The 72,089-nt window shown below is 48.3% G+C and overlaps 1 protein-coding gene, 1 long non-coding RNA gene and 2 pseudogenes across 2 annotated transcripts; 1 reads left to right on the top strand and 3 right to left on the bottom strand.

Annotated features, from left to right (window-relative positions):
* The first annotated feature begins 8,778 nt into the window (after positions 1-8,778).
* On the top strand, positions 8,779-11,676 carry LOC134947515 (uncharacterized). Its single transcript, XR_010182593.1, has 3 exons — positions 8,779-8,907; positions 9,904-10,476; positions 11,608-11,676. It is a non-coding gene; the product is annotated as an uncharacterized LOC134947515 (long non-coding RNA).
* Positions 11,677-12,542: 866 nt separating this feature from the next.
* Positions 12,543-31,123, bottom strand: LOC134949771 (anoctamin-5-like). Its single transcript, XM_063938508.1, has 4 exons — positions 30,908-31,123; positions 23,823-23,901; positions 23,061-23,664; positions 12,543-14,253 (listed from the first exon to the last, which is right to left on the bottom strand). The coding sequence occupies exons 1-4, from the start codon at positions 31,121-31,123 to the stop codon at positions 12,543-12,545; spliced, it is 2,610 nt and encodes an 869-aa protein (XP_063794578.1).
* A 23,559-nt stretch (positions 31,124-54,682) lies between these two features.
* On the bottom strand, positions 54,683-58,565 carry LOC134949770 (anoctamin-5-like; annotated as a pseudogene).
* Positions 58,566-60,059: 1,494 nt separating this feature from the next.
* LOC134949769 (anoctamin-5-like) lies at positions 60,060-70,277 on the bottom strand (annotated as a pseudogene).
* Between the last annotated feature and the right edge of the window lie 1,812 nt (positions 70,278-72,089).

Genomic DNA, 72,089 nt, shown 5'->3' with positions numbered 1-72,089 from the left:
TGACCACCCCTGTCCGCAAAAGTTCCATTACCAAAGGGCGAAGTGTTGAATGCGAGTACCCACCTGCTGCTGGGGCCAACCGTCACACGGAAGGCTAAGTGGCAGGGTATCCGGTGGTCTGGCCCAGGGAGGAAGCAGCTGCAGGTTTACGGGACTTACCACTATATCCTCTGGGAGTGGTGGAGACCCCTTGGCCCCTGCCCCTTGCCACATGAAAGGACTGTAAGGAGGGTCCTGTGTAAGAACGTCTAGCAAGTGGCGCAGCCGATGGCAGATACGTAGACTTACCCGCTGTTACAAGGCATCACCTGTTAAGGGAAGATTTTCTACACCCTTTTTTGAATCAGCGTCCGCTGACCACGGACGCAACCACAGAGCTCTGCTTGCCGAAACAGCCATAGCAGCAGTGTGGCCATTTATCTTACACAATTCTTTTATAGCCTCGCTCATAAAGTTTACAGCATCCTGTATACGTTGGAGCAGAGAAATAACCTCATCCCGGAGCAGAGAGTCTAAACCAGGGGTGAGGAACCTTTGGACCTCCAGCTGTTGAACTACACAAACCAGCTTGCCTTGCTACAGTTTTGCTATTTTGCCATGCTAAAACTGTTGCAGGGCATGATGGGATGTGTAGTTCAACAACAGCTGGAGGACCGAAGGTTCCCCATCCCTGGTCTAAACCATCAATAACAGAATCAGACCACTTGACTACCGCCCTGGAACTCCACCCACAAACAATTTTGGGGTGCTGTGCTACGCCTGCTGCCGTATATATTGTCTTGAGAGTGGTATAAATTTTACGGTCAGCCAGCTCTTTTAGGGATATAGCCCCTGGCACCGGCAGTACCAATTTCTTAGACAGTCTGGATACAGACGGATTGACTGACGGGGGTTTTCCGATACCTTCCTGTCATCTGCTGGGAGGGGAAATGTGGCTAAAAACCTCTGAGGAATTTTTAATTTCTTATCAGGGTTTAAGGTGACTGAAGTCTTTGGTCTAACATTAAAGTATAACTCCTCATCTGGTTCTGCGCCCTGATTCGGTATGTGAAAAACCTCTTACAGCATAAAGGTGGGTTATATTGTTTCTGTGCAGGGTAAATACTGGCTGCTTTATTTTTACACTGCAATGTAGATTTCCGTTTGAACACATCCCACCCAAATCCAACTCTCTCTGCACATGTTACACCTGCCCCACCTGCAGTGCACATGGTTTTGCCCATTAGTGGGCTTTTTCGGTTTGCTAACAACTTTAAATAGGGCCCTTTATCTGTAAATGATATCACTGAGTTACCAGATGTAAATGCAGAAGGCCAGCATTACCGCCAATGAGAAGAAACAGAAACACGTAGCGGCAATCAGCAATCCTGCAAGAAAGAAACAGGTTCTGTGAATAAGTGTCATGTCATTTACAGCCGTGTTACACGTGGATCAATTCCTTATATGAAACAATTCTGAAAACAGCTTTGTTGTCACTAGTAAGTGCAGAATATGCTGAAGCTCAGCGTATATCATTTCCTAGAAATCCTGCGTTTGCCCCTGATGGTGTGTAACCGTCACATGTATTTTGGGGAGTAACCTGCGCCCTAACCTGGGAATGCCTCACTGAGTACTCTGCACCTGCTGATATATTATATTCTGTAGCACAAAGCTGATTTATGGGCATAAGCGCAATAGAATCAGAATCAGCTTTAATGGCCAGGTGTACTCACGTACACTAGGAATTCTTTGTGGTACAATGCATCGCCAAGCAGCAACATGAAGGGGGAGTACATAGCATAAGAAGGGGGAAGAACATAGCATACATTACACACATCACACGTATGAGTTGATACTGCACATTGCAACTGTACAATAGACTCAACATATTAGACATATTATACATGTAAGACTAAACACAAAGGCTGCTTGGCAGAGCAGCACCGAGGCAGCCATCCGCGGCGCCAACTAGAACTCAAACAATGCACATAATACAGAAGATTTAAGTATTACATCAAAAGATAAACCACACAGACAATAAAGACAGAAAGCATAATGCAGGGTTGGTGTAAGCATTTTTGGTAATAACCTCCAGGGGTTGTGTATTCCACCCTCACAAGGTACCAGGTGTGGCAGCCATCTTAGGCGCACTGCGTAGGATTACCCAGGGTGGAATAGTCCACCCCTAGAAGAGAACACAAAACGGGGAGATTGCAGAGTCCTTAGGTTCAGAGTTGGGTTTCAATAAAACCATCAGGTCCATGTATTTTTCATCCCATCCACAAGTTTACCAGATAAGGCAGCCATGTTGGGCGCACTAGGAAGGTTACACAGTGGGAGATGAGCCATACAAGGGCCAAATGCATTTATGGGAAAACTGACACGTGTGTAGGAGTATGCTATACCCTGCATGGAAAGATCCAAATGAAGCACACCCTGCCCATGGAGGAACCATCCGAGGCAGCCATGTGAGGCGCACTGTGTAGGTTACTGCTGGCAGGGTGTGCAACCAATGGAGGTACACATTACAGGAATAGCACACAGTGGGGGGAAAGTACCATGTAAGAAGAAAGAAGAGAAAGACACATTTGCAGGAAAACATTAATTTGTGAAAATGATAAATGTCCTGGTCTCAAGAGAGCAGTGCGGGTGGGTGTGAGAGTGTGGGGAGCAGTGCAGGTGGGTGTGAGAGTGTGGGGAGCACACTAATGTCCAATGGAACTGACCCAGAAAAATCTGGTCCTGATGCGCATGCCCCTCAGTTCCCTGCTCAGCTTGAGGGGTAGTCTTGGGGGCAGTCATGATGTTCTTGGACAGAGAAGTAGTAGGCATTGGTCCTGGTGTTCTCAAGGCAGAGGTGAGGAGAGGCCACATGATGGTCCTGAGTTGCAGTGTTTGGGGACATTGTTTTATTCGAGATTTTAGCGTAGTCCAAATCCAGTTCAAACTCCGGTTCTAACTCCATTCTTAAAACACATTCTTAACAAATGCATTCTTCACAATTGCAAGCAGGCCAAGTCCTGACTGCAGGCCTTGATAATATTGCTCTTAAATGCTCCAACTATGGCCCTCATTCCGAGTTGATCGCTAAGAGTCATCGCAACGCAAATGTACGAAATGTAAGTATCTGCGCATGCGCAAATGCGTGATTACGCATGCGCGAGTACATACGTACGACAACTGTGCAAAATTACTCTGAAAAAAAAAAGCCGTAACTGGCAAACGAAAACGAGGAGTGGCGTGGGCGTGGCGGAGGCGAGACTTCGCAATGCTCCGACATGGGCGTGAAAGTGGGCGTACAGTGTGGGAGTATGCAACTCGCAATGGGCGTGTTTTTCGCAAATAAACATTGTCGCTGTTAAAACTAACATAGGAAACCGTAGCAACATTCACGCAGCAGCCGAGTAGGTCTGCAGTTACTCTACATTTGCGAAGTACTGGTACAAGTGTGTATGCAGTAATTAGCAGTTAATTGGAGAGCACATTCATCTGATGTCCAATTACTTGTTAATTAATGAGCAGATGAAAGTTACCAACCAGCAATTGTCTGAACACACATTACATGTTTATTCTACTCACATATAAATCTCACACACTGTCAAATAAGGGTGTTATTTTGGTTCAAGTTGGTGTGTAAGCATTTTTTAAACATGTTTTAATGTGTGTTAGACTACCAAATACAAACAAGTGAAATTATTTGTGAAAGTTATTGAAATCTGCAACATTTTTTATAAATAAACCAACACCCACATAATGCAGCATACACTATTATTTAGTCTTAAAAGTCACAATAATATTTGTTTATAATATCTGTCAATGTTTTAAATGATGTCCTGTTGACCATAGATATTTCTAAAAAGTGTCGTGTCTGTTTACTTAATATGGACATTAAAGTGTGGTGCAAAGCATACCTGTTTTTTGTGGTTTTTTATATTTTTAAGGAGAAATTGCAGATTGGTCCACAAGTGTCTATATGCTGACCTAATCTTTCTGGAACTAAGATTTACCTAATGCATTACCTTGAAGAAACTGCACAAATTTTTTATATATATTTTTTTATTACTGTAATAATATTTCACAACATTTAAACAACATGGCTCCACGTGAGTCTCACAGGCAGAGATGGACCAAGCAGCAAGCAGATGGCACTGACAATAATTATATAGCAGAACTCAGTACTCTGCAAAATTCTGCTTCTGTCAAAAGTATATTTTTAAAGCATAAATAAAACATATTACACACCCTGCCACACACAAATTTTATACCAAATGAGAAAGAATTAGGATCCACCACACAAACACAACAATACATAGCACACTAGTAAGAGGAAGATGGCTCTGGTGTTTATACAAATAAACTCACAGGCTACAATACCTCCAAACAGAAAGAATACATTTCACTAAGAGGGAGTTATCCATTCTGGCCACACAAGCCAACTCCAAAATAACATAGAGGCAACATCAAAAACATGGGTGCTGCCCATCTGGAGAGACATCATTTTCTTCTTTTTCTCCCCGCCTGAGCCTGTTCTTCTTTGGAAGGTCTGCGGAGCGACCTTCGTTGGGCCTGCCCAGTGGGCTGTTCTTCCTGGGCAGGGGCAGGGGAGGGAGCCGATGTGGTTGGCTCTCTGCCACTGTGGGCAAGGGAGACAGCGATGGCCTGGAGCCCTTGCAAGATGTTATTTGCAAGGCTTTGGAATGAGGAGGCAAGTTGTTCTTGGCCCTGCCTGATCTCTGCCAGACCTTGGCAGAGTTGAGCAACACCTTGCTCAACACAGGTTCGGTGCTCAGTGAGCCGGACAGCTATCTGGCTTACCTTCCGGATGACCCCGTCTTGAAACGTATTTAGGCTCTCACCATACCTAGCGATTTCAAGCAGGATCTCCGGGATAGCAGAGGGTTGGGTGGGGGGGCCAGTAGGAACCTGCAGAGGTGGGATTTGTTGGCCCACACTGCCAGACCCACTAGGTCCCTCCACCTCAGCCTCAACCACATAACCGTCCTGTGACTCAAACTGATCACCCCCCTGTGCTGTGTTTTGTGGCAAGCAAATAGAAGAATGTGTGGGGAAAAAGTTGGATACAAAATTAGTTTATTATTATAAATACAGTTCAAATTACAGACAAATAAATGTGTAAACTTACCTTCCAAGTCATGTCCCGTCAGAATCTCAGGCAGGTCCGTGTCCATATGAGACACCCCTTGACCCTCCTCATAACTGACACAGGCCATCGCCATCTCCTCCAAGTCAGTAAACTCCACAGCGACAGGTGGTCCACCCCCTGTAGCCCTTGAGGCATTCCACTCCGCAGCCCTCTTTGCCTTCAGGCGGGATTTGAAGTCGGCCCACCTACATATGTATTGTGAAAGAGGGACAAAGTTGAGTATTATTATTGGTCTAAGTAAATATATAGCACACATGTTCTGCTTGTGTTTGCTAGACATAACATCACATGTAACTACATTTTTTAGTCAACTTAGCACAGAAAAAGGACTGTCAAGATGCACTTACCGTCGTCTCACTTCCTGCGATGTTCTGACGACAGAGCCAACTTCATTCACAGATTTTGTGATGTCTCTCCAGATGCGATCTTTTGAAGCAGCCCCCATGTTTTTTGGGCCTCTATGTATTTTGGACATGGCCTGCGTGACCAAGACACGCAACTCCCTCTTAGTGAATGCAGGCTGTCTTTTCTTCCGTCTGGAGGTAGCCTGTGAGGTTTCTTCTTGTTGGTCATCACCATCTTCCTCCTCACTAGCAGCTTCTGTCTGTTGTGTTTGTGTGGCTAAAGCCAATTCTCCCTCAGTTTGGTCACTATGTGTGTGTGGCAGGGTATCCCCACTCAATTGTTGTGGTTCAGAAGCAGACATTTGCAGAGTACTAGGTCCTGCCTCTTCAACATCCGCAGAGGCGTATTCCAACATGCGCCTTTGGCAATCTAGGCGTTTTTTCTGCAATGCCATCTGCTGCTCTGCAATGCGGTCCATCTCTGCTGCGATTTGCTCACGAGAAGCCATGTTTGCGATGACGTGTGTACGCCGAGGTGTGTGCTTATATACCTACGTGCGTAGCGTTAATTCACACAGGTGTACACTGTTAATCTGGTTAATGATTGCACTGCTTATTTAAGGGCCTACTTTGCACGCTGTGAGTGTAGGTAGTTTGGAGTTTCTTTCACTTGAGTTTGTTGGCTTGTGCGTGAAGGTGCTATAGGAATTTTCAGAGTGAGTAATTGTCAAGCATACATTTGTCCTTTCGTTTGCGTTTAGAATATAGACAGTGTAGCATTTTGTCGGCGAATTTTCGTTTGTGAGTATTCTGGAATTCGTCTTGAAGTTCATTTTTTGATTTAAAAGTGTTTATTTTATGTTGATTGTTTGTTATTCTTTTTTAAACATATATATTTTGCTAGTCCATTTTTGCAAATAAACCTGTGCTTCATTGCTTTTACTGACATTTTTGTTCTCTTGTAGGAGAATTGTTTTTGGTGACGTAACCAAAGTCTATTTTGTTTATTTTGTGTGCTATATAACACAAAGAGTTCCTTTCTTTATTTTGGATCAGGTAAGTTCCCTTGGCCTGTGTTGGTGCCTGTTTGTTTTAATGGTCTGTATGTTGTTTTTGACTGTCATATTTGCTCTCTTGTAGGAGATTTGTTTTTGGTGACGTAACCAAAGTCTATTTTGTTTATTTTGTGTGCTATATAACACAAAGAGTTCCTTTCTTTATTTTGGATCAGGTAAGTTCCCTTGGCCTGTGTTGGTGCCTGTTTGTTTTAATGGTCTGTATGTTGTTTTTGACTGTCATATTTGCTCTCTTGTAGGAGATTTGTTTTTGGTGACGTAACCAAAGTCTATTTTGTTTATTTTGTGTGCTATATAACACAAAGAGTTCCTTTCTTTATTTGGGATCAGGTAAGTTTCCTGGGCCTGTGTTGGTGCCTGTTTGTGTTTGTTCAAAGTGTTTTGATTATGTTTGTTTTCCATCTTGATAATAAATGTTATGTTTTTTACCTGGATTGATCAGCAAAGTAGTGTTGTTCTTGGCTGGACTAGCTACTAAAGGGCTAACTTTTTTTTTTTTTTTTTTTTAATTTTTAGAAACAATTATTCATAATTTTGTAGTAGGTGTTTGTGATGTGTTTGATGTTCTGTTTTTTAAAATAATAGTATTTTTAACAATTACAATTTAACATATGTAGCTTTCATTATAAAAATAATGTTGTTTTTCTTTTTTGTGATAATATTCTTTTTGTTCCTGAATTGAACCCAGAAAAAATGTCTTACGCTCCTGCAGTAAGTTGACACCCCCTTTTTGTACAATTTTGTTGTTTGCATATTTTTTGGACTTTGTTTTTGTCTTATTCCACATTTTTTTTTTTTTATAAAAGTGTGTGATGTCTATATTTATCGCAGCCGAAGCCCTACCTCCCCAACCCACGCCAGCACTCCCACCCCAACCGCCAGCCCCACAACCACAACCGGCTCCTCATCAACCAAGGCAACGGAGGCGTGCTAGGCCACCAATTTTCCGAACCCGTGTCCTACTTTTTGGGATGCCAGATGATGTGGTTGTACGTAGATACAGGCTGCCACCACATCTAATCCTAGACACTCTCTCCATAATAGAGAGTGATCTGGAGTCTGAAATTCGGTATCCTACAGCAATACCACCATTGACACAATTCCTTGCTGTGTTACATTTTTTGGCAACAGGGTCTTACCAGCATGTGGTTGGAGACCTGGTTGGCATGTCGCAGGGCCAGTTCAGTAAGGTCCTGCGGCGTGTCTGCCAGGCTTTCCTCAAGCGTGTGAAGCAATTTATTGCTATGCCTTTGGATGTTGGTGCCCTAGATGTGGTGAAGCGGCAATTTGCGGAAGGTGGTAGTCGCTTCCCACATGTTATTGGGGTTGTGGATGGCACACATGTAGCTATTCAGCCACCAAAACATAATGAAGAAATTTATAGAAACAGGATACTGTTTCATTCTCTGAATGTAATGGTTGTTTGTGGGCCATCCCTCCAGATCCTTTCCCTGAACGCAAAGTTTACTGGAAGTTCCCATGATGCGTATGTCATTAGACAATCAGGGATATGGCACAGATTAAGATCAAGTCAACGAGCAGACATGTGGTTATTGGGTGAGTTGTTGCACATATTTATTTCAAAATTTCTTAAAATTAACAAAATTTACTATTTCTAATTTTGGTTTTTCATCAAACAGGAGACCGTGGATATCCTTGCACCCCCTGGCTCATGACTCCTTACCGTAATCCCAGGCCAGGACCACAGACGGCATTTAACTCCGCGCTTACTGCCACTAGGCAGCTGGTGGAGCGCACAATTGGGGTCCTTAAAGGGCGGTTTCGTGTGCTCCACCGCACTGGTGGCGACATCATGTATTCGCCGGAGATGGCAAGTAAACTAGTGGTTCTGTGCGCAATACTACACAATATCGCGGTAAGGAGTAGCGTAGAGCTTCCTCAGACAGAGGAATTGCCTGATGAGGAGCCAGGGGTTGTTCGACACTTCAGTGGGGGGAGTGTTACACGGAGGGGGAGCCAAGTCAGGGCAAGCATTGTTGCGGAATATTTCAGGTATAGTGTTTTTATATTATCTTTTATTTCAAAATTAAAATCACAGTATGCTTATGTATTATTTGTAATGTTGACATTTTGTTTGATATTGTAAGGTCATTGTGTAATGCTTTTGGTGTTTTGGAATGTGTAATATTTTTTATACTAAAAATCCGTTAACACGTTAAGCTTACAATTTTAGATTAGAAATAAAAAAAATGTGATGATGCTAAATAGTGTCCTTATTTGTTTTATATCCTAAAATCCTGATTATTTAAACAAACACACAAACAAATGAAATTGAATGTTGCCCACTTTGTGACTGTCCAGCTGAATGATCACACAAACTGTGGTGAGTACACAGATATTTGTTTGATTTTTTACAAAACTGTGTGTCTCTGTGTCTGTGTTTTTTTTTTTTTTTTTATGTAAAAATTTTGCTAATGCGAATGCGTATTTCCGCTCGTGCGAAATAACACTCTGCTTTTCACAGCATTGCAAAGATCAATAAAGTTATTAGAAATGACAACATAGATTTTTGACCAATCACATGCTAACAGACACTATAAATATATGCCCAAATAAGGAAAACGCCATTGCCATGATGCGTGCTGCACCTTTCACCAGGCGGGAGCTCCGCGTCCTGGTTGCGGTGATGGATCGCCGCGTAGGCCGCGTTGGGCGCTTCATCCCAAATCGGGTTAAGCGCGAGGCCTACGCGGAGGTCCGCCGCCTGCTGCGGACTCGCGTCCGCAGCAGGCGGACAATCATCCAACTAGAGAGGAGATGGAGTGATCTCCGCAGGAGGACGCCAGAGCTGTTGGCGGAGATCCGCCAGCAAATACGGGCTATGCATGCATGCAGTAAGTTACATTACATAAAATTATTAGCAAAAATTTAAGAAATTTACACTAAGTGGTAGGCTAATTGCAACGCTGATTGTCCATTTTTTTAACATAGGACAGTGTGTGTGGTTAGGGCAAACAGTACTGACTGTAGCAAAGTGTCACCAAACAAGTGCATGTTTTCCAGAATTAATAACCAGGCAGGAAACTGTACCCAAATACTTGATCAGTGCTGTCTATATAATAAGGTGCCTTGAATAGTTATCTGATGATGTTGCCTAGACCAATCAATATGACTCAATGGAATAGATTAAGGAATGAGCTTCAAAGTAAAAGTTTTGACTCATTTTGTTTGCTGTGGGCAACATGATGAGGTTTTTAAAATGTGTATTTTTAAGAAAAACAAACCACAGTCTTTTACATGGAACAGAACAGTGATTTTTCGAATTGTTTAGTATGTATTTTAACATGCAAAATAAATGTTGACAAAAATATCATTATAGGACGAGAACAACGGCAGACCTCTCAGCCCCCTTCCCCTTCCCAGTCCCCCTCCCCTTCTCACTCCCCCTCCCCTTCGCAGTCCTCCTCAGCTTCCCAGTCCCCCTCAGCTACCCAGTCCCCCTCAGCTTCCCAGTCCCCCTCAGCTACCCAGTCCCCCTCAGCTTCCCAGTCCTCCTCAGCTTCCCAGTCCCCCTCAGCTTCCCAGGCCCACTCCACTTTCCACTCCCCTTCTCACACCACCTCTCTATCTCTTTCTGTGACCCCTTCTCCTCCTTCCCATACCCCTTCTCCTTCAAATTCAAACTCACCTTCTCAGCCCCCCTCACCCTCTATTGGCTTAACTTTCTCTCCGCCCCCCTCGCCCTCTCAATCAGACCCACCCTCTGAAATTACATCCCCAATCCAGCCTCCTTCCCCCATCCAGCCTCCTTCCCCCATCCCTCCTCCTTCCCCAATCCCTCCTCCTTCCCCAATCCCTCCTCCTTCCCCCATCCAGCCGCCTTCCCCACCCAGTGAGTGGGCAGAAGAAGCCCCTGATGAACTAACTGGCAACCATCATGTTGCAGAGGAAAGTAAGTGTTTTAACATGTTCTCCAAAAATGATTACCTACTTACACTTACAATGCCAAAACATGCAGTGTTGTACTGTTGGAATTCTTGTACCAAGGACAAATATTTGTGTTATTCTTCATGGTCTACATGTTGTATTTACATTTTGGTGAGTGTCATTATATGTACAGTGTTTATGTGTGCAATGTTTTGTGTGTCCACTCTAGGTCGACACTCATTAGGTCGACAGGGTTGCCAGGACAACAGGGTTTATATGTGTTAGGTTTTCAGGGAAACAGTTAGACCTGAGTGGAGTTTAGTATGTTGTTGGTCTTTTACACTTGTGCCTGTGTAGTCTTAATATTTGCACTTACAAATCACATGCTTCACTTTGTTATGCAGCCTAATGACACACTGATTTGGGGTGTGAAAGTTACACTGACAAAATGATTATTGGATAAAGTCAAACCTGTTTGACCTTATTTAGTAAGGTCAGCTTTCAGGGAGTGTGGGCATACTAGGATCTGTTGTCCTTCTGAAGATGTTGATATGCAGTGTGATGATGCAGGACCAAACCCATAAAAAAAAAAAAAATACACTCCAGATGTAAATGAATGCCAACATGGTGTAACATTGATGAAGATGGTAGTTATCTTTAACATGGGATGTCGCCCATAGCAACCAATAAGATTATACTTTACAATTGGGGAACCACTTCTACAAGATAATATTCTTATTTTTGCTTGTTTGCTATGGGCAACGCTCCATCTTAAATATAACTCACATAGTAGTAAATGTACCCCATGGTCTCGTAAACGGGAAAAATTTAATAAAAAACCCTGAGCAGGCTTGTGTGTTTTTCGGCTAATGATTGTACCATAAAACAGCCATGATGTAGTAACTTTGCCATTAAGCAGGCCTGTCCAAACTGCGGACCTCCAACTGTTGAGAAACTACACATCCCAGCATGCCCTGACACAGCTTTGGCTTTCCCTGGCCCCAAAACTTAGTCAAGGCATGCTGGTATATGTAGTTTCACACCAGCTTGAGGGATGCAGTTTGGACATGCCTGCATTAAAGTGTGCTTTGTGCCTTGCTTGTATAATAAGTAATGTGAGTAAGTTATTAATGTTTATGTTATCTCTTAATTTCAGATGTTGCCGTTGGAGATCCCACATCTTTTGCCGACATTATTGGGAACATGAGGATACATCTCCAGGCCTTGCTGGGTCTTGTTGACCAAATGCAAACGTTGTTTTAATTTTTGTTTATAAAAAAAAAAAATGTTTATATTATAAAAAAACCAAAAAAATAAAATAAAATACATTTTTTTTACAAGTTAAGCGGGTGTTTATTATTTATTAATGCAATAAAGTAACAGCAGATTGAAGAACATACATTTATTACCTTAAACATTTCATACATCTAACGTAAGTTTGTTTAAAATGTTAAAAATACATATGTTGTTATTGTCTAAATAAACATGCAAACACCTTCATTCACATACTAAAACTCTACTTAAAAAATAAAAATAAAAACATTAGACCAAGCACATTGCAAACATCTATATTTATATTAAATTTCAAAAAAAGTTTAGGTACAATTATGGCTACAAAGTGTTCTTCAGGTATTTTAAAAAGACTTAATTGATCATGAACATTACAATTCATTTCACTAATTGGATTTGTAATTGAGGAGGGCTTGTGGACTTTTAATTGGAAGGTGTTATTCCACTTAATAGTAAAAAAAACCCATTGTGGTGCGTTTGCCCGCAAAAGTGAGCACTTTTAATGATAAATGTGTAAATCTACTACAACTTAGTATTTTTACGATGAAGTATGTGTTAATGCGATGGTTTCGCATTGCTGCGATGTTTTCGCATTGCTGCGATGTCATTTGGCGTACGCCCACTTTGTGTAATACTGCGTACGAAAGAGCAAAAATACGTTGGGGGCAGATGTTCGCAAATTTACTACACTAACGCAACTTTGCAAATATGTTGTGCGAACGAAAAACTGAGCGATCAACTCGGAATGAGGGCCTATATCAGCTCGCAAAGGGGGAGGTATGCAATCAGAAGTTCAGCTAATTAACAGAGGTTATTTTGCATTGAAGAAGGGTCACAGACATGTGCAGACAAACTTCCTTGGGGTGTGAAAAGTGTAGCCAGAGAGAGATGAGAGACACAGATATACAAGCATGAAGATGGTGTTTTTACCTCCATAATTATTATAAATGCCATTTTTGCAGCCAGTATATGCCAGAACTGCATGGTGTGTAAGTATCTCTTCTTGTGGTCAGGAGGATAACGATAGTCTCTGTACCTGCAAAATGTAACATTCATTATATTCTCCAGCGGCATGCTGATGTTATTGAAATCATTGATATCAAAAACGGACAGACTGCTGCTGATATAACCCGAATCGCCGCTTTCCGAGTAGGCGTAATAGTACACCAGGCGGGGGATCATGTCGGAAGTAAAGGCGACAATAAAAGCATTCGTCACCACGGACAGAATGGCCACTGCGTTCAGGATCTCCTGCCACACCCCGATGCTGTGGGCTTTGGCCGCAAACGGGCACCTGAACTGCGTGGTCAGTTTCCAGGAGTCAACGCGGATTTCCAGGATGATGTTGAGCAGAGCGAGAAGCGGCGCCAGTGGGAAAGACGCCACGAACAACATGATGAACCCAAACTGAATTACCATTTCAAGGTATTCATAGAAGAGGCCCAGAGGACCAAACACCTGCAGCTCGTAGTCCTGCTCCCAGCGGCTGTATAAATTCTCTGGGCTGTGAGTGGTTTTCCGTCTCCTCCACCAGTTCATCATCCACGGAACAAGGGCCTCTTGAATATTCCCCCAGATCTGCTTTCCAGCCATGACGATAGTGAGCTGAGTGGTGAGTTCTATCAGACAGCCGGCCGGATCGCACTCCTCATTGCGCCAGCGGCTGAACATATAGGTGTATTCTCCGGAGAAACCCACAAACTTGCCCTTGAAGAACGCCACGTAGAAACAAGACGAATAGTAATTGACGAACTGGAAGAGGAACATTTTCATGGTGAGGCGGTTCTCGTACTCCAGGTGTGTCCTCTGGATTTCCATGTCGGTAATCCAGATCCCCACGCGTTCATACAGGAAGTTCAGGATCATGATCATGATAAAGTTCAGACAAGACGCGGTCACTGAGGTGGCCAGCTGCGGGGTCAGCAATCCGCTGATGGGTTCCAGCGTGTCGTTGTTCTCCATGACACTGGCGAACGCAGCATAGACGGCCAGCCGATACACTATAACCGCGATCGTGCTGGCTTTGATCAGGGTGATCCAGAAGAGCACCATGGTTCCAGAGAAGCAGAACCGTGCTACCTTGCTAGTTACGGGCAGGTAAGGCTCCAGCTCCTGAGTGACTGGATTTTTTTTCTTCTGAGTACATTTGGCTTCATATTCCGGTCTTAGCTGAAGTTGCTGCTGTTCTTCTTCAAAATCCACCAAGTCCCATTCGTACTCCAGCCTGGCCTGTCTCCGCTTCCAAAACTCCAGGAACAAAGTTACCCATATTTCCATGAATATTGCAAAGAAAAGCGTTGCCACATTATCAAACAAATGAGAATACTGCGAGGGTTCACAGGTGGAGTTTAGCCTCCAGAACTCACATCTCTGATCGCATAAAGGACACATGATAATCTGACCGCCAATGTCCTTATCACAGATTTCTTTACTACTGTTGCTGTCATCCATGGTTACCAAGCCATAAAGGAAGCATAAAAATCCCACAACCGCAGCATAAAATAAGAATTTACTTACCGATAATTCTATTTCTCATAGTCCGTAGTGGATGCTGGGGACTCCGAAAGGACCATGGGGAATAGCGGCTCCGCAGGAGACTGGGCACAAAGTAAAAGCTTTAGGACTAGCTGGTGTGCACTGGCTCCTCCCCCTATGACCCTCCTCCAAGCCTCAGTTAGGATACTGTGCCCGGACGAGCGTACACAATAAGGAAGGATTTTGAATCCCGGGTAAGACTCATACCAGCCACACCAATCACACCGTACAACTTGTGATCGGAACCCAGTTAACAGCATGATAACAGAAGGAGCCTCTGAAAAGATGGCTCACAACAACAATAACCCGATTTTTGTAACAATAACTATGTACAAGTAATGCAGACAATCCGCACTTGGGATGGGCGCCCAGCATCCACTACGGACAATGAGAAATAGAATTATCGGTAAGTAAATTCTTATTTTCTCTAACGTCCTAGTGGATGCTGGGGACTCCGAAAGGACCATGGGGATTATACCAAAGCTCCCAAACGGGCGGGAGAGTGCGGATGACTCTGCAGCACCGAATGAGAGAACTCCAGGTCCTCCTCAGCCAGGGTATCAAATTTGTAGAATTTAGCAAACGTGTTTGCCCCTGACCAAGTAGCTGCTCGGCAAAGTTGTAAAGCCGAGACCCCTCGGGCAGCCGCCCAAGATGAGCCCACTTTCCGTGTGGAATGGGCTTTTACAGATTTTGGCTGTGGAAGGCCTGCCACAGAATGTGCAAGCTGAATTGTACTACAAATCCAACGAGCAATCGTCTGCTTAGAAGCAGGAGCACCCAGCTTGTTGGGTGCATACAGGATAAACAGCGAGTCAGATTTTCTGACTCCAGCCGTCCTGGAAACATATATTTTCAGGGCCCTGACTACGTCCAGCAACTTGGAATCCTCCAAGTCCCTAGTAGCCGCAGGCACCACAATAGGTTGGTTTAAGTGAAATGCTGAAACCACCTTAGGGAGAAATTGAGGACGAGTCCTCAATTCTGCCCTGTCCGTATGAAAAATTAGGTAAGGGCTTTTATAGGATAAAGCCGCCAATTCTGATACACGCCTGGCTGAAGCCAGGGCTAACAGCATTACCACTTTCCATGTGAGATATTTCAAGTCCACAGTGGTGAGTGGTTCAAACTAGTGATGAGCGCCTGAAATTTTTCGGGTTTTGTGTTTTGGTTTTGGGTTCGGTTCCGCGGCCGTGTTTTGGGTTCGACCGCGTTTTGGCAAAACCTCACCGAATTTTTTTTGTCGGATTCGGGTGTGTTTTGGATTCGGGTGTTTTTTTCAAAAAACCCTAAAAAACAGCTTAAATCATAGAATTTGGGGGTCATTTTGATCCCATATTATTATTAACCTCAAAAACCATAATTTCCACTCATTTTCAGTCTATTCTGAATACCTCACACCTCACAATATTATTTTTAGTCCTAAAATTTGCACCGAGGTCGCTGGATGACTAAGCTAAGCGACCCTAGTGGCCGACACAAACACCTGGCCCATCTAGGAGTGGCACTGCAGTGTCACGCAGGATGGCCCTTCCAAAAAACCCTCCCCAAACAGCACATGACGCAAAGAAAAAAAGAGGCGCAATGAGGTAGCTGTGTGAGTAAGATTAGCGACCCTAGTGGCTGACACAAACACCGGGACCATTTAGGAGTGGCACTGCAGTGTCACGCAGGATGTCCCTTCCAAAAAACACTCCCCAAACAGCACATGACGCAAAGAAAAAAATTATGGACGGACTGCCGAGTGCCGACACAGAGGTAGCTACAGCCGTGAACTACCGTACTGTACTGTGTCTGCTGCTAATATAGACTGGTTGATAAAGAGATGTAGTAGTATGTATGTATAAAGAAGAAAGAAAAAAAAAACACGGGTAGGTGGTATACAATTATGGACGGACTGCCGAGTGCCGACACAGAGGTAGCTACAGCCGTGGACTACCGTACTGTACTGTGCCTGCTGCTAATATAGACTGGTTGATAAAGAGATGTAGTAGTATGTATGTATAAAGAAGAAAGAAAAAAAAACCACGGGTAGGTGGTATACAATTATGGACGGACTGCCGAGTGCCGACACAGAGGTAGCTACAGCCGTGAACTACCGTACTGTACTGTGTCTGCTGCTAATATAGACTGGTTGATAAAGAGATGTAGTAGTATGTATGTAGAAAGAAGAAAGAAAAAAAAACCACGGGTAGGTGGTATACAATTATGGACGGACTGCCGAGTGCCGACACAGAGGTAGCTACAGCCGTGGACTACCGTACTGTACTGTGTCTGCTGCTAATATAGACTGGTTGATAAAGAGATGTAGTAGTATGTATGTATAAAGAAGAAAGAAAAAAAAACCACGGGTAGGTGGTATACAATTATGGACGGACTGCCGAGTGCCGACACAGAGGTAGCTACAGCCGTGGACTACCGTACTGTACTGTGTCTGCTGCTAATATAGACTGGTTGATAAAGAGATGTAGTAGTATGTATGTATAAAGAAGAAAGAAAAAAAAACCTCGGGTAGGTGGTATAAAATTATGGACGGACTGCCGAGTGCCGACACAGAGGTAGCTACAGCCGTGAACTACCGTACTGTACTGTGTCTGCTGCTAATATAGACTGGTTGATAAAGAGATGTAGTAGTATGTATGTATAAAGAAGAAAGAAAAAAAAACCACGGGTAGGTGGTATACAATTATGGACGGACTGCCGAGTGCCGACACAGAGGTAGCTACAGCCGTGGACTACCGTACTGTACTGTGTCTGCTGCTAATATAGACTGGTTGATAAAGAGATGTAGTAGTATGTATGTATAAAGAAGAAAGAAAAAAAAACCACGGGTAGGTGGTATACAATTATTGACGGACTGCCGAGTGCCGACACAGAGGTAGCTACAGCCGTGAACTACCGTACTGTACTGTGTCTGCTGCTAATATAGACTGGTTGATAAAGAGATGTAGTAGTATGTATGTATAAAGAAGAAAGAAAAAAAAACCTCGGGTAGGTGGTATACAATTATGGACGGACTGCCGAGTGCCGACACAGAGGTAGCTACAGCCGTGAACTACCGTACTGTACTGTGTCTGCTGCTAATATAGACTGGTTGATAAAGAGATGTAGTAGTATGTATGTATAAAGAAGAAAGAAAAAAAAACCACGGGTAGGTGGTATACAATTATGGACGGACTGCCGAGTGCCGACACAGAGGTAGCTACAGCCGTGGACTACCGTACTGTACTGTGTCTGCTGCTAATATAGACTGGTTGATAAAGAGATGTAGTAGTATGTATGTATAAAGAAGAAAGAAAAAAAAACCACGGGTAGGTGGTATACAATTATGGATGGACTGCCGAGTGCCGACACAGAGGTAGCTACAGCCGTGAACTACCGTACTGTGTCTGCTGCGACTGGATGATAAATAATGATATAAAAAATATATATATATCACTACTGCAGCCGGACAGGTATATATTATATAATGACGGACCTGCTGGACACTGTCTGTCAGCAGAATGAGTTTTTTATAGAATAAAAAAAAAAACCACCACACAAGTGAAGTCACACGACGAGTGTTTAACTTTTTCAGGCAATCACAATATAGTATACTACTAACTATACTGGTGGTCAGTGTGGTCAGGTCACTGGTCAGTCACACTGGCAGTGGCACTCCTGCAGCAAAAGTGTGCACTGTTTAATTTTAATATAATATGTACTCCTGGCTCCTGCTATAACCTATAACTGGCACTGCAGTGCTCCCCAGTCTCCCCCACAATTATAAGCTGTGTGAGCTGAGCACAGTCAGATATATATACATAGATGATGCAGCACACTGGGCTGAGCAGTGCACACAGATATGGTATGTGACTGAGTCACTGTGTGTATCGTTTTTTTCAGGCAGAGAACGGATATATTAAATAAAACTGCACTGTCTGGTGGTCACTGTGGTCAGTCACTAGTAAACTCTGCACTCTCTACAGTTCTACAGTACTCCTAAGCTCCAGTAAATCAGGTCAATCTCTCTCTCTCTCTCTCTTCTAATCTAAATGGAGAGGACGCCAGCCACGTCCTCTCCCTATCAATCTCAATGCACGTGTGAAAATGGCGGCGACGCGCGGCTCCTTATATAGAATCCGAGTCTCGCGAGAATCCGACAGCGTCATGATGACGTTCGGGCGCGCTCGGGTTAACCGAGCAAGGCGGGAGGATCCGAGTCTGCTCGGACCCGTGAAAAAAACCATGAAGTTCGGGCGGGTTCGGATTCAGAGAAACCGAACCCGCTCATCTCTAGTTCAAACCAATGCGATTTTAGGAATCCCAACACTACATTGAGATCCCAAGGTGCCACTGGAGGCACAAAAGGAGGCTGTATATGCAGTACTCCCTTGACAAACGTCTGAACTTCAGGAACAGAAGCTAGTTCTTTTTGGAAGAATATCGACAGGGCCGAAATTTGAACCTTAATGGACCCTAATTTGAGGCCCATAGACAGTCCTGTTTGCAGGAAATGCAGGAATCGACCCAGTTGAAATTTTTCCGTAGGGGCCTTCCTGGCCTCGCACCACGCAACATATTTACGCCAAATACGGTGATAATGTTGTACGGTTACATCCTTCCTGGCTTTGATCAGGGTAGGGATGACTTCCTCCGGAATGCCTTTTTCCTTCAGGATCCGGCGTTCAACCGCCATGCCGTCAAACGCAGCCGCGGTAAGTCTTGGAACAGACATGGTCCCTGCTGAAGCAGGTCCTGTCTTAGAGGTAGAGGCCACGGGTCTTCCGTGAGCATCTCTTGAATTTCCGGGTACCAAGTCCTTCTTGGCCAATCCGGAGCCACGAGTATAGTCTTTACTCCTCTCCTTCTTATGATTCTCAGTACTTTTGGTATGAGAGGGAGAGGAGGGAACACATACACTGACCGGTACACCCACGGTGTTACCAGAGCGTCCACAGCTATTGCCTGAGGGTCCCTTGACCTGGAGCAATATCTGTCCAGTGTTTTGTTGAGGCGAGACGCCATCATGTCCACCTTTGGTTTTTCCCAACGGTTTACAATCATGTGGAAGACTTCTGGGTGAAGTCCCCACTCCCCCGGGTGAAGATCGTGTCTGCTGAGGAAGTCTGCTTCCCAGTTGTCCACTCCTGGAATGAACACTGCTGACAGTGCTATCACATGATTTTCCGCCCAGCGAAGAATCCTTGCCACTTCCGTCATTGCCCTCCTGCTTCTTGTGCCGTCCTGTCTGTTTACGTGGGCGACTGCCGTGATGTTGTCCGACTGGATCAATACTGGCTGACCCTGAAGCAGAGGCCTTGCCTGACTTAGGGCATTGTAAATGGCCCTTAGTTCCAGGATATTTATGTGAAGTGACGTTTCCATGCTTGACCACAAGCCCTGGAAATTTTTTTCCTTGTGTGACTGCTCCCCAGCCTCTCAGGCTGGCATCCGTGGTCACCAGGACCCAATCCTGAATGCCGAATCTGCGGCCCTCTAGGAGATGAGCCCTCTGTAACCACCACAGGAGAGACACCCTTGTCCTTGGAGACAGGGTTATCCGCTGATGCATTTGAAGATGCGATCCGGACCATTTGTCTAGCAGATCCAACTGAAAAGTTCTTGCGTGGAATCTGCCGAATGGAATCGCTTCGTAAGAAGCCACCATCTTTCCCAGGACCCTTGTGCACTGATGCACTGACACCTGGCCTGGTCTTAGGAGTTTCCTGACTAGGTCGGATAACTCCCTGGCTTTCTCTTCCGGGAGAAACACCTTTTTCTGTACTGTGTCCAGAATCATCCCTAGGAACAGCAGACGTGTCGTCGGAATCAGCTGCGATTTTGGAATATTTAGAATCCATCCGTACTGTCATAGAACTATTTGAGATAGTGCTACACCGACCTCTAACTGTTCTCTGGACCTTGCCCTTATCAGGAGATCGTCCAAGTAAGGGATAATTAAGACGCCTTTTCTTCGAAGAAGAATCATCATTTCGGCCATTACCTTGGTAAAGACCCGGGGTGCCGTGGACAATCCAAACGGCAGCGTCTGAAACTGATAGTGACAGTTCTGTACCACAAACCTGAGGTACCCTTGGTGAGAAGGGCAAATTGGGACATGGAGGTAAGCATCCTTGATGTCCAGAGACACCATGTAGTCCCCTTCTTCCAGGTTCGCTATCACTGCTCTGAGTGACTCCATCTTGAACTTGAACCTTTTTATGTAAGTGTTCAAGGCTTTCAGATTTAAAATGGGTCTCACCGAGCCGTCCGGCTTCGGTACCACAAACAGCGTGGAGTAATACCCCTTTCCCTGTTGTAGGAGGGGTACCTTGATTATCACTTGCTGGGAATACAGCTTGTGAATGGCTTCCAATACCGCCTCCCTGTCGGGGGTAGACGTTGGTAAAGCAGACTTCAGGAACCGGCGAGGGGGAGACGTCTCGAATTCCAATTTGTACCCCTGAGATACTACCTGCAGGATCCAGGGGTCCACTTGCGAGTGAGCCCACTGCGCGCTGAAAATCTTGAGACTTGCCCCCACCGTGCCTGAGTCCGCTTGTAAGGTCCCAGCGTCATGCTGAGGACTTGGCAGAAGCGGGGGAGGGCTTCTGTTCGTGGGAAGAAGCTGTCTGTTGCAGTCTTTTTCCCCTTCCTCTGCCCCGGGGCAGATATGAGTGGCCTTTTGCCCCTTATGGGGACGAAAGGACTGAGCCTGAAAAGACGGTATCTTTTTCTGCTGCGAGGTGACTTGGGGTAAAAAGGTGGATTTCCCAGCCGTTGCCGTGGCCACCAGGTCCGATAGACCGCCTCCAAATAACTCCTCCCCTTTATACGGCAATACTTCCATATGCCGTTTGGAATCCGCATCCCCTGACCACTGTCGCGTCCATAATCCTCTTCTGGCAGAAATGGACATCACACTTACTCTTGATGCCAGAGTGCAAATGTCTCTCTGTGCATCTCGCATATATAGGAATGCATCCTTTAAATGCTCTATAGTCAATAATATATTGTCCCTGTCCAGGGTATCAATATTTTCAGTCAGGGAATCCGACCAAGCCACCCCAGCACTGCACATCCAGGCTGAGGCGATTGCTGGTCGTAGTATAATACCAGTATGTGTGTATATACTCTTAAGGATATTTTCCAGCTTTCTATCAGCTGGTTCCTTTAGGGCGGCCGTATCAGGAGACGGTAACGCCACTTGTTTTGATAAGCGTGTGAGCGCCTTATCCACTCTAGGGGGTGTTTCCCAACGCGCCCTAACCTCTGGCGGGAAAGGGTATAATGCCAATAATTTTTTAGAAATTAGCAGTTTCTTATCGGGGGAAACCCACGCTTCATCACACACCTCATTCAATTCATCTGATTCGGGAAAAACTACGGGTAGTTTTTTCACACCCCACATAGATAATACCCTTTTTTGTGGTACTTGCAGTATCAGAGATGTGCAAAACCTCCTTCATTGCCGTGATCATGTAACGTGTGGGCCCTACTGGAAAATACGTCTGTTTCTTCACAGTCGACACTGGAGTCAGTGTCTGTGTCTGGGTCCGTGTCGACCCACTGAGGTAACGGGCGTTTTATAGCCCCTGACGGTGTTTGAGACGCCTGGACAGGCACTAACAGCTGCCGGCTGTCTCATGTCGTCAACAGTTTTCTGTAACGTGCCGACACTGTCACGTAATTCCTTAATTACGGCCATCCATTCAGGTGTCGACTCCCTAGGGGGTGACATCACCATTATAGGCAATTGCTCCGCCTCCACATCATTTTCCTCCTCATACATGTCGACACACACGTACGGACACCCAGCACACACACAGGGAATGCTCTGATAGAGGACAGGACCCCACTTAGCCCCTTGGGGAGACAGAGGGAGAGTTTGCCAGCACACACCAGAGCGCTATATATGTATAGGGACAACCTTACAATAAGTGTCTATCCCTTATAGCTGCTTATATCTGTTATTTTGCCAAATAAGTGCCCCCCTCTCTTTTTTACCCTGTTTCTGTAGTGCAGGACGCAGGGGAGATTCTGGAAGCCTTCCTACCAGCGGAGCTGTGTGGGAAAAATGGCGCTGTGTGCTGAGGAGATAGGCCCCGCCCCCTTCACGGCGGGCTCTTCTCCCGCTTTTTTCTGGAAAACTGGCAGGGGTTAAATACATCCATATAGCCCAGGAGCTATATGTGATGTATTTTTAGCCATTTCAGGTATTTTCATTGCGTCCCAGGGCGCCCCCCCCAGCGCCCTGCACCCTCAGTGACCGAAGTGTGAAGTGTGCTGAGAGCAATGGCGCACAGCTGCAGTGCTGTGCGCTACCTTATGAAGACAGGAAAGTCTTCTGCCGCCGATTTATGGACCTCTTCTTGCTTCAGCATCTGTAAGGGGGCCGGCGGCGCGGCTCCGGGACCCATCCATGGCTGGGCCTGTGATCGTCCCTCTGGAGCTAATGTCCAGTAGCCAAGAAGCCCAATCCACTCTGCAGGCAGGTGAGTTCGCTTCTTCTCCCCTTAGTCCCTCGATGCAGTGAGCCTGTTGCCAGCAGGTCTCACTGAAAATAAAAAAAACCTATTTAAACTTTTACTCTAAGCAGCTCAGGAGAGCCACCTAGATTGCACCCTTCTCGTTCGGGCACAAAATCTTAACTGAGGCTTGGAGGAGGGTCATAGGGGGAGGAGCCAGTGCACACCAGCTAGTCCTAAAGCTTTTACTTTGTGCCCAGTCTCCTGCGGAGCCGCTATTCCCCATGGTCCTTTCGGAGTCCCCAGCATCCACTAGGACGTTAGAGAAAATAACATTTCCGTGTAGAAACCCAGCCAGGCAAAATAGATTCCGATCTTCTCTCCGTAATATTTCCTAATGAGGTCCAGAGGCTGCTCTTTGTAAAACTTGCCAAACCTAGCCCAATGACTGTACAGGGTGTAGCGCTCATTGTCGCACTTCTCCTCCGGAGACTTCTTCCAGTACTGACAATCATGGAGTGGAAAGGTGGCGTTGTAAGTCCCGTTGCTCAGTAGCTTCTTCAGTCCAAACTTTCTCTTATCTTCTGATGTTCCATACGGGCAGCGGGAGAGGATGTAATACACTATCCTGTTCCTGGTGGCCGGGGAGAAGAACGTGTTCTCATCATGGATGAGGAACAGCTCCTGTCGCTGCTTGCTGAATGGGGCGGTGAAATAGTCCGGCTCCGGGTTCATGACTTTGTCCGGCAGTCTGCAGAGCTTCAACACGTAATTCAAAGGGTTGCCAGCTTTGTCGTCCAGGTCATTCTCCTTAATGGGCACCTTAATGTTCAGCACCTCCGCGTAGGTGGAGAGGACCTCCCAGGGTGCGTGGATTTTAACAAAATAGATTTTTCCATTTTCAGATTCCTTCTTGTCTTCAGTCTCTAGCTCCAGCCCTAGGCAATACTAGGCAAATGATGCCCCAAACTCACCCAGTTGCTGCCAGCAGATGTAACTTACCCCCCTCACACACACAGATGCCATCCCTGTCCCCACTGATCCCTATTACTAACACATAGCACATATATGTCTGACTTTCATCACTGTTAGTTACCTGTGTCTATAGGAACATAAGGGTCTTCTGTCCCCTGGACACCGGCATAGTCAGCGGACCCAGCCTGGAGGGACGACAGCTAGGGGAAAATAAGAATTTACTTACCGATAATTCTATTTCTCATAGTCCGTAGTGGATGCTGGGGACTCCGTCAGGACCATGGGGAATAGCGGCTCCGCAGGAGACAGGGCACAAAAAGTAAGCTTTTAGGATCACATGGTGTGTACTGGCTCCTCCCCCCATGACCCTCCTCCAAGCCTCAGTTAGGTACTGTGCCCGGACGAGCGTACACAATAAGGAAGGATCTTGAATCCCGGGTAAGACTCATACCAGCCACACCAATCACACCGTACAACTTGTGATTTGAACCCAGTTAACAGTATGATAACAACGAAGAAGCCTCTGAAAAGATGGCTCACAACAATAATAACCCGATTTTTGTAACAATAACTATGTACAAGTATTGCAGACAATCCGCACTTGGGATGGGCGCCCAGCATCCACTACGGACTATGAGAAATAGAATTATCGGTAAGTAAATTCTTATTTTCTCTAACGTCCTAGTGGATGCTGGGGACTCCGTCAGGACCATGGGGATTATACCAAAGCTCCCAAACGGGCGGGAGAGTGCGGATGACTCTGCAGCACCGAATGAGAGAACTCCAGGTCCTCCTTAGCCAGAGTATCAAATTTGTAAAATTTTACAAACGTGTTCTCCCCTGACCACGTAGCTGCTCGGCAAAGTTGTAATGCCGAGACCCCTCGGGCAGCCGCCCAAGATGAGCCCACCTTCCTTGTGGAGTGGGCATTTACAGATTTAGGCTGTGGAAGGCCTGCCACAGAATGTGCAAGTTGAATTGTGCTACAGATCCAACGAGCAATCGTCTGCTTAGACGCAGGAGCACCCATCTTGTTGGGTGCATACAGGATAAACAGCGAGTCAGATTTTCTGACTCCAGCCGTCCTTGAAATATATATTTTCAATGCTCTGACAACGTCCAGCAACTTGGAGTCCTCCAAGTCGCTAGTAGCCGCAGGCCCCACAATAGGCTGGTTCAAGTGAAAAGCCGAAACCACCTTAGGCAGAAACTGAGGACGCGTCCGCAGTTCTGCCCTGTCCGAATGGAAAATCAGATATGGGCTTTTGTATGATAAAGCCGCCAACTCTGATACTCTCCTGGCTGAAGCCAGGGCCAGTAGCATGGTTACTTTCCATGTAAGATACTTCAAATCTACCGATTTGAGCGGCTCAAACCAATGGGATTTGAGAAAATCCAAAACTACGTTGAGATCCCACGGTGCCACTGGAGGCACAATCGGGGGCTGTATATGTAGTACACCTTTGACAAAGGTTTGTACTTCAGGCACTGAAGCCAATTCTTTCTGGAAGAAAATCGATAAGGCCTAAATTTGAACCTTAATAGACCCCAATTTGAGGCCCATAGACAATCCTGCCTGCAGGAAATGTAGGAATCGACCCAATTGAAATTCCTCCGTTGGGGCCTTCTTGGCCTCACACCACGCAACATATTTTCTCCAAATGCGGTGATAATGTTGTGCGGTCACTTCCTTCCTGGCTTTAATCAAGGTAGGAATAACTTCCTCTGGAATGCCCTTTTCTTTTAGAATCCGGCGTTCAACCGCCATGCCGTCAAACGCAGTCGCGGTAAGTCTTGGAACATACAAGGTCCCTGCTGAAGCAGATCCCTTCTTAACGGTAGAGGCCACGGCTCTTCCGTGAGCATCTCTTGAAGTTCCGGGTACCAAGTCCTTCTTGGCCAATCCGGAGCCACGAGTATTGTTCTTACTCCCCGTAGCCGTATAATTCTCAGTACCTTTGGTATGAGAGGCAGAGGAGGAAACACATACACGGACTGGTACACCCACGGTGTTACCAGAGCGTCCACAGCTATTGCCTGAGGGTCTCTTGACCTGGCGCAATATCTGTCCAGTTTCTTGTTGAGGCGGGACGCCATCATGTCCACCTTTGGTTTTTCCCAACGGTTCACAATCATGTGGAAGACTTCTGGATGAAGTCCCCACTCTCCCGGGTGGAGGTCGTGTCTGCTGAGGAAGTCTGCTTCCCAGTTGTCCACTCCCGGAATGAACACTGCTGACAGTGCTATGACATGATTTTCCGCCCAGCGAAGAATCCTTGCAGCTTCTGTCATTGCTCTTCTGCTTCTCGTGCCGCCCTGTCTGTTTACGTGGGCGACTGCCGTGATGTTGTCCGACTGGATCAACACCGGCTGACCCTGAAGCAGCGGTTTTGCCAGGCTTAGAGCTTTGTAAATCGCTCTTAGCTCCAGTATATTTATGTGAAGAGACGTCTCCAGGTTTGACCACACGCCCTGGAAGTTTCTTCCCTGTGTGACTGCTCCCCAGCCTCGTAGGCTGGCATCCGTAGTCACCAGGACCCAGTCCTGTATGCCGAATCTGCGGCCCTCTAACAGATGGGCACTCTGCAACCACCACAGAAGAGACACCCTTGTTCTTGGTGACAGTGTTATCCGCTGATGCATGTGCAGATGCGATCCGGACCATTTGTCCAGCAGATCCCACTGAAATATTCGTGCGTGGAATCTGCCAAATGGAATTGCTTCGTAAGAAGCCACCATCTTTCCCAGGACTCTTGTGCATTGATGTACTGACACATTTCCTGGTTTTAGGAGGTTCCTGACAAGTTCGGATAACTCCCTTGCTTTCTCCTCCGGGAGAAACACCTTTTTCTGAACAGTGTCCAGAATCATTCCCAGGAACAGCAGACGTGTCGTCGGGGTCAATTGAGATTTTGGAAGATTCAGAATCCACCCGTGTTGTTGAAGTACTACTTGGGTTAGTGCTACTCCGACTTCCAGCTGTTCTCTGGACCTTGCCCTTATCAGGAGATCGTCCAAGTAAGGGATAATTAATACGCCTTTTCTTCGTAGAAGAACCATCATTTCGGCCATTACCTTGGTAAAGACCCGAGGTGCCGTGGACAAACCAAACGGCAGCGTTTGAAACTGATAATGACAGTTTTGTATCACGAACCTGAGATACCCTTGGTGTGAAGGGTAAATTGGGACATGCAGATAAGCATCTTTTATGTCCAGGGACACCATGAAGTCCCCTTCTTCCAGATTCGCTATCACTGCTCTGAGTGACTCCATCTTGAACTTGAATTTCTGTATGTACAGGTTCAAGGATTTCAGATTTAGAATAGGTCTTACCGAACCGTCCGGCTTCGGTACCACAAATAGTGTGGAATAATACCCCTTTCCCTGTTGTAGGAGGGGTACCTTGACTATCACCTGCTGAGAATACAGCTTGTGAATGGCTTCCAATACCGTCGCCCTTTCTAAGGGAGACGTTGGTAAAGCAGACTTTAGGAACCGGCGAGGGGGAGACTTTTCGAATTCCAACTTGTAACCCTGAGATACTACCTGCAGGATCCAAGGGTCCACCTGTGAGCGCGCCCACTGTGTGCTGAAAATCTTTAGTCGACCCCCCACCGCCCCTGAGTCCGCTTGCACAGCCCCAGCGTCATGCTGAGGGCTTTGTAGAAGCCGGGGAGGGCTTCTGTTCGTGGGAAGTAGTTGCTTGCTGCAACCTCTTACCCCTTCCTTTGCCTCTGGGCAAATATGACTGTCCTTTTGCCCGCTTGTTCTTATAGGAACGAAAGGACTGCGGCTGAAAAGACGGTGTCTTTTTCTGTTGGGAGGTGACCTGAGGTAAAAAAGTGGATTTTCCGGCTGTTGCCGTGGCCACCAGATCCGATAGACCGACCCCAAATAATTCCTCTCCTTTATACGGCAATACTTCCATATGCCGTTTGGAATCCGCATCACCTGACCACTGTCGCGTCCATAAACTTCTTCTGGCAGATATGGACATCGCACTTACTCTCGATGCCAGAGTGCAAATATCCCTCTGAGCATCTCGCATATAAAGAAAAGCATCCTTTAATTGCTCTATAGTCAATAAAATACTGTCCCTATCCAGGGTATCAATATTTTCAGTCAGGGAATCCGACCACACCACCCCAGCACTGCACATCCAGGCTGAGGCTATTGCTGGTCGCAGTATAACACCAGTATGTGTGTATATACTCTTCAGGGTAGTTTTCATCCTTCTACCAGCTGGATCCTTGAGGGCGGCCGTATCAGGAGACGGTAACGCCACTTGTTTTGATAAGCGTGTGAGCGCCTTATCCACCCTAGGGGGTGTTTCCCAGCGCGCCCTAACCTCTGGTGGGAAAGGGTATAATGCCAATAACTTCTTTGAAATTAGCAGTTTTCTATCGGGGTTAACCCACGCTTCATCACACACGTCATTCAATTCCTCTGATTCTGGAAAAGCTACAGGTAGTTTTTTCACACCCCACATAATACCCCCCTTTGAGGTACCTGCAGTATCAGAGATATGCAAAGCCTCCTTCATTGCCGTGATCATATAACGTGTGGCCCTATTGGAAAATACGTTTGTTTCTTCACCGTCGACACTAGATTCATCTGTGTCGGTACCTGTGTCGACTGACTGAGGTAAGGGACGTTTTACAGCCCCTGACGGTGCCTGAGACGCCTGGACAGGTACTAACTGGTTTTCCGGCCGTCTCATGTCGTCAACTGACTTTTGCAGCGTGCTAACATTATCACGTAATTCCATAATTAAAGCCATCCATTCCGGTGTCGACTCCCTAGGGGGTGACATCACCATTACCGGCAATTGCTCCGCCTCCACACCAACATCGTCCTCATACATGTCGACACACACGTACCGACACACAGCAGACACACAGGGAATGCTCTTATCGAAGACAGGACCCCACTAGCCCTTTGGGGAGACAGAGGGAGAGTTTGCCAGCACACACCAAAGCGCTATAAAAATGTATATAAACAACCCTAAAAGGTGTTGTTTCTGTTATATGCGCTTAATATATAAAAATATCGCCAAAATATGCCCCCCTTCTCTGTTTTACCCTGTTTCTGTAGTGCAGTGCAGGGGAGAGTCCTGGGAGCCTTCCTCACAGCGGAGCTGAGCAGGAAAATGGCGCTGTGTGCTGAGGAGAATAGGCCCCGCCCCCTAAAACGGCGGGCTCTTCTCCCGGAGTTTGCGATATATGGCAGGGGTTAAATACATCCATATAGCCTCAAGGGCTATATGTGATGTATTTTAGCCATAGAAAAAGGTATTATACATTGCTGCCCAGGGCGCCCCCCCCAGCGCCCTGCACCCTCAGTGACCGCCGGTGTGAAGTGTGCCGACAACAATGGCGCACAGCTGCAGTGCTGTGCGCTACCTTATGAAGACTGAAAGTCTTCTGCCGCCTGTTTCCGGACCTCTGGACCTCTTCAACTTCGGCATCTGCAAGGGGGGTCGGCGGCACGGCTCCGGGACCGGACTCCATGGCTGGGCCTGTGTTCGATCCCTCTGGAGCTAATGGTGTCCAGTAGCCTAAGAAGCAAATCCATCCTGCACGCAGGTGAGTTCACTTCTCTCCCCTAAGTCCCTCGTAGCAGTGAGCCTGTTGCCAGCAGGACTCACTGAAAATAAGAAACCTAAAAAACTTTTTCTAAGCAGCTCTTTATGAGAGCCACCTAGATTGCACCCTGCTCGGACGGGCACAAAAACCTAACTGAGGCTTGGAGGAGGGTCATGGGGGGAGGAGCCAGTACACACCATGTGATCCTAAAAGCTTACTTTTTGTGCCCTGTCTCCTGCGGAGCCGCTATTCCCCATGGTCCTGACGGAGTCCCCAGCATCCACTAGGACGTTAGAGAAAAGAGACATTGTCACCGTGTGCCCACTCCTTCCACGACGGGGAAAGTTGGCACACCGGGGTGGCCGCGACGTTCACCGGTTAGGTGAATGTCATCACTGGCCCGCGGGCCTCAGCCACCCAAACGTCACCTACTCGGCACTTGCGCACCTAGGTGAAAGCGAGCCCGCTAGGCCTAGCCGGGTTTCGCCAACCGACGCTCAATGCGAACCAAGACAAACACACACAGAGTATACTCACACTGGAACTCTTGTCAGCTTGCCTGCCGTGAGTCGCTGTTCCTGGAAAGAGAATGACAGCAGCCTCCCTACAAACTAATAAATGGCAAACAACGGAACTGAGCCAATTTACTTTAAATTCTAAACAGTACAACCTGGTTAGCTACTTTATCTAACTCCAGCAAACAGTACAAGCAAATACAGGGTGACAGAATGACAATAGCACGAAATGTGAATTACCTCTCTAGTCCGGTCTGAAGAAGATTCAGCTGCTTCGCGCCTGGAGGATAAGTGCTGGTGCAACCCAATCCCCTATGGGGGGGTGCCGCACACTCTAGAGTCACGGAAATGACCGTGGGAGGCCGGACAGTCTCTCCACAGTTCCTCCAGACCCCAAAGTGGTGACGATGTGCCAACCCCGGACTAGAGCTCCCTACAGTAGAGATCACAACCCAATCCTATCCTTACCGTGGCCAAATGTCAATATTACCCCTCGGGCCTAATGCCCACCTCCCTAGGGCCGCAGGCCTAGCGCCTGCCCTTCAGGTGAGAGGTAGCCTTGGCCTAATGCCAAGGCTACTTGTACCAGTTGTGGCCTCCTTACTCCTAACTGTGCCACAGGCCTAGTGCCTGACTGCAGCCTCAGGCCTAGTGCCTGCCTGTCAAGTGGGGTGTAGACTTGGCCTAATACCAAGTCTACTTATGCTGGTTGTGGACGCCTTCCTCCTAACTGCCACAGGCCTAGCACCTGACTGTAGCCTCAGGCCTAGTGCCTGCCTGCCAAATGGAGGTGGGGTGTAGACTTGGCCTAATACCAAGTCTACTTATGCTGGTTGTGAACTCCCTCATTACTGCGTCACATGCCTAGTGCCTGCCTACTGGGGGGGGAATTAGTAATCCCGGCCTAATGCCAGGATTACTTAATTGTGCGGGGCCCCTCTTTTCCTACCTGCTGCTCGGATCTATTGCCCGTCTGTGGCCACAGGCCTACTGCCTGACACCCTGGTCGTCTACGGGGAGTCCACGCTTGGCACGAGGCTGCTTACCCTGGCCGTAGGGAGAGGCTGCAGTGGGGAGCTTCGTCAGCTCTTTTGCTACCCACACACTGCAGCACTCTCCGCCGGACCTCCGCGCTGGATCCCGGGCTCCACCTCCTCTTCTTTCCGCCGCCGCTTCTTCTCCTTCTCCGGCCACCTCTTCCTCTTCTTCCCGCCGCCGCTTCTACCGTCATTGCCAGGCCTTCTTCCGCCGTATTCTTCTCTTCTGGAGCTCTTCACCACTCCTTCTCCGGCGCCCAACTGACTGCTCCCGCTCCGCAGCATCTGTTATATGACGCTGGGAGGGGGCGGAGCTATGATGCGACGTGCCCTGATTGGCTTGTCGCGGCCCTTTCTTATTGGCTGACCGGGCGCGAGCCGCGATTGGCTCACGCCCGGTGCCAAATTCAAATGGCCGCGACGCGATTGGAGGGGCTTGAATCCCAGCGGATGCAAGCCCCTCCGTGACGGAAGCGCGCCGCGATGCCACTTCCCGCCGCTGCCTGCCCGGGGAAAACGGAGGTAAGAGACCTCCCTCGTTCCCCCAGCCTGGTGCCCGCTCACACCTACACCTGCTATAGGCACAGGTGAGTAGGCCTGTGTAAGTCACACATGTCACCCCAGTACTATTCTCACACAGTATATTTAGTATAACACTCAGTATGTAACTAGCGCTATATAGGGTGTGATATAGACAGTATAGTTGTATGTATGTCATGCTTGTAGAGGTCTGTATGTTGTGTATTATGTACTGTGCGCCCTTATAAATGCTAAGGTATACTTGTGTCTATGGCTCTATTTGGCCAAATAATATCGTTTATTTGTACTTAGTAACAACTCTTACAATAAGGAAGATGGCGCTTACCTTCAGTTGCCACAATAGTTGCTCCCTGACCAGCCGTAATAATGAGAAATGAAGAGAGGATTGACTGCATAGGAGAGGAAAGGGTTAAACATCTGGGGAGGGGTGGACCCAGCTGTAAGGAAAGTACAGCCTTTGAGGGGGAGGGCTTGATATATATAGGGAAGGAGAAGCCATTTTTAAGTCTCTTGGTGACTCGGTTTGTCCCAGTTTGGTGAGTGCTGCAGTGACAGCTAAAACTTTGTTTTTTCCCTTGTCTTCTGCTATATCAATCACCTGTGGCTGCTCTTCCCCCCTCCTAACTATATTTATCACTGGTCTGTCCGCTCACAATGGCTTCCAGACCCCGGCGAGTATTGAGGGCCCCGGCTCGTTTCAGCTCGGAAGTCCGAGCGGGCCCTGAGGAGGCTGTGGGTGGCCTGAGGGACGGGGCTCCGTCCTCTCGGGCCTCTACATCCTCGGCCGTGGGCAGCGGGGGCCGGGCGGTATCGCCGCCGGGGGCCAGGAGCTTGTCAGCAGGAAGAGGGCGGCGTGGGGGACCGGTCGTCCCTTCAAGCCACCCAAGGACCGGCGGGCGGCGGCCGTCCCCTCCGGGAGCCGCCGTACCCGGGAGCAGATCGGGCGCCCGCGGGCGCGCGCATGCGCGCTGCGGTGAGCGCCCGGCAACTGATAATACCTCTCCTGCCTCGCCTCGGCCGAGAGTTAGTGCCGGGCGGGGGGAGAGGACTGTTGGGAGAGCAAGCGGTCGCCGCGCGGGGCCTATGCGGGAAGCCCGCGCGGCGACCGACGAGGAGGAGCATGGCGGGAGACTGTGTGCAGGAGGACGTGGGACGCGCGCCCGAGGCGCGCGCGCGCCCACGCTCGTGCCGCAAGCTGCTGGTCGCGCGCGTGCACGCGCAGCAGAGCTCCCGGCGGGCGGATCACCTGTTCCTTCTCCCCGTATGCCGGTAAACGGCAAGGAGAAGGAGCACATGAGGGGGGTGCAGCGTATGCCTCAAGCAGGCAACGCTGGGCACATAGGAGCGACAAGAGGCAGTAGGGGTACAACACCTGCAGCAAGGGAGGCCCGGGGCCAACGGGCGGGTGCGCCCGCAGCGGGCCCGGTGTCGCGCGGGGGGACACGCACGGGGGTGCAGCAGTTACCCGCGGATACCGCGGGTCACAGCAGGCCCCGAGGCAGGAAGGAGGACAGGGAATGGGTCAGCGGCCGCAGGGCCGCGGCAAGGGCCGCAGAACCCGACAGTGTGTCCTCCGCGGGGTCAGGGGATTTTTCTGCCTCCTCAGGCAGGGAAGAACCTGGCTCTGAAATGGAGAGTGGCGGAGCCGTTAGGGGTGCCCTTTATTTCGACGAACAGGGTCCCGGGGGCGCAACAAGTAGTCAGCGGGCGCGGGCTCGCGCCCAACCAAGGTCCGGCCACCCATCGGGCGGCGGTTCCGCGCGGCGCGCCGCGCGGGATAGGGGGCAGTCTGCAGCACGCAAGGGGTCTGGCGACCTTAGAGCATCAGCGGCACAGCGAATAGCACGGGCCTGCCGAGAGCTGGGGGCCGCTGCGGCGGAGCTTGAGCTAGGAACGAGGGGTGAGCGGGGGCGCACAGTCACCGCGCATTCCGCACGGGGTGCCCGACGTGCGCCACAAGCGTGGGCCGGGCCCTCTTCTTCTTTTTTGTCTTCCACAGAGGGCCGAAGTGAAAGAGATGGGGCGGACTCCGTGGCGGATGAGGATTGGCCGGAGGATGACGAAGGATCCGGGTCGGAGAGGTCGAGAGCATCCGGTGAGTTGGTCCACTCTATATCGGTTTCCACCACGAGCTCGAGTTCGCGAAGCTCTTCTTCCTCCGCGTCCTCCTCTTCTTTAGCGTCGCAGGCGTCCGACGCGGATAGCACTGCTAGGGCAAGGAGGGAGGCCGAGAAACTTGCCAAAAGAGCGGCAAGGCAGCAGAATAGGCGCAAGCGACGCAGGCGAATGAGTGTAGAGGAGCGTAGGGCGAAGAAGAGGCGAGATCTGCCGGGGGTGGTGCGCTGCGAGTACACCGCAGTGATGAGGGGGCTGCGAGATAGCTGCCGCAAGAAAATATGTAGGGGTGACTTTGTGGACTTATTCGTCTTGACGAGGGCCATGAAGAGGGATTACAAAGCGGCGGCCGCTAAGACAGGCATGGGTACTGAAGCTTTTCGGTCGTTTGATAATTGGCTGGCCGGTTTTTGGGTGTTTGCGGCATGCTATTTGGAGGATAGGCCGGAAGAGCACATGAATATCATCCGGTACCTGCATCTAGTGCATGACATGCAGCGCACGTCCGCGGGCTCGGAATGGCGCCAGTACGACCAAGAGTTTAGGGAGAAACAGGATGGGCTGCGGGTCATGGATTTTGGATTCAAAGACGTGGAGGTATGGCTCAAGGTGACCCGGGCATCACAGCAAGAGGCGGAGCCCCTGAAACAGGGAACAGGTGTGCGTCGCGCAGGGTCATCAGCACAGGGGGCGGCCGCGGACGGAGGAATGGCCAGGGCAGGCGGGTTGGCCGCTCGCGGGGGCGGGCGATCTGCTACTCGGGGGAAATGCTTCGCTTTTAACAGCGGAACATGTACCTATGGCAAACAGTGCCGGTTTCGTCACTCCTGCCACCATTGTGGGGGAACCCACCCAGCCTCCTCCTGTTTCAAAGGGGGGCGACAGGGAAGCAAGGGGAAGCAGCCTTACTCTAAGCAGGCCACGAGCGGGACCGCTCAGCAGAGCCCCAACGCCAGTTAAGTTGTTAACGATGGGCAAATGGTTGAATATGTATCCAAATAGAGAGGATGCTAAGTTTTTGTTAGACGGTTTTAAGTTTGGTTTTCGCTTGCCTGTTGCAAGCGAGGTATCAGTGCGGGCGCAGAGAAACCTCCAGTCAGCACGGGCATTGCCGACCGTCCTGCGGGAGAAAGTAGATAAGGAGGTCAGGTTGGGCAGGATGGAGGGGCCTTTTAGATCACCTCCGGTGGATGACTTGGTCATCTCCCCGGTCGGGGTGGTTCCAAAGAAGACCCCGGGCGCCTTTCGGCTCATACAGCATCTGTCTTACCCGCCGGGGGCTTCGGTCAACGACGCAATTCCACCGGCCTTTTGTTCGGTGGTGTATCAGTCATTTGACGAGGCGCTAGAGATGGTCCGCAGCTACGGGAGCGGGGCACTCATGGCTAAGATCGATGTTGAGTCAGCTTTTAGATTATTGCCTTTGCATCCTGACTCATTCCGTTTCATGGGTTTCCGGATTGGGACGGATTATTTCATCGACAAATGTCTGCCGATGGGATGTTCCATTTCATGCTCAATTTTTGAGCGCTTTAGCACTTTTCTGCATTGGTGTGTGGAGTCTACGTCAGGCGGTCACGGGGTTGCGCATTACCTGGACGACTTCCTATGTGCAGGTCCGGCGAATGACACAAGGTGCGCCGATTTGTTGTTTAGTACCCAGGCTCTTTTTTATCACTTCGGTGTTCCTGTAGCCGAGGACAAAACGGAAGGTCCGGACTCCTGTTTATCGTTCTTGGGAATTGAGATCGACACAGTGGCGGGGGAATGTCGTTTGCCTCAGGACAAAGTGTCAAAGCTTCGCGAAACCATTTGCCGGTTCAAAGGCTCGCGTAAGGTCACGCTGCGTCAGGCGCAGTCCTTGCTGGGCATGCTTAACTTTGCTTGTCGGGTAATTCCGATGGGCAGGGTTTTCTGCCGGAAGCTTGAAAGGGCTACGGCGGGGTGTGCCAGGCCTCATCATTTCGTTCGATTGTCCTCTGAATTAAAAAGGGATCTGGCCGTATGGGCTTCGTTCCTGGAGGATTTCAACGGTGTGAGCATATGGCAAGCGCCAGCTGTGGACAGTGACCGGTTGCAGCTGTTTACCGATGCCGCAGGGGCCTATGGATTTGGTTGTTTTTTGGAGGGATCGTGGTGCGTGGCATCTTGGCCGGAAAGCTGGCATAGTGAGGGTCTTACAAGGGATCTGTTACTTCTGGAACTTTTTCCTATTATGGTAGCCCTGGAGGTTTGGGGAGACAGGCTGGCTAATCGCAGCATAGTGTTTAGATGCGACAATCTGGGCGTAGTGCATGCGATAAATAACCAGAGGGCGAAATCGCTAGTGGTGCTGAGGGTGCTTGGGCACTTGCTCTTGACGTGCTTGCGTAGGAATCTATGGTTCCGGGCGCAGCATGTTCCCGGCTTGGAAAACGAAATCGCGGATGCATTGTCGCGGGGACAGTGGGAAAGGTTTTGGGTTTTGGCACCCGAGGCCGAGAAACAGGGTTTTCATTGTCCTGATTATGTTTGGCAGGTGATCGGGCCGGATTGGAAGGTCTAGCGTTGCGGTCTGTAGCGCCGGCCACGCTCAAAGCGTACGGACAGGCATGGAGCGAGTGGGAGGCGTTTGTTCAGAGTCGTCAACATCAAGGTAAGAGCAAGCATCGGCTGATGCTCTCTTTTATGTGGCAGCTCTACGTCTCGGGCAGGTCGCGAGCGGTGGTGGCCCGGTACTTAGCTGGCGTCTCATTCTTCTGCAAGCTGCGAGGCGTCCCGGATGTAACAAGCAGTGAGGTGTTACGGAAGGCTATGAAAGGGTGGGCGCGAGTTGCGCCGACACCGCCGGATAGTAGGCGGCCCATCGATGCGGCTTTGTTGCCGGCCGTCATCGAGGTAGTGGGGCGAATAGCGTCTTCCAGGTTTGAGGCGCTTTTGTTCCGTCTAGCCTTCTCGATGGCTTACCACGGGGCTTTTCGAGTTTCAGAATTGGTAGCGCCTTCCAAGAGGTCGGAATCGCGCATGCTGGTCGGGGACGTAGTAGTGGGTGAGAGGTCCTTGCTGTGTAGATTGCGGCGATCCAAGACGGATCAAGTGGGCAGAGGGCGCTGGGTTACGATGGTTCCGGCGCTAGAGGTAAGCGTTTGCCCAGTGGGTCTGGCAAGGCAGTATCTGGGAGTGCGACCCGCTAAGGAGGGGTCATGGCTATTGCACTATGACGGGCTGCCAGTCACAAAATACCAGTTCCGGTGGATGCTGGGTCGCTGTCTGACGGGTTTGGGCCTCTCGCCTGCTGCTTTCGGTACCCATTCCTTTCGGATAGGCGCGGCGACGTCGGCAGCTGCGGCGGGTTTCTCCAGGACTGAGATCCAGGCGGTAGGGCGATGGAAGTCGTCCAGTTATAAGCGATATATTCGCCCTGTCACTTGAGAGGGCGCCCGGCACTGGGGGCATTTGTGGTTTAATTTGCAATGCATTGTGCTGTTTTCAGTTCTGTGTTTTTCATGAATGTTGTGCATTTGTTAATGTTTGTTCCCCCGTTTTCGTTATCCTACTCAGGGATTAGCTACTCGCCGTTGCTGGCGTGAGCCGGCAGCGGGGGTCTGGAGTTATTTGCGATTTTTTGCCTGACTTGACGGACTGAATTCTAATCTATAATTCGGCTAATTTGGTCTAATCAGAGTCCCTCAGCAGGTCTTTACGTTCACCTCCAGCTGAGTTATTACATGTGTTTCCCATTTTATACCCCCCCTCCTCCCCCCCCCCCCTTTTTATTTCGTTTGTTTTATTTGATTTTCCCCTTTGTGTCTTTAATTGCGTTTTAAATTGGCAACGGAAAGTGGTGCAGTCGGCTAGGCCGTGACTGCTGCAATGGCGAGATATAAAGTTTTTCTTTTTTGGCAGATCCTTCAGTATAAACATTAAATAAGCCTCTTAGTAATCAATTCTACCCCTCTTTTTCCCTTCAGGATGGTTCGAAGACTGTTTGCCCATTTGGGTGGTTGGCCACTCTTACATTTACTGGGCGGCCAGGTTTGTAGCCTCAGAAGGGTCTCAGGCATTGTTTGGATCTCAGGGTGTCAGATGGCTCGGCTGGCAAGGAATGATGTGGGGTGAGCTGAGGAGTAAGCTAGTAAGTCAGGCCAGAGAGCATGGAGTCCCTAGGGTTTTGGTTGTCCATCTAGGTGGCAACGACTTGGGGAAGAGGACATCCTTGGAGCTGCGGTGGGCCATGATACAGGATCTGGCAAGTGTGACCGCGCAATGGACCAATTGTTTGTTGGTTTTTTCCATGATGGTGCCGAGATTGTGTTGGAGGGGTGTGGCGGATGGTCGCCGGATTGATGAGGCCCGGAAAAAGGTGAACGGAGCTGTGGCAAAGTGGGTGCTGTCCCACGGTGGGAGGGTGGTTCGCCACCCGAGGATACGGTTCAGAGACAGCCACCTTTTCCGGCGCGATGGAGTACATCTATCCAATGAGGGGATGATGTTGTTTCTGGAGGATCTAGGTTTCGCTTTGCAGGAGTTAGGGTAGGTTTATGGTGGCGGTGCGAAAGATTTTTGGAGATGAGTCTTTCGCTGTTGGCGGAAAAGAACGGCAGTTTCGTATGGTAGAGAAAACTGTAGTGTTTTACAGTTTGTTTGTGGTTTAGGTGCACTCACCTCCATCGACTTATGGCCGCTTGACCACCCATCCGGGAAGGCAGTGGCAGGGCACCCAGGAGCGGTGGGTAGTCACTGTGGGGGTTGAGTTGTCACCTATTACCGGTTTATGGTAAGCTTTTAGTAAATTTATAGGATTTAGTTAATTAAGTTAATTTAGATTAAGGAGCCGTTCTTTTGGGCCGCCACCATATGCCAGCTGGAGCGGCATATTAAATTAATCTCTTTTATTACAGGTTTCCCAATGGTTAGGGACAAATAAATAGCTAGCAATTTTCTGCCAAATTCAAGTCTCAGTGTCATTATTTCTGGTTATGCTTGTGAATGCTTTACTTTCAAGGAAAGGGGTCCACCAATTATCACTAAGATGTTTAGAAGAGAGGATTGACTGCATAGGAGAGGAAAGGGTTAAACATCTGGGGAGGGGTGGACCCAGCTGTAAGGAAAGTACAGCCTTTGAGGGGGAGGGCTTGATATATATAGGGAAGGAGAAGCCATTTTTAAGTCTCTTGGTGACTCGGTTTCCCACCCACCCGCCCTGGTAGTTGGAAATAGTGGCACGTGGTGCTGTGGCTCTAAGTTGTTGGCTGTTTTATCGTTGGCTATTTATTGGCGGAAAAGAACGGCAGTTTCGTATGGTAGAGAAAACTGTAGTGTTTTACAGTTTGTTTGTGGTTTAGGTGCACTCACCTCCATCGACTTATGGCCGCTTGACCACCCATCCGGGAAGGCAGCGGCAGGGCACCCAGGAGCGGTGGGTAGTCACTGTGGGGGTTGAGTTGTCACCTATTACCGGTTTATGGTAAGCTTTTAGTAAATTTATAGGATTTAGTTAATTAAGTTAATTTAGATTAAGGAGCCGTTCTTTTGGGCCGCCACCATATGCCAGCTGGAGCGGCATATTAAATTAATCTCTTTTATTACAGGTTTCCCAATGGTTAGGGACAAATAAATAGCTAGCAATTTTCTGCCAAATTCAAGTCTCAGTGTCATTATTTCTGGTTATGCTTGTGAATGCTTTACTTTCAAGGAAAGGGGTCCACCAATTATCACTAAGATGTTTAATCCACAAAAATGTCTGTAAGCACGAGAACATCTCTGCATGTCTTTCTCCGCCAAAAACTACCTATCAAAATGCTAACACTCTAACAGTCTGTGACATCACCCTGGCCTCAGCTGCATTGTGATGCGGCTGTGATGTCATAATGACAGGAAGGGGCTGGGGCCTTATTAGGCATTTCACAGTGCAGTGTATAGAGGCACATTATATAACACGGTAGCATAATGTATTACAGTACAGCACAGGAACACAGGGCAGCCTATGATATCACAGTATAGCACAGCAATGCAGGACTGGTTGTGTTCTACTTTCCACTATATATCCTGCTAAGTGCAAACAAGAGTTCTGATAAAAGGGACAGGTCTGCAAGTTATTGTCACTCTATTGGCTGTGCTAATATAGCATATTACTGTCTATTAGTGTGTCAGTAAAATCATATTCTCATACGCTGACAGCAGAGTGCCTGTATTAACCCTTTCTATTATACTGGTAATAACTAATACTCCTGTTGTCTACTGTAGGTAAATAAACTGTAACATTGAATGTTATTCAGGTTTATTAGCAAACCAAAAAAGCCCACTAATGGGCAAAATCATGTTGCACTGTGGGTAGGGCAGATGTAACATGTCCGGAGAGAGTTAGAATTGGGTGGGTTATATTGTTTCTGTGCAGGGTAAATACTGGCTGCTTTATTTTTACACTGCAATGTAGATTTCCGTTTGAACACACCCCACCCAAATCCAACTCTCTCTGCACATGTTACACCTGCCCCACCTGCAGTGCACATGGTTTTGCCCATTAGTGGGCTTTTTCGGTTTGCTAACAACTTTGAATAGGGCCCTTTATCTGTAAATGATATCACTGAGTTACCAGATGTAAATGCAGAAGGCCAGCATTACCGCCAATGAGAAGAAGCAGAAACATGTAGCGGCAATCAGGAATCCTGCAAGAAAGAAACAGGTTCTGTGAATAAGTGTCATGTCATTTACAGCCGTGTTACACGTGGATCAATTCCTTATATGAAACAATTCTGAAAACAGCTTTGTTGTCACTAGTAAGTGCAGAATATGCTGAAGCTCAGCGTATATCATTTCCTAGAAATCCTGCGTTTGCCCCTGATGGTGTGTAACCGTCACATGTATTTTGGGGAGTAACCTGCGCCCTAACCTGGGAATGCCTCACTGAGTACTCTGCACCTGCTGATATATTATATTCTGCAGCACAAAGCTGATTTATGGGCATAAGCGCAATAGAATCAGAATCAGCTTTATTGGCCAGGTGTACTCACGTACACTAGGAATTCTTTGTGGTACAATGCATCGCCAAGCAGCAACATGAAGGGTGAGTACATAGCATAAGAAGGGGGAAGAACATAGCATACATTACACACATCACACGTATGAGTTGATACTGCACATTGCAACTGTACAATAGACTCAACATATTAGACATATTATACATGTAAGACTAAACACAAAGGCTGCTTGGCAGAGCAGCACCGAGGCAGCCATCCGCGGCGCCAACTAGAACTCAAACAATGCACATAATACAGAAGATTTAAGTATTACATCAAAAGATAAACCACACAGACAATAAAGACAGAAAGCATAATGCAGGGTTGGTGTAAGCATTTTTGGTAATAACCTCCAGGGGTTGTGTATTCCACCCTCACAAGGTACCAGGTGTGGCAGCCATCTTAGGCGCACTGCGTAGGATTACCCAGGGTGGAATAGTCCACCCCTAGAAGAGAACACAAAACGGGGAGATTGCAGAGTCCTTAGGTTCAGAGTAGGGTTCCAATAAAACCATCAGGTCCATGTATTTTTCATCCCATCCACAAGTTTACCAGATAAGGCTGCCATGTTGGGCGCACTAGGAAGGTTACACAGTGGGAGATGAGCCATACAAGGGCCAAATGCATTTATGGGAAAACTGACACGTGTGTAGGAGTATGCTATACCCTGCATGGAAAGATCCAAATGAAGCACACCCTGCCCATGGAGGAACCATCCGAGGCAGCCATGTGAGGCGCACTGTGTAGGTTACTGCTGGCAGGGTGTGCAACCAATGGAGGTACACATTACAGGAATAGCACACAGTGGGGGGAAAGTACCCTGTAAGAAGAAAGAAGAGAAAGACACATTTGCAGGAAAACATTAATTTGTGAAAATGATAAATGTCCTGGTCTCAAGAGAGCAGTGCGGGTGGGTGTGAGAATGTGGGGAGCAGTGCAGGTGGGTGTGAGAGTGTGGGGAGCACACTAATGTCCAATGGAACTGACCCAGCAAAATCTGGTCCTGATGCGCACGCCCCTCAGTTCCCTGCTCAGCTTGAGGGGTAGTCTTGGGGGCAGTCATGATGTTCTTGGACAGAGAAGTAGTAGGCATTGGTCCTGGTGTTCTCAAGGCAGAGGTGAGGAGAGGCCACATGATGGTCCTGAGTTGCAGTGTTTGGGGAAATTGTTTTATTCGAGATTTTAGCGTAGTCCAAATCCAGTTCAAACTCCGGTTCTAACTCCATTCTTAAAACACATTCTTAACAAATGCATTCTTCACAATTGCAAGCAGGCCAAGTCCTGACTGCAGGCCTTGATAATATTGCTCTTAAATGCTCCAACTATATCAGCTCGCAAAGGGGGAGGTATGCAATCAGAAGTTCAGCTAATTAACAGAGGTTATTTTGCATTGAAGAAGGGTCACAGACATTTGCAGACAAACTTCCTTGGGGTGTGAAAAGTGTAGCCAGAGAGAGATGAGAGACTCAGATATACAAGCATGAAGATGGTGTTTTTACTAGAGATGAGCGCCTGAAATTTTTCGGGTTTTGTGTTTTGGTTTTGGGTTCGGTTCCGCGGCCGTGTTTTGGGTTCGAACGCGTTTTGGCAAAACCTCACCGAATTATTTTTGTCGGATTCGGGTGTGTTTTGGATTCGGGTGTTTTTTTCAAAAAACCCTAAAAAACAGCTTAAATCATAGAATTTGGGGGTAATTTTGATCCCAAAGTATTATTAACCTCAAAAAACATAATTTACACTCATTTTCAGCCTATTCTGAACACATCACACCTCACAATATTATTTTTAGTCCTAAAATTTGCACCGAGGTCGCTGTGTGAGTAAGATAAGCGACCCTAGTGGCCGACACAAACACCGGGCCCATCTAGGAGTGGCACTGCAGTGTCACGCAGGATGTCCCTTCCAAAAAACCCTCCCCAAACAGCACATGACGCAAAGAAAAAAAGAGGCGCAATGAGGTAGCTGTGTGAGTAAGATTAGCGACCCTAGTGGCCGACACAAACACCGGGCCCATCTAGGAGTGGCACTGCAGTGTCACGCAGGATGTCCCTTCCAAAAAACCCTCCCCAAACAGCACATGACGCAAAGAAAAAAAGAGGCGCAATGAGGTAGCTGTGTGAGTAAGATTAGCGACCCTAGTGGCCGACACAAACACCGGGCCCATCTAGGAGTGGCACTGCAGTGTCACGCAGGATGGCCCTTCCAAAAAACCCTCCCCAAACAGCACATGACGCAAAGAAAAAAAGAGGCGCAATGAGGTAGCTGACTGTGTGAGTAAGATTAGCGACCCTAGTGGCCGACACAAACACCGGGCACATCTAGGAGTGGCACTGCAGTGTCACGCAGGATGTCCCTTCCAAAAAACCCTCCCCAAACAGCACATGACGCAAAGAAAAAAAGAGGCGCAATGAGGTAGCTGTGTGAGTAAGATTAGCGACCCTAGTGGCCGACACAAACACCGGGCCCATCTAGGAGTGGCACTGCAGTGTCACGCAGGATGTCCCTTCCAAAAAACCCTCCCCAATCAGCACATGATGCAAAGAAAAAGAAAAGAAAAAAGAGGTGCAAGATGGAATTATCCTTGGGCCCTCCCACCCACCCTTATGTTGTATAAACAAAACAGGACATGCACACTTTAACCAACCCATCATTTCAGTGACAGGGTCTGCCACACGACTGTGACTGATATGACGGGTTGGTTTGGACCCCCCCCCAAAAAGAAGCAATTAATCTCTCCTTGCACAAACTGGCTCTACAGAGGCAAGATGTCCACCTCATCTTCACCCTCCGATATATCACCGTGTACATCCCCCTCCTCACAGATTATCAATTCGTCCCCACTGGAATCCACCATCTCAGCTCCCTGTGTACTTTGTGGAGGCAATTGCTGCTGGTCAATGTCTCCGCGGAGGAATTGATTATAATTCATTTTAATGAACATCATCTTCTCCACATTTTCTGGATGTAACCTCGTACGCCGATTGCTGACAAGGTGAGCGGCGGCACTAAACACTCTTTCGGAGTACACACTTGTGGGAGGGCAACTTAGGTAGAATAAAGCCAGTTTGTGCAAGGGCCTCCAAATTGCCTCTTTTTCCTGCCAGTATAAGTACGGACTGTGTGACGTGCCTACTTGGATGCGGTCACTCATATAATCCTCCACCATTCTATCAATGTTGAGAGAATCATATGCAGTGACAGTAGACGACATGTCCGTAATCGTTGTCAGGTCCTTCAGTCCGGACCAGATGTCAGCATCAGCAGTCGCTCCAGACTGCCCTGCATCACCGCCAGCGGGTGGGCTCGGAATTCTGAGCCTTTTCCTCGCACCCCCAGTTGCGGGAGAATGTGAAGGAGGAGATGTTGACAGGTCGCGTTCCGCTTGACTTGACAATTTTGTCACCAGCAGGTCTTTCAACCCCAGCAGACCTGTGTCTGCCGGAAAGAGAGATCCAAGGTAGGCTTTAAATCTAGGATCGAGCACGGTGGCCAAAATGTAGTGCTCTGATTTCAACAGATTGACCACCCGTGAATCCTTGTTAAGCGAATTAAGGGCTGCATCCACAAGTCCCACATGCCTAGCGGAATCGCTCCGTGTTAGCTCCTTCTTCAATGCCTCCAGCTTCTTCTGCAAAAGCCTGATGAGGGGAATGACCTGACTCAGGCTGGCAGTGTCTGAACTGACTTCACGTGTGGCAAGTTCAAAGGGCATCAGAACCTTGCACAACGTTGAAATCATTCTCCACTGCACTTGAGACAGGTGCATTCCATCTCCTATATCGTGCTCAATTGTATAGGCTTGAATGGCCTTTTGCTGCTCCTCCAACCTCTGAAGCATATAGAGGGTTGAATTCCACCTCGTTACCACTTCTTGCTTCAGATGATGGCAGGGCAGGTTCAGTAGTTTTTGGTGGTGCTCCAGTCTTCTGTACGTGGTGCCTGTACGCCGAAAGTGTCCCGCAATTTTTCTGGCCACCGACAGCATCTCTTGCACGCCCCTGTCGTTTTTTAAAAAATTCTGCACCACCAAATTCAAGGTATGTGCAAAACATGGGACGTGCTGGAATTTGCCCATATTTAATGCACACACAATATTGCTGGCGTTGTCCGATGCCACAAATCCACAGGAGAGTCCAATTGGGGTAAGCCATTCCGCGATGATCTTCCTCAGTTGCCGTAAGAGGTTTTCAGCTGTGTGCGTATTCTGGAAAGCGGTGATACAAAGCGTAGCCTGCCTAGGAAAGAGTTGGCGTTTGCGAGATGCTGCTACTGGTGCCGCCGCTGCTGTTCTTGCGGCGGGAGTCCATACATCTACCCAGTGGGCTGTCACAGTCATATAGTCCTGACCCTGCCCTGCTCCACTTGTCCACATGTCCGTGGTTAAGTGGACATTGGGTACAACTGCATTTTTTAGGACACTGGTGAGTCTTTTTCTGACGTCCGTGTACATTCTCGGTATCGCCTGCCTAGAGAAGTGGAACCTAGATGGTATTTGGTAACGGGGGCACACTGCCTCAATAAATTGTCTAGTTCCCTGTGAACTAACGGCGGATACCGGACGCACGTCTAACACCAACATAGTTGTCAAGGACTCAGTTATCCGCTTTGCAGTAGGATGACTGCTGTGATATTTCATCTTCCTCGCAAAGGACTGTTGAACAGTCAATTGCTTACTGGAAGTAGTACAAGTGGGCTTACGACTTCCCCTCTGGGATGACCATCGACTCCCAGCGGCAACAACAGCAGCGCCAGCAGCAGTAGGCGTTACACGCAAGGATGCATCGGAGGAATCCCAGGCAGGAAAGGACTCGTCAGACTTGCCAGTGACATGGCCTGCAGGACTATTGGCATTCCTGGGGAAGGAGGAAATTGACACTGAGGGAGTTGGTGGGGTGGTTTGCGTGAGCTTGGTTACAAGAGGAAGGGATTTACTGGTCAGTGGACTGCTTCCGCTGTCACCCAAAGTTTTTGAACTTGTCACTGACTTATTATGAATGCGCTGCAGGTGACGTATAAGGGAGGATGTTCCGAGGTGGTTAACGTCCTTACCCCTACTTATTACAGCTTGACAAAGGGAACACACGGCTTGACACCTGTTGTCCGCATTTCTGGTGAAATACCTCCACACCGAAGAGCTGATTTTTTTGGTATTTTCACCTGGCATGTCAACGGCCATATTCCTCCCACGGACAACAGGTGTCTCCCCGGGTGCCTGACTTAAACAAACCACCTCACCATCAGAATCCTCCTGGTCAATTTCCTCCCCAGCGCCAGCAACACCCATATCCTCCTCATCCTGGTGTACTTCAACACTGACATCTTCAATCTGACTATCAGGAACTGGACTGCGGGTGCTCCTTCCAGCACTTGCAGGGGGCATGCAAATAGTGGAAGGCGCATGCTCTTCACGTCCAGTGTTGGGAAGGTCAGGCATCGCAAACGACACAATTGGACTCTCCTTGTGGATTTGGGATTTCAAAGAACGCACAGTTCTTTGCGGTGCTTTTGCCAGCTTGAGTCTTTTCAGTTTTCTAGCGAGAGGCTGAGTGCTTCCATCCTCATGTGAAGCTGAACCACTAGCCATGAACATAGGCCAGGGCCTCAGCCGTTCCTTGCCACTCCGTGTGGTAAATGGCATATTGGCAAGTTTACGCTTCTCCTCCGACAATTTTATTTTAGGTTTTGGAGTCCTTTTTTTTCTGATATTTGGTGTTTTGGATTTGACATGCTCTGTACTATGACATTGGGCATCGGCCTTGGCAGACGACGTTGCTGGCATTTCATCGTCTCGGCCATGACTAGTGGCAGCAGCTTCAGCACGAGGTGGAAGTGGATCTTGATCTTTCCCTAATTTTGGAACCTCAACTTTTTTGTTCTCCATATTTTATAGGCAGAACTAAAAGGCACCTCAGGTAAACAATGGAGATGGATGGATTGGATAGTTTACTAGTATACAATTATGGACGGACTGCCACGGTTAGGTGGTATAAAAAAACCACGGTTAGGTGGTATATATTATAATAATAATACAATTATGGATGGACGGACTGCCTGCCGACTGCCGACACAGAGGTAGCCACAGCCGTGAACTACCGCACTGTACACTGGTTGATAAAGAGATAGTAGTATACTCGTAACAACTAGTATGACACTATGACGACGGTATAAAGAATGAAAAAAAAACCACGGTTAGGTGGTATATATTATAATAATAATACAATTATGGATGGACGGACTGCCTGCCGACTGCCGACACAGAGGTAGCCACAGCCGTGAACTACCGCACTGTACACTGGTTGATAAAGAGATAGTAGTATACTCGTAACAACTAGTATGACACTATGACGACGGTATAAAGAATGGAAAAAAAACCACGGTTAGGTGGTATATATTATAATAATAATACAATTATGGATGGACGGACTGCCTGCCGACACAGAGGTAGCCACAGCCGTGAACTACCGCACTGTACACTGGTTGATAAAGAGATAGTAGTATACTCGTAACAACTAGTATGACACTATGACGACGGTATAAAGAATGGAAAAAAAACCACGGTTAGGTGGTATATATTATAATAATAATACAATTATGGATGGACGGACTGCCTGCCGACTGCCGACACAGAGGTAGCCACAGCCGTGAACTACCGCACTGTACACTGGTTGATAAAGAGATAGTAGTATACTCGTAACAACTAGTATGACACTATGACGACGGTATAAAGAATGGAAAAAAAAACACGGTTAGGTGGTATATATTATAATAATAATACAATTATGGATGGACGGACTGCCTGCCGACTGCCGACACAGAGGTAGCCACAGCCGTGAACTACCGCACTGTACACTGGTTGATAAAGAGATAGTAGTATACTCGTAACAACTAGTATGACACTATGACGACGGTATAAAGAATGGAAAAAAAAACACGGTTAGGTGGTATATATTATAATAATAATACAATTATGGATGGACGGACTGCCTGCCGACTGCCGACACAGAGGTAGCCACAGCCGTGAACTACCGCACTGTACACTGGTTGATAAAGAGATAGTAGTATACTCGTAACAACTAGTATGACACTATGACGACGGTATAAAGAATGGAAAAAAAACCACGGTTAGGTGGTATATATTATAATAATAATACAATTATGGATGGACGGACTGCCTGCCGACTGCCGACACAGAGGTAGCCACAGCCGTGAACTACCGCACTGTACACTGGTTGATAAAGAGATAGTAGTATACTCGTAACAACTAGTATGACACTATGACGACGGTATAAAGAATGAAAAAAAAACCACGGTTAGGTGGTATATATTATAATAATAATACAATTATGGATGGACGGACTGCCTGCCGACTGCCGACACAGAGGTAGCCACAGCCGTGAACTACCGCACTGTACACTGGTTGATAAAGAGATAGTAGTATACTCGTAACAACTAGTATGACACTATGACGACGGTATAAAGAATGGAAAAAAAACCACGGTTAGGTGGTATATATTATAATAATAATACAATTATGGATGGACGGACTGCCTGCCGACTGCCGACACAGAGGTAGCCACAGCCGTGAACTACCGCACTGTACACTGGTTGATAAAGAGATAGTAGTATACTCGTAACAACTAGTATGACACTATGACGACGGTATAAAGAATGGAAAAAAAACCACGGTTAGGTGGTATATATTATAATAATAATACAATTATGGATGGACGGACTGCCTGCCGACTGCCGACACAGAGGTAGCCACAGCCGTGAACTACCGCACTGTACACTGGTTGATAAAGAGATAGTAGTATACTCGTAACAACTAGTATGACACTATGACGACGGTATAAAGAATGGAAAAAAAACCACGGTTAGGTGGTATATATTATAATAATAATACAATTATGGATGGACGGACTGCCTGCCGACTGCCGACACAGAGGTAGCCACAGCCGTGAACTACCGCACTGTACACTGGTTGATAAAGAGATAGTAGTATACTCGTAACAACTAGTATGACACTATGACGGTATAAAGAAAGAAAAAAAAATACCACGGTTAGGTGGTATATATTGTAATACAATTATGGATGGACGGACTGCCTGCCGAGTTCCGACTGCCGACACAGAGGTAGCCACAGCCATGAACTACCGCACTGTACTGTGTCTGCTGCTAATATAGACTGGTTGATAAAGAGATAGTATACAATACATACAACAATATACTACTATACTGGTGGTCAGGCACTGGTCACCACTAGTCACACTGGCAGTGGCACTCCTGCAGCAAAAGTGTGCACTGTTTAATTTTAAATTAATATAATATTATGTACTCCTGGGGGCTCCTGCTATAACAACCTGCAGTGCTCCCCAGTCTCCCCCACAATTATTATAAGCTTTGCCTTTTATACATTGATGTGCAGCACACTGGGCTGAGCTGAGTGCACACAGACTGAGTCACACTGTGTGACTGGCTGCTGCTGTGTATCGTTTTTTTTCAGGCAGAGAACGGATATAGCAGAGAACGGATATATTATATTAAAATAAATAAAAGTTAACTAACAACAACTGCACTGGTCACTGTGGTAAACTCTGTCTGACTCTGCACAATCTCTCTCTCTCTTCTAATCTAATTTCTAATGGAGAGGACGCCAGCCACGTCCTCTCCCTATCAATCTCAATGCACGTGTGAAAATGGCGGCGACGCGCGGCTCCTTATATAGAATCCGAGTCTCGCGAGAATCCGACAGCGTCATGATGACGTTCGGGCGCGCTCGGGTTAACCGAGCAAGGCGGGAGGATCCGAGTCTGCTCGGACCCGTAAAAAAAACATGAAGTTCGTGCGGGTTCGGTTTCAGAGAAACCGAACCCGCTCATCTCTAGTTTTTACTAGAGGTGAGCGCCTGAAATTTTTCGGGTTTTGTGTTTTGGTTTTGGGTTCGGTTCCGCGGCCGTGTTTTGGGTTCGAACGCGTTTTGGCAAAACCTCACCGAATTTTTTTTGTCGGATTCGGGTGTGTTTTGGATTCGGGTGTTTTTTTTCAAAAAACACTAAAAAACAGCTTAAATCATAGAATTTAGGGGTCATTTTGATCCCAAAGTATTATTAACCTCAAAAACCATAATTTACACTCATTTTCAGTCTATTCTGAATACCTCACACCTCACAATATTATTTTTAGTCCTAAAATTTGCACCGAGGTTGCTGTGTGAGTAAGATAAGCGACCCTAGTGGCCGACACAAACACCGGGCCCATCTAGGAGTGGCACTGCAGTGTCACGCAGGATGTCCCTTCCAAAAAACCCTCCCCAAACAGCACATGACGCAAAGAAAAAAAGAGGCGCAATGAGGTAGCTGTGTGAGTAAGATTAGCGACCCTAGTGGCCGACACAAACACCGGGCCCATCTAGGAGTGGCACTGCAGTGTCACGCAGGATGGCCCTTCCAAAAAACCCTCCCCAAACAGCACATGACGCAAAGAAAAAAAGAGGCGCAATGAGGTAGCTGTGTGAGTAAGATTAGCGACCCTAGTGGCCGACACAAACACCGGGCCCATCTAGGAGTGGCACTGCAGTGTCACGCAGGATGTCCCTTCCAAAAAACCCTCCCCAATCAGCACATGATGCAAAGAAAAAGAAAAGAAAAAAGAGATGCAAGATGGAATTGTCCTTGGGCCCTCCCACCCACCCTTATGTTGTATAAACAAAACAGGACATGCACACTTTAACCAACCCATCATTTCAGTGACAGGGTCTGCCACACGACTGTGACTGATATGACGGGTTGGTTTGGACCCCCCCCAAAAAAGAAGCAATTAATCTCTCCTTGCACAAACTGGCTCTACAGAGGCAAGATGTCCACCTCATCTTCACCCTCCGATATATCACCGTGTACATCCCCCTCCTCACAGATTATCAATTCGTCCCCACTGGAATCCACCATCTCAGCTCCCTGTGTACTTTGTGGAGGCAATTGCTGCTGGTCAATGTCTCCGCGGAGGAATTGATTATAATTCATTTTAATGAACATCATCTTCTCCACATTTTCTGGATGTAACCTCGTACGCCGATTGCTGACAAGGTGAGCGGCGGCACTAAACACTCTTTCGGAGTACACACTTGTGGGAGGGCAACTTAGGTAGAATAAAGCCAGTTTGTGCAAGGGCCTCCAAATTGCCTCTTTTTCCTGCCAGTATAAGTACGGACTGTGTGACGTGCCTACTTGGATGCGGTCACTCATATAATCCTCCACCATTCTATCAATGTTGAGAGAATCATATGCAGTGACAGTAGACGACATGTCCGTAATCGTTGTCAGGTCCTTCAGTCCGGACCAGATGTCAGCATCAGCAGTCGCTCCAGACTGCCCTGCATCACCGCCAGCGGGTGGGCTCGGAATTCTGAGCCTTTTCCTCGCACCCCCAGTTGCGGGAGAATGTGAAGGAGGAGATGTTGACAGGTCGCGTTCCGCTTGACTTGACAATTTTGTCACCAGCAGGTCTTTCAACCCCAGCAGACTTGTGTCTGCCGGAAAGAGAGATCCAAGGTAGGCTTTAAATCTAGGATCGAGCACGGTGGCCAAAATGTAGTGCTCTGATTTCAACAGATTGACCACCCGTGAATCCTTGTTAAGCGAATTAAGGGCTGCATCCACAAGTCCCACATGCCTAGCGGAATCGCTCCGTGTTAGCTCCTCCTTCAATGTCTCCAGCTTCTTCTGCAAAAGCCTGATGAGGGGAATGACCTGACTCAGGCTGGCAGTGTCTGAACTGACTTCACGTGTGGCAAGTTCAAAGGGCATCAGAACCTTGCACAACGTTGAAATCATTCTCCACTGCACTTGAGACAGGTGCATTCCACCTCCTATATCGTGCTCAATTGTATAGGCTTGAATGGCCTTTTGCTGCTCCTCCAACCTCTGAAGCATATAGAGGGTTGAATTCCACCTCGTTACCACTTCTTGCTTCAGATGATGGCAGGGCAGGTTCAGTAGTTTTTGGTGGTGCTCCAGTCTTCTGTACGTGGTGCCTGTACGCCGAAAGTGTCCCGCAATTTTTCTGGCCACCGACAGCATCTCTTGCACGCCCCTGTCGTTTTTTAAAAAATTCTGCACCACCAAATTCAAGGTATGTGCAAAACATGGGACGTGCTGGAATTTGCCCATATTTAATGCACACACAATATTGCTGGCGTTGTCCGATGCCACAAATCCACAGGAGAGTCCAATTGGGGTAAGCCATTCCGCGATGATCTTCCTCAGTTGCCGTAAGAGGTTTTCAGCTGTGTGCGTATTCTGGAAACCGGTGATACAAAGCGTAGCCTGCCTAGGAAAGAGTTGGCGTTTGCGAGATGCTGCTACTGGTGCCGCCGCTGCTGTTCTTGCGGCGGGAGTCCATACATCTACCCAGTGGGCTGTCACAGTCATATAGTCCTGACCCTGCCCTGCTCCACTTGTCCACATGTCCGTGGTTAAGTGGACATTGGGTACAGCTGCATTTTTTAGGACACTGGTGACTCTTTTTCTGAGGTCTGTGTACATTTTCGGTATCGCCTGCCTAGAGAAATGGAACCTAGATGGTATTTGGTACCGGGGACACAGTACCTCCAACAAGTCTCTAGTTGGCTCTGCAGTAATGATGGATACCGGAACCACGTTTCTCACCACCCAGGATGCCAAGGCCTCAGTTATCCGCTTTGCAGTAGGATGACTGCTGTGATATTTCATCTTCCTCGCAAAGGACTGTTGAACAGTCAATTGCTTACTGGAAGTAGTACAAGTGGGCTTACGACTTCCCCTCTGGGATGACCATCGACTCCCAGCGGCAACAACAGCAGCGCCAGCAGCAGTAGGCGTTACACGCAAGGATGCATCGGAGGAATCCCAGGCAGGAGAGGACTCGTCAGAATTGCCAGTGACATGGCCTGCAGGACTATTGGCATTCCTGGGGAAGGAGGAAATTGACACTGAGGGAGTTGGTGGGGTGGTTTGCGTGAGCTTGGTTACAAGAGGAAGGGATTTACTGGTCAGTGGACTGCTTCCGCTGTCACCCAAAGTTTTTGAACTTGTCACTGACTTATTATGAATGCGCTGCAGGTGACGTATAAGGGAGGATGTTCCGAGGTGGTTAACGTCCTTACCCCTACTTATTACAGCTTGACAAAGGGAACACATGGCTTGACACCTGTTGTCCGCATTTCTGGTGAAATACCTCCACACCGAAGAGCTGATTTTTTTGGTATTTTCACCTGGCATGTCAACGGCCATATTCCTCCCACGGACAACAGGTGTCTCCCCGGGTGCCTGACTTAAACAAACCACCTCACCATCAGAATCCTCCTGGTCAATTTCCTCCCCAGCGCCAGCAACACCCATATCCTCCTCATCCTGGTGTACTTCAACACTGACATCTTCAATCTGACTATCAGGAACTGGACTGCGGGTGCTCCTTCCAGCACTTGCAGGGGGCGTGCAAATGGTGGAAGGCGCATGCTCTTCACGTCCAGTGTTGGGAAGGTCAGGCATCGCAACCGACACAATTGGACTCTCCTTGTGGATTTGGGATTTCGAAGAATGCACAGTTCTTTGCTGTGCTGCTTTTGCCAGCTTGAGTCTTTTCATTTTTCTAGCGAGAGGCTGAGTGCTTCCATCCTCATGTGAAGCTGAACCACTAGCCATGAACATAGGCCAGGGCCTCAGCCGTTCCTTGCCACTCCGTGTGGTAAATGGCATATTGGCAAGTTTACGCTTCTCCTCCGACAATTTTATTTTAGGTTTTGGAGTCCTTTTTTTTCTGATATTTGGTGTTTTGGATTTGACATGCTCTGTACTATGACATTGGGCATCGGCCTTGGCAGACGACGTTGCTGGCATTTCATCGTCTCGGCCATGACTAGTGGCAGCAGCTTCAGCACGAGGTGGAAGTGGATCTTGATCTTTCCCTAATTTTGGAACCTCAACATTTTTGTTCTCCATATTTTAATAGGCACAACTAAAAGGCACCTCAGGTAAACAATGGAGATGGATACTAGTATACAATTATGGACTGCCTGCCGACTGCAGACACAGAGGTAGCCACAGCCGTGAACTACCGTACTGTACTGTGTCTGCAGCTAATATAGACTGGTTGATAAAGAGAAGATGTCTATGTAACTATGTATGTATAAAGAAGACTGAAAAAAATCCACGGTTAGGTGGTATACAATTATGGACGGACTGCCTGCCGAGTGCAGACACAGAGGTAGCCACAGCCGTGAACTACCGTACTGTACTGTGTCTGCAGCTAATATAGACTGGTTGATAAAGAGAAGATGTCTATGTAACTATGTATGTATAAAGAAGAATGAAAAAAAACCACGGTTAGGTGGTATACAATTATGGACGGACTGCCTGCCGAGTGCAGACACAGAGGTAGCCACAGCCGTGAACTACCGTACTGTACTGTGTCTGCAGCTAATATAGACTGGTTGATAAAGAGAAGATGTCTATGTAACTATGTATGTATAAAGAAGAATGAAAAAAATCCACGGTTAGGTGGTATTACAATTATGGACGGACTGCCTGCCGAGTGCAGAGACACAGAGGTAGCCACAGCCGTGAACTACCGTACTGTGTCTGCTGCGACTGGATGATAAATGATATAAAAAATATATATATATCACTACTGCAGCCGGACAGGTATATATTATATATTATATAATGACGGACCTGCTGGACACTGTCTGTCAGCAGAATGAGTTTTATTTTTATAGAATAAAAAAAAAAAAAACACACAAGTGAAGTCACACGACGAGTGTTTAACTTTTTCAGGCAATCACAATATAAGTATACTACTAACTATACTGGTGGTCAGTGTGGTCAGGTCACTGGTCAGTCACACTGGCAGTGGCACTCCTGCAGCAAAAGTGTGCACTGTTTAATTTTAATATAATATGTACTCCTGGCTCCTGCTATAACCTATAACTGGCACTGCAGTGCTCCCCAGTCTCCCCCACAATTATAAGCTGTGTGAGCTGAGCAGTCAGACAGATATATAATATATATAGATGATGCAGCACACTGGCCTGAGCCTGAGCAGTGCACACAGATATGGTATGTGACTGACTGAGTCACTGTGTGTATCGCTTTTTTCAGGCAGAGAACGGATATATTAAATAAACTGCACTGTGTGTCTGGTGGTCACTCACTATATAATATATTATGTACTCCTGGCTCCTGCTATAACCTATAACTGGCACTGCAGTAGTGCTCCCCAGTCTCCCCCACAATTATAAGCTGTGTGAGCTGAGCAGTCAGACAGATATATATAATATTATATATAGATAATAGATGATGCAGCACACTGGCCTGAGCCTGAGCAGTGCACACAGATATGGTATGTGACTGAGTCACTGTGTGCTGTGTATCGCTTTTTTCAGGCAGAGAACGGATTATAAAGTAAACTGCACTGTCCTCACTAGTAAACTCTCTCCACTCAGTCTCTACACTTCTACAGTAACAGTACTCCTCCTAGTCAGCTCCAGTAAATCTCTCTCAGTCTCTTATAATCTAAATGGAGAGGACGCCAGCCACGTCCTCTCCCTATCAATCTCAATGCACGTGTGAAAATGGCGGCGACGCGCGGCTCCTTATATAGAATCCGAGTCTCGCGATAGAATCCGAGCCTCGCGAGAATCCGACAGCGTCATGATGACGTTCGGGCGCGCTCGGGTTAACCGAGCAAGGCGGGAAGATCCGAGTCGCTCGGACCCGTGAAAAAAAACATGAAGTTCTGGCGGGTTCGGATTCAGAGAAACCGAACCCGCTCATCTCTAGTTTTTACCTCCATAATTATTATAAATGCCATTTATGCAGCCACTATATGCCAGAACTGCATGGTGTGTAAGTATCTCTTCTCGTGGTCGGGAGGATAACGATAGTCTCTGTACCTGCAAAATGTAACATTCATTATATTCTCCAGCGGCATGCTGATGTTATTGAAATCAGTGATGTCAAACACGGACAGACTGCTGCTGATATAACCCGAATCGCCGCTTTCCGAGTAGGCGTAATAGTACACCAGGCGGGGGATCATGTCGGAAGTAAAGGCGACAATAAAAGCATTCGTCACCACGGACAGAATGGCCACTGCGTTGAGGATCTCCTGCCACACCCCGATGCTGTGGGCTTTGGCAGCAAACGGGCGCCTGAACTGCGTGGTCAGTTTCCAGGAGTCAACGCGGATTTCCAGGATGTTGTTGAGCAGAGCGAGAAGCGGCGCCAGTGGGAAAGACGCCACGAACAACATGATGAACCCAAACTGAATTACCATTTCAAGGTATTCATAGAAGAGGCCCAGAGGACCAAACACCTGCAGCTCGTAGTCCTGCTCCCAGCGGCTGTATAAATTATCTGGGCTGTGAGTGGTTTTCCGTCTCCTCCACCAGTTCATCATCCACGGAACAAGGGCCTCTTGAATATTCCCCCAGATCTGCTTTCCAGCCATGACGATAGTGAGCTGAGTGTTGAGTTCTATCAGACAGCCCGCCCGATCGCACTCCTCATTGCACCAGCGGCTGAACATATAGGTGTATTCTCCGGGGAAACCCACAAACTTGCCCTTGAAGAACGCCACGTAGAAACAAGACGAATAGTAATTGACGAACTGGAAGAGGAACATTTTCATGGGGAAGCGGTTCTCGTACTCCAGGTGCGTCCTCGGGATTTCCATGTCGGTAATCCAGATCGCCACGCGTTAATACAGGAAGTTCAGGATCATGATCATGATAAAGTTCAGACAGGACGCGGTCACTGAGGTGGCCAGCTGCGGGGTCAGCAATCCGCTGATGGGTTCCAGCATGTCGTTGTTCTCCATGACGTTGGCGAACGCAGCATAGACGGCCAGCCGTACACTATAACCGCGATCGTGCTGGCTATGATCAGGGTGATCCAGAAGAGCACCATGGTTCCAGAGAAGCAGAACCGTGCTACCTTGCTAGTTACGGGCAGGTAAGGCTCCAGGTGGCGTTGTAAGTCCCGTTGCTCAGTAGCTTCTTCAGTCCAAACTTTCTCTTATCTTCTGATGTTCCGTACGGGCAGCGGGAGAGGATGTAATACACTATCCTGTTCCTGGTGGCCGGGGAGAAGAACGTGTTCTCATCATGGATGAGGAACAGCTCCTGTCGCTGCTTGCTGAATGGGGCGGTGAAATAGTCCGGCTCCGGGTTCATGACTTTGTCCGGCAGTCTGAAGAGCTTCAACACGTAATTCAAAGGGTTGCCAGCTTTGTCGTCCAGGTCATTCTCCTTAATGGGCACCTTAATGTTCAGCACCTCCGCGTAGGTGGAGAGGACCTCCCAGGGTGCGTGGATTTTAACAAAATAGATTTTTCCATTTTCAGATTCCTTCTTGTCTTCAGTCTCTAGCTCCAGCCCTAGGCAATACTAGGCAAATGATGCCCCAAACTCACCCAGTTGCTGCCAGCAGATGTAACTTACGCCCCTCACACACACAGATGCCATCCCTGTCCCCACTGATCCCTATTACTAACACATAGCACATATATGTCTGACTTTCATCACTGTTAGTTACCTGTGTCTATAGGAACATAAGGGTCTTCTGTCCCCTGGACACCGGCATAGTCAGCGGACCCAGCCTGGAGGGACGACAGCTAGGGGAAAAGAGACATTGTCACCGTGTGCCCACTCCTTCCACGACGGGGAAAGTTGGCACACCGGGGTGGCCGCGACGTTCACCGGTTAGGTGAATGTCATCACTGGCCCGGGCGCCTCAGCCACCCAAACGTCACCTACTCGGCACTTGCGCACCTAGGTGAAAGCGAGCCCGCTAGGCCTAGCCGGGTTTCGCCAACCTACGCTCAATGCGAACCAAGACACACACACACAGAGTATACTCACACTGGAACTCTTGTCAGCTTGCCTGCCGTGAGTCGCTGTTCCTGGAAAGAGAATGACAGCAGCCTCCCTACAAACTAATAAACGGCAAACAACGGAACTGAGCCAATTTACTTTCAATTCTAAACAGTACAACCTGGTTAGCTACTTTATCTAACTCCAGCAAACAGTACAAGCAAATACAGGGTGACAGAATGACAATAGCACGAAATGTGAATTACCTCTCTAGTCCGGTCTGGTGAAGATTCAGCTGCTTCACGCCTGGAGGATAAGTGCTGGTGCAACCCAATCCCCTATGGGGGGGTGCCGCACACTCTAGACTCACGGAAATGACCGTGGGAGGCCGGACAGTCTCTCCACAGTTCCTCCAGACCCCAAAGTGGTGACGATGTGCCAACCCCGGACTAGAGCTCCCTACAGTAGAGATCACAACCCAATCCTATCCTTACCGTGGCCAAATGTCAATATTACCCCTCGGGCCTAATGCCCGCCTCCCTAGGGCCGCAGGCCTAGCGCCTGCCCTTCAGGTGAGAGGTAGCCTTGGCCTAATGCCAAGGCTACTTGTACCAGTTGTGGCCTCCTTACTCCTAACTGTGCCACAGGCCTAGTGCCTGACTGCAGCCTCAGGCCTAGTGCCTGCCTGTCAAGTGGGGTGTAGACTTGGCCTAATACCAAGTCTACTTATGCTGGTTGTGAACTCCCTCCTTACTGCGTCACAGGCCTAGTGCCTGCCTACAGGGGGGGGGAATTAGTAATCCCGGCCTAATGCCAGGATTACTTAATTGTGCGGGGCCCCTCTTTTCCTACCTGCTGCTCGGATCTATTGCCCGTCTGTGGCCACAGGCCTACTGCCTGACACCCTGGTCGTCTACGGGGAGTCCACGCTTGGCACGAGGCTGCTTACCCTGGCCGTAGGGAGAGGCTGCAGTGGGGAGCTTCGTCAGCTCTTTTGCTACCCACACACTGCAGCACTCTCCGCCGGACCTCCGCGCTGGATCCCGGGCTCCACCTCCTCTTCTTTCCGCCGCCGCCGCTTCTTCTCCTTCTCTGGCCACCACTTCCTCTTCTTCCCGCCGCCGCTTCTTCCGTCATTGCCAGGCCTTCTTCCGCCGTCTTCTTCTCTTCTGGAGCTCTTCACCACTCCGTCTCCGGCGCCCAACTGACTGCTCCCGCTCCGCAGCATCTGTTATATGACGCTGGGAGGGGGCGGAGCTATGATGCGACGTGCCCTGATTGGCTTGTCGCGGCCCGTTCTTATTGGCTGACCGGGCGCGAGCCGCGATTGGCTCACGCCCGGTGCCAAATTCAAATGGCCGCAACGCGATTGGAGGGGCTTGAATCCCAGCGGATGCAAGCCCCTCCGTGACGGAAGCGCGCCGCGATGCCACTTCCTGCCGCATACCGCCGCTGCCTGCCCGGGGAAAACGGAGGTAAGAGACCTCCCTCGTTCCCCCAGCCTGGTGCCCGCTCACACCTACACCTGCTATAGGCACAGGTGAGTAGGCCTGTGTAAGTCACACATGTCACCCCAGTACTATTCTCACACAGTATATTTAGTATAACACTCAGTATGTAACTAGCGCTATATAGGGTGTGATATAGACAGTATAGTTGTATGTATGTCATGCTTGTAGAGGTCTGTATGTTGTGTATTATGTACTGTGCGCCCTTATAAATGCTGAGGTATACTTGTGTCTATGGCTCTATTTGGCCAAATAATATCGTTTATTTGTACTTAGTAACAACTCTTACAATAAGGAAGATGGCGCTTACCTTCAGTTGCCACAATAGGTGCTCCCTGACCAGCCGTAATAATGAGAAATATCCACAAAAATGTCTGTAAGCACGAGAACATCTCTGCATGTCTTTCTCCGCCAAAAACTACCTATCAAAATGCTAACACTCTAACAGTCTGTGACATCACCCTGGCCTCAGCTGCATTGTGATGCGGCTGTGATGTCATAATGACAGGAAGGGGCTGGGGCCTTATTAGGCATTTCACAGTGCAGTGTATAGAGGCACATTATATAACACGGTAGCATAATGTATTACAGTACAGCACAGGAACACAGGGCAGCCTATGATATCACAGTATAGCACAGCAATGCAGGACTGGTTGTGTTCTACTTTCCACTATATATCCTGCTAAGTGCAAACAAGAGTTCTGATAAAAGGGACAGGTCTGCAAGTTATTGTCACTCTATTGGCTGTGCTAATATAGCATATTACTGTCTATTAGTGTGTCAGTAAAATCATATTCTCATACGCTGACAGCAGAGTGCCTGTATTAACCCTTTCTATTATACTGGTAATAACTAATCCTCCTGTTGTCTACTGTAGGTAAATAAACTGTAACATTGAATGTTATTCAGGTTTATTAGTAAACCAAAAAAGCCCACTAATGGGTAAAATCATGTTGCACTGTGGGTAGGGCAGATGTAACATGTCCGGAGAGAGTTAGAATTGGGTGGGTTATATTGTTTCTGTGCAGGGTAAATACTGGCTGCTTTATTTTTACACTGCAATGTAGATTTCCGTTTGAACACACCCCACCCAAATCCAACTCTCTCTGCACATGTTACACCTGCCCCACCTGCAGTGCACATGGTTTTGCCCATTAGTGGGCTTTTTCGGTTTGCTAACAACTTTGAATAGGGCGCTTTATCTGTAAATGATATCACTGAGTTACCAGATGTAAATGCAGAAGGCCAGCATTACCGCCAATGAGAAGAAGCAGAAACATGTAGCGGCAATCAGCAATCCTGCAAGAAAGAAACAGGTTCTGTGAATAAGTGTCATGTCATTTACAGCCGTGTTACACGTGGATCAATTCCTTATATGAAACAATTCTGAAAACAGCTTTGTTGTCACTAGTAAGTGCAGAATATGCTGAAGCTCAGCGTATATCATTTCCTAGAAATCCTGCGTTTGCCCCTGATGGTGTGTAACCGTCACATGTATTTTGGGGAGTAACCTGCGCCCTAACCTGGGAATGCCTCACTGAGTACTCTGCACCTGCTGATATATTATATTCAGCAGCACAAAGCTGATTTATGGGCATAAGCGCAATAGAATCAGAATCAGCTTTATTGGCCAGGTGTACTCACGTACACTAGGAATTCTTTGTGGTACAATGCATCGCCAAGCAGCAACATGAAGGGGGAGTACATAGCATAAGAAGGGGGAAGAACATAGCATACATTACACACATCACACGTATGAGTTGATACTGCACATTGCAACTGTACAATAGACTCAACATATTAGACATATTATACATGTAAGACTAAACACAAAGGCTGCTTGGCAGAGCAGCACCGAGGCAGCCATCCGCGGCGCCAACTAGAACTCAAACAATGCACATAATACAGAAGATTTAAGTATTACATCAAAAGATAAACCACACAGACAATAAAGACAGAAAGCATAATGCAGGGTTGGTGTAAGCATTTCTGGTAATAACCTCCAGGGGTTGTGTATTCCACCCTCACAAGGTACCAGGTGCGGCAGCCATCTTAGGCGCACTGCGTAGGATTACCCAGGGTGGAATAGTCCACCCCTAGAAGAGAACACAAAACGGGGAGATTGCAGAGTCCTTAGGTTCAGAGTAGGGTTCCAATAAAACCATCAGGTCCATGTATTTTTCATCCCATCCACAAGTTTACCAGATAAGGCAGCCATGTTGGGTGCACTACGAAGGTTACACAGTGGGAGATGAGCCATACAAGGGCCAAATGCATTTATGGGAAAACTGACACGTGTGTAGGAGTATGCTATACCCTGCATGGAAAGATCCAAATGAAGCACACCCTGCCCATGGAGGAACCATCCGAGGCAGCCATGTGAGGCGCACTGTGTAGGTTACTGCTGGCAGGGTGTGCAACCAATGGAGGTACACATTACAGGAATAGCACACAGTGGGGGGAAAGTACCCTGTAAGAAGAAAGAAGAGAAAGACACATTTGCAGGAAAACATTAATTTGTGAAAATGATAAATGTCCTGGTCACAAGAGAGCAGTGCGGGTGGGTGTGAGAGTGTGGGGAGCAGTGCAGGTGGGTGTGAGAGTGTGGGGATGCAGGTGGGTGTGAGAGTGTGGGGAGCACACTAATGTCCAATGGAACTGACCAAGCAAAATCTGGTCCTGATGCGCACGCCCCTCAGTTCCCTGCTCAGCTTGAGGGGTAGTCTTGGGGGCAGTCATGATGTTCTTGGACAGAGAAGTAGTAGGCATTGGTCCTGGTGTTCTCAAGGCAGAGGTGAGGAGAGGCCACATGATGGTCCTGAGTTGCAGTGTTTGGGGAAATTGTTTTATTCAAGATTTTAGCGTAGTCCAAATCCAGTTCAAACTCCGGTTCTAACTCCATTCTTAAAACACATTCTTAACAAATGCATTCTTCACAATTGCAAGCAGGCCAAGTCCTGACTGCAGGCCTTGATAATATTGCTCTTAAATGCTCCAACTATATCAGCTCGCAAAGGGGGAGGTAAGCAATCAGAAGTTCAGCTAATTAACAGAGGTTATTTTGCATTGAAGAAGGGTCACAGACATTTGCAGACAAACTTCCTTGGGGTGTGAAAAGTGTAGCCAGAGAGAGATGAGAGACTCAGATATACAAGCATGAAGATGGTGTTTTTACCTCCATAATTATTATAAATGCCATTTTTGCAGCCAGTATATGCCAGAACTGCATGGTGTGTAAGTATCTCTTCTCGTGGTTGGGAGGATAACGATAGTCTCTGTACCTGCAAAATGTAACATTCATTATATTCTCCAGCGGCATGCTGATGTTATTGAAATCATTGATGTCAAACACGGACAGACTGCTGCTGATATAACCCGAATCGCCGCTTTCCGAGTAGGCGTAATAGTACACCAGGCGGGGGATCATGTCGGAAGTAAAGGCGACAATAAAAGCATTCGTCACCACGGACAGAATGGCCACTGCGTTCAGGATCTCCTGCCACACCCCGATGCTGTGGGCTTTGGCCTCCACCAGTTCATCATCCACGGAACAAGGGCCTCTTGAATATTCCCCCAGATCTGCTTGTTAGGCGCCGGGGTCCGCTCGTCGGTGCGGCCCGGCGCCTAGCAACCAGGGACGCCGTACGCGGACAGCCGCCGGCTCCCTGGCAACGCTGGACGCCGGGCGCACTGAGCCGCACGGACCCTAGCAACGGGGACGCCACTGATGGACCGCGTTCCCCGTTGCTGGGTCCAGGGTTTAATGAACCTACACCTGTTTCCTGGCCGTGCAGCAAGGCAGCTGCACGGCATGTAGGTAATTAGCCCTGTCAGCACCTGATTGGAGGACTCCTGTTCATATGCACTCTCAGGGCTTCTCACAGACGCCGGTAATAGCTTCCTGCATGCTGTCTCTGTTTGCTGAGAGTCTGTTCCAGTCTTCCTGTATCCGGTCATTCCAGTATTCGGAAGTCCTGAACTCGGAAGTTGTCATCTTATTCCTGGAGTCCTGACTAATCACCTTATAACATCCAGTGGTGTTCGTGAGTCGCGGCTTTGCCGTGTGTTGCGGCTTGTCCGCTTTATTATTAATTATTTGTGTTTTGGAGCATTTCGCGGAGGGTTCCGCTTCCACAGGTCCACTCTGGTATCCAGCAGTGCTGGGTAGGAGTATTGGACAAGTGGATTTTGGTTGTCCTTTTCCCTGGCGGGTTTCCGCACATACTTCAGGTTTTGTTAGTTAGCTTGTTGCCCCTGGCCTGTTGTCAGTCAGAGGTCCTCTTGTTATCATCCTGCCTCGGATTTCCCTTTGTCTCTCACTAAGACCGGGGGGCACCGGAGTTGGGCAGACATAATCCGCCCTTCAAACGTGGCTGCCAGGGGCTCAAGAAACCATAGTCTCGCAGGGGATTTCCGATAGCACGGGTGAGACAATAGAGTTAGGGCGCCAGGGGCAACTAGTCTTTCCTGCTCCCGTTACCTGCATTCCATTCCAGCGCTCTGGTCCTTGTCATAAAATCTCCTCCGGTCAGGAGTGCTGGAATCATAACATTATTACCGGCCATACCAAAACTTAAAATTAAACGGAGTTTAATTTTTTCTTATTCAGTTTTTGTAAGAAATTGTCGGCCTCATGAATCCAACAGGGTTAGGACCAAATCCTGGTCAGCTCTTAGTCAGTCAGATTCAAGAACTTACTCAGATGGTTCAGGATCTTTCCCTTTGGGTGAAGTCGCAGGAAGATCTTTTACGAACTTCCCCGAGGGTAGTTCCTGAACCAAAAATGCATTTGCCTGACCGTTTTTCTGGTGATAGAAAAGAGTTTTTTAATTTTAAAGAATCCTGTAAACTTTATTTTCGTTTAAGACCGATCTCCTCGGGTACTGAATCTCAGCGGGTCGGGATTATTATTTCTTTGCTCCAGGGGGATCCCCAGACTTGGGCATTTGGTTTAAAAGCAGATGATCCGGTGTTTTTGTCAGTAGACGCCTTTTTTGGGTCTTTAGGACTGTTATATGATGACCCTGATAGAGAGGCATCCGCGGAAGGTCAATTGCGCGCTCTCAGACAGGGTAGGAATCCTGCAGAGGTTTATTGTACGGAGTTTCGCCGGTGGTCGAACGACTGTGGCTGGAATGACCTAGCCCTGCGCAGTCAGTTTCGCCTCGGCTTATCAGAATCTATTAAAGACAGTCTCCTCCAGTATCCCGCTCCTGAGACTCTCGATAAACTCATGGAGCTTTCTATTAAGATTGATCGTCGTCTCAGAGAGCGGAAGGCTGAAAAAGGAGCATCGGTCAGGTCATCTCCATGTGTATATTCCATCCCTGAGGACATAGAGGAGCCCATGCAGATGGGTCTCTCCCGGTTGTCTCCTGAAGAGAGAGCCAGAAGGCAAAACTCTGGTCTTTGTTTGTACTGTGGGGGTAAGGGACATTTTGCTCGTAATTGTCCGAATAAGTCGGGAAACGCCTTGACCAGGTGAATTGTGAGGGGGTTCACCTAGGTCTGCAGCTTATCTCCTCAAATAACTCCCTTTTAGTCCTAGCTAAGGTTTCCTTTGGCAGCCTCAGTTCCTCGGTGTCGGCTTTTGTCGACAGTGGAGCCGCAGGAAACTTTATGGATTTAACTTGGGCTAAGGCCTTAGGCATTCCTCAGTTATCTTTGGGTAGGTGTGTCACCATGCATGGCTTAGATGGGAGTCCACTGTCCAATGGGGTTATTTCCCTCTGTACACCCCCTGTACTACTTACGGTAGGAGCTCTTCATTCTGAAAAAATCGAGTTCTTCCTTACCCATTGCCCAGCAGTTCCAGTGGTTCTGGGTCACCCTTGGCTGGCCTTTCACAATCCCACCATTGATTGGCGGTCAGGGGAGATTTCTCAATGGGGTGCCTTCTGTGATAAGGAATGTATTTCGTTTCCAGTCAGAATAGCTGCTGCCATTCCAGAACTCATTCCCGTGGAGTACCAGGAGTTTGCTGATGTGTTCTCCAAGGGCAATGCAGACATTCTGCCTCCCCATCGGCCTTATGATTGCGCCATTGAGCTAATTCCTGGTGCCGCATCGCCAAAGGGAAGGTTATATGCTTTATCCGGGCCAGAAACTGCGGCCATGAATGACTATGTTAAAGAGAGCCTAGGGAAAGGATTTATTAGGCCATCTAAATCTCCTTTAAGTGCAGGCTTCTTCTTTGTGGAGAAAATGGATGGCTCGCTCAGACCTTGCATTGACTATAGAGCACTAAATAAAATCTCAGTTAAAAATACTTATCCTCTGCCGCTGATTTCTGTCCTCTTTGATCAGCTGCGTTCGGTTGTGATTTTTTCCAAAATTGATCTAAGAGGAGCGTATAACCTCATCCGAATCAGGTCCGGAGATGAGTGGAAGACAGCCTTCAGTACTCAGTCGGGTCACTACGAGTACCTAGTGATGCCGTTCGGCTTGTCTAACGCTCCAGCAGTTTTCCAGGACCTCATTAACGATGTGCTCCGTGACTTCCTAGGGAAATTCGTGGTCGTTTACTTAGACGACATCCTGATTTATTCTGACTCTATTGAACAACATGTTACCCAGGTGCGTCAGGTTCTTCAAAAGTTACGTGAGAATCATCTATATGCCAAACTGGAAAAATGCGAGTTTCATGTCACGGAGGTATCTTTTTTAGGGTACATTATTTCCCCTCGGGGATTTTTCATGGAACCAAAGAAGCTCCAGACCATCCTTAGTTGGGCGCAAATCACCAATTTAAAAGCAATTCAGCGCTTTTTAGGGTTTGCGAATTATTACAGGAGGTTCATTCATTCTTTTTCCGACCTGGTTGCTCCCATTGTGGCCCTGACAAAGAAAGGAGCGGATCCTACCAACTGGTCGCGTGAAGCGGAGTTGTCCTTTCGGGCCTTGAAACAAGCTTTTGTCTCGGCTCCAGTCCTCAGACATCCCAATCCAGGATTGCCCTTCGTTGTGGAGGTTGATGCCTCGGAGGTTGGAGTAGGGGCTATACTATCTCAAAAGGATCCAGAGTCTCTGGAACTACATCCTTGTGCCTTTATGTCCAGGAAATTCTCCTCCGCTGAATCCAACTATGACGTTGGTAACCGGGAATTACTGGCAATAAAATGGGCTTTCGAGGAGTGGAGGCATTGGCTGGAGGGAGCAACACATACCATTTCAGTATTGACTGACCATAAGAATCTGCAATACATCGAATCAGCTAAGCGGCTGAATGCCCGGCAGGCTCGTTGGGCTTTGTTCTTTTCTCGTTTCAAATTTATTATAACTTTCAGGCCAGGTTCCAAGAATACCAAGGCAGATACTCTGTCACGCAGTTTTCTTCCGGTTCATGATAACAGTCCTGTTACTCCCATACTTCCATCTTCAGTCATTTGGGCAGGCCTCACACAAGATTTATTTACCCAGTTAAAACAGCTTCAACACCAAACTCCTGGAAATACTCCTGCTGGTCGTCTTTACGTCCCTGAGTTCTTGAGAGCTACTGTTTTGACTGAGTTCCATGATAACAAAGTTTCCGGGCATCCAGGGATCTCTAAGACATTGGAGTTAGTCTCCCGCTCAGTATGGTGGCCTGGTCTTTCTAAAGACGTTAAGGAGTTTGTTTCTTCATGTCAGGTTTGTGCACAGCATAAGGTTCCCCGTTCCTTGCCTATCGGGCAACTTATGCCCTTGAATGTCCCTCTCAGGCCATGGTCTCATATTTCCATGGATTTTGTGGTGGACCTTCCCCTTTCAGCTGGATGCAGAGTCATTTGGGTGGTAGTAGACCGTTTTAGCAAGATGGCTCATTTCATTGCCCTTCCCCGACTGCCATCTGCCCAAGGATTGGCAGTGTTGTTTCTCCGCCATGTTTTCAGACTTCATGGGTTGCCCACTGATATTGTTTCTGATCGGGGTCCACAATTCATTGCACAATTCTGGAAGTGTTTTTGTGCTTCATTAAAGATGAGATTGTCATTAACATCTGGTTACCACCCACAGTCCAACGGGCAAACCGAGCGAGTTAACCAATCATTGAAACAGTATTTGCGTTTGTACTCAGCCAAACTCCAGAATGATTGGTCCGAGTTTCTTCCATTGGCGGAGTTTGCTTACAATAATTCTTGTCATTCCTCCACCAACGTGTCTCCATTCTTTTCAGTTTTTGGTTTTCACCCCAGAGCTAATTCTTTTTTTCAACATTCCTCAGTTTCCTCGCTGACCTTAACCTCCCATCTCAGAGCCATTTGGAAAAAAGTGCACCTTGCTCTCAGAAAAGCGGCCTTTCGAGAGAAAAATTTTTCTGACCGGCTCCGACGTCCTTGCAATTTTAAGGTGGGAGATAGGGTATGGTTGTCGACTCGTAACATTAGACTTCGACAATCTTCAGCTAGGTTGGGACCCAAATTTATTGGACCATTTCATATCATTAAAAAAGTTAACCCAGTTGCTTTCCGGTTACGTTTACCAAAATCTCTTCGGATTGGTAATACGTTTCATTGCTCCCTGTTGAAGCCATACATTTCTTCCAATAAATTTCCTCTGAAGATCTCTCAGGGAAGATCTCCAGTGGATGTACAGGGACAACAGGAGTTCCTGGTGGAGAAGGTTCTCGATTCCAAGTTGTCCAGGGGCCGGCTTTATTTTCTGGTTCACTGGAGAGGTTATGGTCCAGAGGAAAGGTCCTGGGTCCTGGATAAGGATCTTCATGCCCCAAGGCTCAAGAGGGCATTTTTTCGGGAATTTCCTTGGAAGCCTGGCTTTAGGGGTTCCTTGACCCCTCCTCAAGGGGGGGTACTGTTAGGCGCCGGGGTCCGCTCGTCGGTGCGGCCCGGCGCCTAGCAACCAGGGACGCCGTACGCGGACAGCCGCCGGCTCCCTGGCAACGCTGGACGCCGGGCGCACTGAGCCGCACGGACCCTAGCAACGGGGACGCCACTGACGGACCGCGTTCCCCGTTGCTGGGTCCAGGGTTTAATGAACCTACACCTGTTTCCTGGCCGTGCAGCAAGGCAGCTGCACGGCATGTAGGTAATTAGCCCTGTCAGCACCTGATTGGAGGACTCCTGTTCATATGCACTCTCAGGGCTTCTCACAGACGCCGGTAATAGCTTCCTGCATGCTGTCTCTGTTTGCTGAGAGTCTGTTCCAATCTTGCTGTATCCGGTCATTCCAGTATTCGGAAGTCCTGAACTCGGAAGTTGTCATCTTATTCCTGGAGTCCTGACTAATCACCTTATAACATCCAGTGGTGTTCGTGAGTCGCGGCTTTGCCGTGTGTTGCGGCTTGTCCGCTTTATTATTTATTATTTGTGTTTTGGAGCATTTCGCGGAGGGTTCCGCTTCCACAGGTCCACTCTGGTATCCAGCGGTGCTGGGTAGGAGTATTGGACAAGTGGATTTTGGTTGTCCTTTTCCCTGGCGGGTTTCCGCACATACTTCAGGTTTTGTGAGTTAGCTTGTTGCCCCTGGCCTGTTGTCAGTCAGAGGTCCTCTTGTTATCATCCTGCCTCGGATTTCCCTTTGTCTCTCACTAAGACCGGGGGGCACCGGAGTTGGGCAGACATAATCCGCCCTTCAAACGTGGCTGCCAGGGGCTCAAGAAACCATAGTCTCGCAGGGGATTTCCGATAGCACGGGTGAGACAATAGAGTTAGGGCGCCAGGGGCAACTAGTCTTTCCTGCTCCCGTTACCTGCATTCCATTCCAGCGCTCTGGTCCTTGTCATAAAATCTCCTCCGGTCAGGAGTGCTGGAATCATAACACTGCTTTCCAGCCATGACGATAGTGAACTGAGTGGTGAGTTCTATCAGACAGCCGGCCGGATCGCACTCCTCATTGCGCCAGCGGCTGAACATATAGGTGTATTCTCCGGGGAAACCCACAAACTTGCCCTTGAAGAACGCCACGTAGAAACAAGACGAATAGTAATTGACGAACTGGAAGAGGGACATTTTCATGGTGAGGCGGTTCTCGTACTCCAGGTGCGTCCTCGGGATTTCCATGTCGGTAATCCAGATCGCCACGCGTTCATACAGGAAGTTCAGGATCATGATCATGATAAAGTTCAGACAGGACGCTGTCACTGAGGTGGCAGCTGCGGGGTCAGCAATCCGCTGATGGGTTCCAGCGTGTCGTTGTTCTCCATGACGCTGGCGAACGCAGCATAGACGGCCAGCCGATACACTATAACCGCGATCATGCTGGCTATGATCAGGGTGATCCAGAAGAGCACCATGGTTCCAGAGAAGCAGAACCGTGCTACCTTGCTAGTTACGGGCAGGTAAGGCTCCAGCTCCTGAGTGACTGGATTTTTTTTCTTCTGAGTACATTTGGCTTCATATTCCGGTCTTAGCTGAAGTTGTTGCTGTTCTTCTTCAAAATCCACCAAGTCCCATTCGTACTCCAGCCTGGCCTGTCTCCGCTTCCAAAACTCCAGGAACAAAGTTACCCATATTCCCATGAATATTGCAAAGAAAAGCGTTGCCACATTATCAAACAAATGAGAATACTGCGAGGGTTCACAGGTGGAGTTTAGCCTCCAGAACTCACATCTCTGATCGCCTAAAGGACACATGATAATCTGACCACCAATGTCCTTATCACAGATTTCTTTACTACTGTTGCTGTCATCCATGGTTACCAAGCCATAAAGGAAGCATAAAAATCCCACAACCGCAGCATAAAATAACATTTCCGTGTAGAAACCCAGCCAGGCAAAATAGATTCCGATCTTCTCTCCGTAATATTTCCTAATGAGGTCCAGAGGCTGCTCTTTGTAAAACTTGCCAAACCTAGCCCAATGACTGTACAGGGTGTAGCGCTCATTGTCGCACTTCTCCTCCGGAGACTTCTTCCAGTACTGACAATCATGGAGTGGAAAGGTGGCGTTGTAAGTCCCGTTGCTCAGTAGCCTCTTCAGTCCAAACTTTCTCTTATCTTCTGATGTTCCGTACGGGCAGCGGGAGAGGATGTAATACACTATCCTGTTCCTGGTGGCCGGGGAGAAGTACGTGTTCTCATCATGGATGAGGAACAGCTCCTGTCGCTGCTTGCTGAATGGGGCGGTGAAATAGTCCGGCTCCGGGTTCATGACTTTGTCCGGCAGTCTGAAGAGCTTCAACACGTAATTCAAAAGGTTGCCAGCTTTGTCGTCCAGGTCATTCTCCTTAATGGGCACCTTAATGTTCAGCACCTCCGCGTAGGTGGAGAGGACCTCCCAGGGTGCGTGGATTTTAACAAAATAGATTTTTCCATTTTCAGATTCCTTCTTGTCTTCAGTCTCTAGCTCCAGCCCTAGGCAATACTAGGCAAATGATGCCCCAAACTCACCCAGTTGCTGCCAGCAGATGTAACTTACCCCCCTCACACACAGATGCCGTCCCTGTCCCCACTGATCCCTATTACTAACACATAGCACATATATGTCTGACTTTCATCACTGTTAGTTACCTGTGTCTATAGGAACATAAGGGTCTTCTGTCCCCTGGACACCGGCATAGTCAGCGAACCCAGCCTGGAGGGACGACAGCTAGGGGAAAAGAGACATTGTCACCGTGTGCCCACTCCTTCCACGACGGGGAAAGTTGGCACACCGGTTAGGTGAATGTCATCACTGGCCCGCGGGCCTCAGCCACCCAAATGTCACCTACTCGGCACTTGCGCACCTAAGTGAAAGCGAGCCCGCTAGGCCTAGCCGGGTTTCGCCAACCGACGCTCAATGCGAACCAAGACACACACACACAGAGTATACTCACACTGGAACTCTTGTCAGCTTGCCTGCCGTGAGTCGCTGTTCCTGGAAAGAGAATGACAGCAGCCTCCCTACAAACTAATAAACGGCAAACAACGGAACTGAGCCAATTTACTTTAAATTCTAAACAGTACAACCTGGTTAACTACTTTATCTAACTCCAGCAAACAGTACAAGCAAATACAGGGTGACAGAATGACAATAGCACGAAATGTGAAAAACCTCTCTAGTCCGGTCTGGTGAAGATTCAGCTGCTTCGCGCCTGGAGGATAAGTGCTGGTGCAACCCAATCCCCTCTCTGGGGGGGCGCCGCACACTCTAGAGTCACGGAAATGACCGTGGGAGGCCGGACAGTCTCTCCACAGTTCCTCCAGACCCCAAAGTGGTGACGATGTGCCAACCCCGGACTAGAGCTCCCTACAGTAGAGATCACAACCCAATCCTATCCTTACCGTGGCCAAATGTCAATATTACCCCTCGGGCCTAATGCCCGCCTCCCTAGGGCCGCAGGCCTAGCGCCTGCCCTTCAGGTGAGAGGTAGCCTTGGCCTAATGCCAAGGCTACTTGTACCAGTTGTGGCCTCCTTACTCCTAACTGTGCCACAGGCCTAGTGCCTGACTGCAGCCTCAGGCCTAGTGCCTGCCTGTCAAGTGGGGTGTAGACTTGGCCTAATACCAAGTCTACTTTGCTGGTTGTGGACGCCTTCCTCCTAACTGCCACAGGCCTAGCACCTGACTGTAGCCTCAGGCCTAGTGCCTGCCTGCCAAATGGAGGTGGGGTGTAGACTTGGCCTAATACCAAGTCTACTTATGTTGGTTGTGAACTCCCTCCTTACTGCGTCACATGCCTAGTGCCTGCCTACTGGGGGGGAATTAGTAATCCCGGCCTAATACCAGGATTACTTAATTGTGCGGGGCCCCTCTTTTCCTACCTGCTGCTCTGATCTATTGCCCGTCTGTGGCCACAGGCCTACTGCCTGACACCCTGGTGGTCTACGGGGAGTCCACGCTTGGCACGAGGCTGCTTACCCTGGCCGTAGGGAGAGGCTGCAGTGGGGAGCTTCGTCAGCTCTTTTGCTACCCACACACTGCAGCACTCTCCGCCGGACCTCCGCGCTGGATCCCGGGCTCCACCTCCTCTTCTTTCCGCCGCCGCTTCTTCTCCTTCTCTGGCCACCACTTCCTCTTCTTCCCGCCGCCGCTTCTTCCGTCATTGCCAGGCCTTCTTCCGCCGTCTTCTTCTCTTCTGGAGCTCTTCACCACTCCGTCTCCGGCGCCCAACTGACTGCTCCCGCTCCGCAGCGTCTGTTATATGACGCTGGGGGCGGGCGGAACTATGATGCGACGTGCCCTGATTGGCTTGTCGCGGCCCGTTCTTATTGGCTGACCGGGCGCGAGCCGCGATTGGCTCACGCCCGGTGCCAAATTCAAATGGCCGCGACGCGATCGGAGGGGCTTGAATCCCAGCGGATGCAAGCCCCTCCGTGACGGAAGCGCGC

The sequence above is a fragment of the Pseudophryne corroboree genome, chromosome 8 (genome assembly GCF_028390025.1).
Source record: "Pseudophryne corroboree isolate aPseCor3 chromosome 8, aPseCor3.hap2, whole genome shotgun sequence".
Lineage (NCBI taxonomy): Eukaryota > Metazoa > Chordata > Amphibia > Anura > Myobatrachidae > Pseudophryne > Pseudophryne corroboree.
Note: the sequence above shows the minus strand (reverse complement) of the source record. Positions and strands in the feature narration are given on the sequence as shown.

Coding starts and splice junctions, on each gene's coding strand:
- LOC134949771 (XM_063938508.1), bottom strand. CDS start 31,123: ATGCTGCGGAGCGGGAGCAGTCAGTTGGGCGCCGGAGAAGGAGTGGTG. Junction 23,902..30,907: donor GTCCGGCGGAGAGTGCTGCA/GTGTGTGGGTAG, acceptor ATTTTCCCCTAG/CTGTCGTCCCTCCAGGCTGG. Junction 14,254..23,060: donor CTGGGTTTCTACACGGAAAT/GTTATTTTCTCT, acceptor ATTATCGGTAAG/TAAATTCTTATTTTATGCTG.